At 40.9% G+C, this 72,089-nt stretch overlaps 2 protein-coding genes across 5 annotated transcripts; one reads left to right on the forward strand and one right to left on the reverse strand.

Moving 5' to 3' along the window:
- Nucleotides 1-3,840: 3,840 nt before the first annotated feature.
- On the reverse strand, nucleotides 3,841-30,783 carry ACTR3B (actin related protein 3B). 4 transcript variants are annotated; one of them, XM_074156918.1, is made up of 12 exons: nucleotides 30,594-30,783; nucleotides 23,120-23,175; nucleotides 21,211-21,335; nucleotides 19,997-20,107; nucleotides 19,494-19,589; nucleotides 19,230-19,337; nucleotides 17,724-17,867; nucleotides 16,937-17,110; nucleotides 14,217-14,309; nucleotides 5,892-6,017; nucleotides 5,357-5,440; nucleotides 3,841-4,764 (listed from the first exon to the last, which is right to left on the reverse strand). In XM_074156918.1, exons 1-12 carry the CDS (start codon nucleotides 30,635-30,637, stop codon nucleotides 4,669-4,671), a joined length of 1,257 nt encoding a protein of 418 aa, XP_074013019.1. In that variant the 5' UTR covers nucleotides 30,638-30,783; the 3' UTR covers nucleotides 3,841-4,668. The 4 variants fall into 4 exon arrangements, with proteins under 4 accessions (XP_074013019.1, XP_074013020.1, XP_074013018.1 ...); XM_074156917.1 differs by having other exon boundaries at nucleotides 3,848-4,760; nucleotides 30,594-30,767; XM_074156919.1 differs by lacking the exon at nucleotides 5,892-6,017 and having other exon boundaries at nucleotides 3,842-4,764; nucleotides 30,594-30,767.
- A 21,940-nt stretch (nucleotides 30,784-52,723) lies between these two features.
- XRCC2 (X-ray repair cross complementing 2) lies at nucleotides 52,724-66,784 on the forward strand. The gene is made up of 3 exons (XM_074157527.1): nucleotides 52,724-52,762; nucleotides 57,237-57,318; nucleotides 63,680-66,784. Exons 1-3 carry the CDS (start codon nucleotides 52,724-52,726, stop codon nucleotides 64,393-64,395), a joined length of 837 nt encoding a protein of 278 aa, XP_074013628.1. The 3' UTR covers nucleotides 64,396-66,784.
- Nucleotides 66,785-72,089: the final 5,305 nt, after the last annotated feature.

Consider the following 72,089-nt stretch of genomic DNA (forward strand, 5'->3'; position numbering starts at 1 on the left):
CCATTATTCTAAGGTAGGAAATGCAGCGTTCATGAATCTCTTTACTGATTCAAGAGTTACTTATATTTTTAACCAATAATTACTACTACAAATGCCTAACCAGTTCGAATGTAGAAACTAGAACCTGCCCACCCCACTCCCGGATGCTAGATCCAGCCTCTCACATCCTCTCCTGGAGCACGAGGCTTCAAAAGTAGGAGAGATCACTTCAACCTGACGAGGAGAAGTTTCCCCAGGAGCTGTTCCCACCACAAGGTTTGTGCCTTAGAGGCAGGCACCACCTGCCATGTGAAAAAGGCTGAGCCCTGCCGAGCTAGTAAACTCTGAAGGAGGGTAATGTAAACTCCTCTACCTCCTGTTTCTGGATCCAAAGTGTCCCTAAAGCACTCTCATGCTCCGGAGAAAGGGCAAGAATTAGGACACAGTCATGCTTAGCATTTCCTAAGGGCTGGCTGGGTCTCTGCTCGTAAACTAATTCCAGGCACCCTAAGTGACTAGTCCAGATCAGGGGACCCTTATCACCCAGCTGCCAATGCTCCAATTCTGGAGCTACTCTGTGGGCCAGGTAGATGCCTGACACCTCAGCAACACATCTTCTATTTTCTTTTGACTACATCCTTATTGGAACTGACCCAAAGCATCTGTCTCCTGTACCAGACTGCAAATTACCAGTAGAAATAGAATTGGGAGCAATTCAGGTTTGCACTAAAAGTCTCTCTTTTTCATACACAGTACCTACCACCTGTCAAAGGCAGTGAACAATTTTCCTTTGGTAAAAGTGGCTGCAACTCTTGTCATTACCCCACAGGGTGCTAGAAAAACAATAGCACAAGCAATTTTTCAGCCGTTTGCCGAGATTAATACAGCCTCCTTTATTTACTGATGTACAACAGACATAATAGGGCAGCACTTTAAGAAGTGCAGATCCACATGATTGCACAGACATCACAAACACAAGATGGTTAACTCAAGATGTGTGGTGGCGATCATCCTTATAAATACCCTTTATTTTCTGACTTTTCAAATCCACATCAGCTCTTTGTTTCCCAGGCAAAGGGTTAAATACCTCCCATTACTGGCAGCTCTGTCACTTTCTTGTCCTAATTGCAGAGGAAGATACATTGAAAACGAGGAAAAAATTCCTTCATAATTTTCCATACATTCATTTATAACACCAGATGCCGTGTTTGTTGGAAAATGTAAAATCTTTTATTTTAGAACAGCTGAATATAACTGGGAAGATGTAACAGGCTCCTGGGACAAGCAAAGCAGCACCAAACTTCAAACTAGACATAGGTAAGAAGCAATGACTAATAGTATAACCTAGTTATGTTCATCAGCTGAACTCAAGAGAGCTTAAAGAGAAATAGCACTAGAGAAGCAGGTGAGGCAACAGGGAGTTTGTTTAATTACTTACTTACAGGTACTATTGAACCCCATACCTCTCCCCAGTATGTCTAGATTTTATTGTAACGTATTGGTAAAAAAAAAAAAAAAAAAAAGTCTGATTTAAACCCCTAAGGAATTACAAAGTGCTCCCTCTTCTTCCCAGTTCCACCAGAGGAAAAGTTGAAAAATAATACAAGTGTCCTGATTTAGCTTGACCTCTACTTCGACAATAGCTGAAGGCAGCAGACATTCTCGGGCTGGCTCCAGAGCCTTTCATCTGCCTGGCAGGAGAGCGCCACAAGACATGAATGCCACCGAAACGGCACCGCACATGCAGCGGACAACATTTCCTTCCTGAATCAACGTGACAAGAACTGGTACACATGGGAAAACCAGTGCCTCACAGGAGCTCTGCTCAACGCTGTGAAAAACATAGCCCAGCAGCTGTTAGACCCCCGGCTCTGCCAGCACACCCTTACCTTGCTGCAGTTTACAGGAGTTACTCTGAAACCATTCATAAAAACAGGCAGAAAGCGTAACTAACACACAACACGTTGGCACAGTTAGAGTAAGGCTGTGAACATACAAGCAGAACCACAGAGATTGCTCATTTAAATAAGGATAAGGTAAAAAAACCTCAAGTCATTTGGAAGCTAAAGCAGCAGAGCGCTCATCCTTCTGCAGCACCCCTCCTCCTCCATGAGCACCACACTGCTTTAGTGTGTACCCTCTGTAGTGCCCAGATACCAAAATCAGGATGGGAATTTTTTTTTTCTGTAACTTGGAGCCTTTAAGAATTAGACACAATATGTGTGCTAGGCGCCCTAGACTTTTATAGTCAACTGAATGGAGAAAGCGCTGCCAAAGGATGAGTCAACCAACGTGGTTTAGATGCATATCCTATGATGAGATGACTCCCCCTCAGGATATAATTATGCTACTCTCTTGGAAGCCAAAGTGACTATGTCAAACATCTGCACCTAACGATTTGACAGTTAAGTCAGAGCAGCCTGACTTAATACCTTGGACTAAGGTATTGTCCAAGAGGCAGTCAGTAGGAAAAGATCAGGAAAAAGCAAAAAGCATACAGAAATGAAGCGACCTGCCCAAAATGATGCAGCACGGTCAAGACTGACATAGTAGGTGACAGTAAGAAATGAAATCTAGAACATTACAGGATCAATAATGCCAAAGAGAAATCTTTTCCAAGGATTTGGGTCAGGCCCAGAGCGTTTACAGGAAAATCATCAGCTCTGAAACAATAAGAACAAAAGTGGGCACAGAAGCAAGCTGTGAATAAGAAGAATGAGACAGAATTGTACGATCGTGTATATTCAAGCTTACAAAAAAGAAACCTAAGAAGTTGAAAAATTATACAGACACTCCCCTTCACTACTTTCTTTCCTTGTTTTTTTTCCTTTACCTTTTGCAGCAATGCTCTTGGCAAAGACCAGCATAGGAAAATGAGGTAACTGGCTATTCCTTTGCCACAGTTTTACCTGAGCTTTCATTCACTGTTAACGATCTGACAGCCATCACGCAGCACTTTTTAATATTATGCAATGCACTTTTCAATTAAGCAGGAGGCTGCCTATCTCTGCTCTGTATCCCCAGTGGTTTCAAATAAGCTTTGCACTTGCTCTATCTCCAACACTTGTTTGGCACAACAGTAATTTTTCCAGATGAGAAAGAACCCAGTGATCATAGAGAATTAATTATTTACAGAAAGATCAGTACATTCCACGTCAAGACTTCACTAATTGCATTTAATTGGAAGTATCACACTGAACATAAGCACAATGCTCTTCAGGTTCATAAAAGCCTTAAGTGCTTTTAAATACTACTGAAAAAAGGAAAACGCCCAGAGATAAGTAGCAGAAAACAATACCTTGCACTTCTAGAGCATTGACTCAAACCAAGTCAAAGTTAATCAAGGCTAAAACACATCATTTGCTAATTGGCTGATGCCCTTTTCTAATGGGTATACGGTACCATAAACCATAAGCTTGAAAAATGGATGTGACTTGCAAAACCCTTATTGTGCTATACAAACACTGTTACAAAACCTCTGCTGCCAGAGATCAGATACATATCAGTACAGAGAGAACAAGTAGGATTTCCTATAGTATTTAGATTAAAACATAGAAGAACAAACGCTGTGTGCAACAAGAACATGTACCCATAATAGGGTAGGTAAATTCTGGAACAGGTTGCCCAGAGATGTTAAGGAACCTGCATTCACGGAGATCCTTGAAACCTGACTGGCCCCGAGCAGCCAGACCTGACTTTGAAGCGAGCCCTGCTCTAAGCAGGAGTCTGGACCAGAAACCTCCAGAGGTCCCTTCCAACTTCAGTGTTACTATGATTCCATGTACATTGACAGATAAATAGAAAGCTAACCTTGTGACATAACGTGGAGGAATATGTAATAACGACTACCACAAACATTCATAAAGATGTTAACAGCTTTTATTTCACTGGTGCAAGGCCCGTGTGTCATCCACCACTCACCAACATCAAAACAAAACATCATCTTCTATAAAACAGTTTCAGAAAATTCAAAACAAAGTAACAGTGGCTATAATAAACTTCATACAATACTGTAAATCACTTACTTTGTGTCATCCAAACAAGGACAAATCAGTTTCTAGCATACATGGCTTTTTTTTCCCACCCCCAAAAAAAAATACCAGCACAGCTCCAATACATGCCTCACACCCGGAAATGCGTAGCATCACTCCATGACATTGATAGCTGTTCGTGCTTAGAACTAGTCATCAATTCACCCTACCAATATCATAAAATACAAAATGATATGAAAAACCTACATTTACAAAGTACAGTCCCAATCCTGCAATCTAATCCATTTGGGCAGGTACCTGTATCCATTCCAACTCCCCTGAAGGCAATGTGGTATTTAGTGCTCCATTGCTAACAATTTGATTGCAGAATCAGGGCACAAGCAGTAAAACACTGCCTTATTCTTCTAGATTCAGTTTCAGTAGTATTTGCACAACCTCCTAAACCGAGACTTACCTATTTTCAATTACCTCACATTTAGGAAGAAAGAAGGATAGGCTTTAAAGTCAGCAGAGAAATGGCTTTTACTGAAATGACTTGGGCTGTTAAGTTGTGCCTTAGTGCACGGTGGTGATCCAAATGCTTCCAAGAGATAACCACTTCTTGCTTCAGTATTTACAGTATCTGCTGCCTTCCTCTGCTTTACATAAATTTCTCCACCAGCAAGGTATCAGAGATCTTGTTTCCATTAGACGAGCATTATGACATGACTCCAAAAACAGGATTATGACGACAAATACTAGGACCATACTCTTCATAGTCTTTCTTGGTGTGACATACTTGGAAAAACTCTGGCTGTGAAAATATAAAACAAACCCCCTCAAAAGCTTAAGAATATATCAAGCAGAAAAAACAACAAACAAATTAATACTTTAACATTTTTGTAGATTGCAGATGTTGTATTACATTTTTGAAATAGAATAAAACTAGAAATATTAGGATATGAATACAGTCAATCAAGAAAAGTTTGTCTGGACAGAAGATTGCTTTTAAACACAGCAATAAGAAATCCCACTTCGGAGACAGGAGTTGCTGCCATTTTCCTGTATTTGCTTCTCCCTTAGGTTTAAGACTATTGATTTGGATCTCGTGTTCCTCAAGTCCTAATTAATCTCTAGTGTTGACTGCAAGAATAAAGGGACTATATAGCAGCTATCATATAAAAACTACCTAAGAATTACATCAAATCTTCATAGCCTTATTCAAATAAATCTCCCACTTGCCCTGTACAAATTTTACAGAGATAAAAGTTGGGTAAGGATTCCAGAATGTGACACAATTTAGGCCGGCACAATGCAAAGGTTTAAAACTTAGTACTCCAATCAAATATACCCAGAAGACAATATGCAATTAAAAAGAATTCAGAACAATTTTAATAAAGACTTACTGTTGAAGCCAGCATGGAACCACCAAACCAAACTGCATAACGCTGCATGTGATGTGTTATCACTTGAACTTCAACTGGTTTGGGCTAAGAAAAAACAGTTTGTATTTAGTTGGTTTACATTTTCTGGCAAAATCATTACTAACTGAAAATGCTCAGACCCAGACATCTTCACCCCTCCATTCACATCACTATCTCACACTTATTACTCAGTCTGCCATGCTCCCTAGGAGACCAAATTGTAAAACTCTTCGTGACTAGTATACTGAAGGACACAACAGTTAAATCCCTCTTGCCTACTGCTAAGATCATGTATCTCCTAGAAGGGAAACCAGAAATGCCCTTTGAGGCTGCTCACAGTAACTTTAAGATTCCTGTAAAGATGTGTCATACATTGCGAGGGTACCAACACGTTTAACAATGCATACATATATACTACTCATTTTACAACACTGCATTTTCACTACTGAGGTGAAAATTCTGAACTTTTATTTCTTTCACTACTCATGTAATTAACGCACTCGAAATTCTTACTTACTTTTATTCGACCACCGCTGAGTTCTTCACTAAGTCGCAATCTCGCATCCACTACTCTCTTCAAATCCCTTTGCAGTCGTCGTCCAAAGTCCCTGAACATCGTGGATCCTCCTGAGAGGACCACATTCTGTGCAGAAAACAGACACACTCTTTGAATCCGTTTTCAAGCGAGTTTCCCAAAAGCCAGCATTGCAAAGGTGATCATTTGAACCTTAACATCATTAGGAAGCTGACAAGCTACACAGAATACCTTAAGCATTGCTCAACTTCCATAGGAGGTCCATGGTCCCCTATTTTCTTTTTTCCTCCTTTAAAGAAGAGTTTTACGTAGGATGTGTTATTACAAAGAGAAGGGTTCCATTGAAATGCTGAGCTAGTACCCTACATGTGCACTGCAGCAGAAATAAAACACTACAACAAAAAAGTTTCCCAGGGATGCCCATAGTAAGCAGTTTTAGCCCCAATGCCAAATAAGGCTCTAGCCTTGTTACATTCCTGTCAGCGTCTTTCCAGAAGCTGTAAAGTTATCTAGAACTCAGTTATATTTTTTAAGAGTTAAATTCCTAAACATATCAACAAGCAAGTCCAATAATTCCTCAAAAAAAAGGTACCACACTTCCAAAGAGGACTGCAGGACAACAAAAGGCACAATGGCTTTCACTTCTCTTGTCTACACCTGCTTGTCTGGTATTATTTTCAGAGCAGAACCAAAAGCCTGGACTTGCACTTGGATTTTGAATAGGGATTTTCAGAATATCACATCCCTAATGCTGATGTTGCAGGGTCATAGACTAACAGAGAAGTCATTTTAAAGGTGAAGGGATTCAAAACAGGAACCCTAGAGCATAACATTGGTGGCAGCAAAGATGCATTTCATAATCAGAAGAACGAACTCTATGTGACAAAACTGCATGCACACCCTTGCAGACTCCACAGCTGCAAACCAAAGTGCCGATTAGTGCTTACTGAAACCACTCATACGCCTTAGACACGTGTCTACAACGAACTCAACTGAGATCAAGAGCAAGTCCAGAGGGCGGCCATGGAGATGATGAGAAGGCTGGAGCACCTCTCCTATGAAGACAGGCTGAGAGAGTTGGTGCTGTTCAGCCTGGAGAAGAGAAGGCTCCGGGTAGACATTATAGCAGCCTTCCAGTATGTAAAAGGGGCTACAGGAGCGATGGGGAGAGACTTTTTACAAGGGCATGTGGTATTAGGATGAGGGGTAATGGCTTCAAACCGGAAGACGGTAGATTTAGATTAGATATCAGAAAAGAAATTTTTCACTATGAGTGTGGTGAGGGCACTGGAACAGGTTGCCCAGGGAAGTTGTGGAGGCCCCATCCCTGGAGGTGCTCAAGACCAGGCTGGATGGGGCTTTGAGCAGCCTGGTCTAGTGGGAGGTGTCCCTGCCCAGGGCAGGGGGGTTGGAACTAGATCATCTTTAAGGTCCCTTCCAACCCAAACCATTCTATGATTCGTTATACACAGGTCAAAGGATTACCCCTCAGTAATAGTTTTTGACGCTGCAGACCAAGACTGTGCACATAATGAAAGAATTCCTGAAACAGTGTTTTCAGCCAGGAAGCCTGCACACAGATATGAAGAGTCAAAGACGTGCATAATAAGCATTCACACTTGCAGGGTGCAGAAGTAACTGCTTGGATTTTAAGAAACAAATAACAAGGAAAATCTAGTTTGTAACTTGTAAAGTGAGAAGAAAGCTGTCTGTTTATTCATGAAAAAAAAAAATCTCTGCACATCATAAGAACTATTACAGTAGGAAAAACTCATTTTTTCACAGCTTCAGATTACCTACAGTATAAAACAGTCCAAAACAAGGCAGGTGTACAAAAAGAAAAGCACGCATGCCTGTAACATTACTGAAACATTTCCCAAAAGAAAGAGAAGGACAAAGAAAAGGAAAGGAGCCTTATGTATAGGCAGGAGCAAGAAATCACAGTTGGTCCTAAAATTGAAGCAGGAGGGAGATTCCCCCTACTCCCCCTCCCAAACACAAGAACATCTCTTCCCCTGCCTCAGCTCCACATGGCAAAAGAAAATTGCTAATGGGGAAAAAAAGACAACATCCAACCTGAGTGATGAAATAGCAATTAAAAAGATGCCATCAGAAAATATTACCTGGAGATAATGAAGCTGGCGAAGATGGTGAAAGCAATAATTCTATTCAAAGCAAATTAAACTTCAAGTATACTCCATAAAGTGGACAATGCTACCACCAAAAACAGATTTCAGAATACACCTGAGAATAATTGTTTGAATACATCCAAGACCAACTCATGCAACTACAGAGATAGCAGTAACATTAGGAGCATCTTTTATCATTCCAGGGTTAGAAGTTAATAGGTTACACCTTCCTCAGATTATGATTATTCAAGTTCTTCTACACACTGAAAGAAGTTTAACAATAATACTGGTCAAGGAGAACAGAAGCACTAGGATATACTTGTTGAAAAGGTGAGTCATCTCATTATCACATAACTGGACAAGCCAGACCAAGCAGAATTTTGGATAGAAGTACCCAGGTGACACCAACTGCCATTATAAGATGGTTATTTATACAGTTACAGTTTCCCTGCTCACAGCACTTCTTGTCAGCACCAGGCCAAATCTGTGCTAACTCTTTAGTACAAGACTGCTCACATAGTAGAAGACTGCTCACGTATGGGCTTCAGTAAGTTATCACAACTCAGCAGGTCAGTCTTCTGCAAGGAGGTCAGAAGCCAGGTAGTCCTCACTCACAATGAAAGCAGAATCCTCACCCGTTCCCCACCCCTCAAACAACACACCCACCACTTACAAAGGACTCAATGAAGGTGGGAAAAGGCCGTCAGATAAAAAAAAAAAAAAAAAGAAAAAATCAACCCCCCGAAACAACCAAGAAAGCACTCCCCACAGCAAATACACTCAATTATTGTACGGAAGGTAACACACCACAGTAACTCCAATAACTACACAACAAAAAACCTAACAAGCACTCTAAATACATCTGCGGAGAAAGCTTACTAGCGATGTTTGGGTTTTCAGCCTGCCTGAGAATTCTCTGGCCTCCCAGAAAAAGACATCAAGGAAGTTAAGATTTAAGTATCTGCTTCCAACTGATTCCTTTAAACAAGATTTCTTCTGATCTTACTCTGCTCAAAGACACTTCAGCTCGTTTAACAGCTCTAGGCAGACCACAGGTTTCACAGCTAACACTGATTATCATACCATCTGACAGAAAGAAGTTCCAGCTGATTTTTACTTTTATAGCTAGCTGGTTGAAAATTTAAGTTGTTTCAAAAGAATGCATTCTCTTAGAAGAGAGGCTCAAAGACCTTCCACACACCTGACACAGCTAACCAAAAGTGAATAATGAAAGTAGACGATTTCTGGAAGGAAACTAGAGGGTCAACACCAGTCATCTCAGAGGGCTGGCAAGAAATTTCTCACTTCTCGTCCATACCCTTTGCTTCTCTTACGAACCCCAGGATATTGAGTTTCTCCCCATGCCGTTTCTGGTATTATACCTGTACAGTGCAATGCTGCAGAGATATGAAGCTACCTAACAAAACAACCCAGTTACTTTACATAAAAATTCCAGAAGGTTAAATTATCTTCTGCAGAACTCAACACTACCAAAACACAAGGTCCTGAACTGGTTTGTGCATCTTCCTACTGCACCTCATAACACAGTGTAAGTGCACTCTCAGCTGGACACTTCAGATTTTGCAGCACCAAACTGAGAACCATCCACTGCTTTTCTAGTAAATATGAACTTGAACAACGCATCCCAGTTTTCCCTCCTTCCAAATGATAGCCTCAATTAAAGTTGTTAAATATGACACAACCACACCAGCAGAGACATGTAACGAGAGCAATATAGGATGTTAATAAAAATTATTATGGGTAAAAACTGGATGGTTCGTAAGATGAAGCCAAGCACTTCAGGAGCAAGTGAATCAATTAAGCTATATGCCTCTGATAATTTAGTTAAAACAGGGCAATGCTTTCCAACATTGTAGGGAAAGGAAAAGGAGAAATATTACATATATCAAACAACATAGGTCTAACAAAGGAGTAAATGTATTGTGAGAAACACTTACATTAAAAAATTTGACTTTTAATGAAGAGGAAACAATTTATGTTTCTTTAAAATCATAGTTTTCAATGTTAACTTAACAGTGTGAGTACTAGCAGAAGATTTCAGCATGACTTATGGTCATGCTGTTCCGCAGAAATATCTGCACTCAGACACAAAAGTAACCACAAAATACTGCAGATGCACTGAGCTACTGTTAAACCAGCTAGCATGGGTAATGGTATACATTTAATTATAGCTGTGATAGGAGAAAATAGGGCTTCTCCTCAGTACTCCTGTGCTAACTGTTAATCACTTGGGGCTTCCACATGAGGTAGCAGGAATACCTTTCATTTCCCACATCTTATCATCGGTGCCAGCATGATGCAGATCTAACAGCCTGGCAGCCTCTCCACAGAGCCTCCTCGCTCTGTCCTTAGTAATTAATAAGAAGCATTGTCATTTTGCTGAAGCACAGATAAGCCAAAAGTCAGTTGAACCCTATCCAGTCTTCTGCTTGAGGATACCTACAATTTTCAGAGAGGAAAGGCAAGAACAGGGTTGATACAGCAAATAAGCTGCACTTCTCTCTGCAGCTCGCAGATGCCCAGCCGGACGCCCCACAGCAGTCTGGCAGCGCCACCTACACACCACACAGCGCATGTGAAGCTGTTTTCACACAAAGTATTAACCAGCAATTCAAGATAGAAGTGATGTTAGGGGGATGTTTACCACCCCCTTTAACCTCCCGCACCCCAGATCTCTCCAGGCTTTGAGGATAGTTTGTTATGAGCTGGGCAGTCAACAGTTTAACCTTCTGAGAGAACGCCGATACAAGTGTATTCCAAATCTTAACTGTATCATCAAGCTCAAGTTCACTATTGTCCACAATAACTGCACATCCAGCTAAGAAGTCATCTTCTCTAAGGAAAAGAGCCAATATCATTAAAATCCTGTCTCAATTCAAATACATCTCCATTGAAGACCTGGGTGATTTATCTACAATAAAACACCACACTTGCCAATACACTACAGTCTCCACTTCATGCAATGTTTTCAGCTTGAGATACTAACTCAAAAGTTTCAGATTAAGGATGTTACAACTTGATCCGTCATTATTCGAATCATGAATATTTAAACATGCTTGGCTGGGATCTTTCAGAGATGTTTCTGACAGAATTTACCTGGTTTCAGATGTCACTTATCTTAAATTCTTTCATCCATCTATTTGTGCCAAAAACACAGCACAGAAAAGTTGAAAGAAATCAATTATGAGGACAGTCAGTGACCCTACACTTACACCCTTTCAACTGGGAGAAGGTACAGGTCCCAGAACTGCCAATACTGTTCTCATCTCCTGTTTCCATCTAAACTCTGGAAGTATCTGGGGAGAGACTCTGGATGGGGAAAAAGGAAGATGAAGTAGAGTATGGAGTAAGACTGACAGTTTCTGAACCTGTTACTAACAAAAAATACCATTTATTAGAATACCAAGCAGTTTTTAGAACTTCTGAAAGTCCTTTGTCCACCTCTGAAGTTATTATAACTATATTCACTAGACAACTGTTAAATTCGGCTACTCTTTTTTTTTTTTTTTTTTTTACACTAAATGCCAAAACTCGTGTTCTAACTGACAAACATTAGGACAAGTTTCAGAGCCTTTTTCAACCTGGAAAGAGGTTTTTAAGTAGCAACTAGTATTGAAGATGTCCACTGCTAACATCTATTGTGGCTACATCACAGAGCAGATCGTTTCCCGCCGATGCAAGCTGGGTGTGGATTAGTTACACTGTGCTTAGTGGTACGCTCATAGGAACCTGAAAGCTAGGAGAAGAACCCTGTTTTTCTGGAGACCATAGTCCCCATCATACTACTGGTCTCTCCCTCTAATTTTTCTGCATTTAACTATACACCATTCTTCCTAAAGAATACTAAGAGTGATGCAATGCCTCGCCGATTCCCAGAAAAGCATGATGGCATTTCTAGCTGCATGCAGGATGGGTCATTTTTCAATGGAATTCAATACACAGGAATGATCAACGTAGCAAGGATGCCAGATTATTTCAGCCACGTGGTGAGATCCAAAATTACTCCTCCATCATTTCACCTGAGCACTCACTTGAAATTTAATTCTGCTTTCTGAAGATTAGCATTTGTTAAAAAAAAAAAAAACCAACCACACCCTAATTTCTTCAAATTTCAATGCAAGTCCCCTAGGTCCAAACCCAGCAGCCTACCCATCATCATCTTTTTAGCAAAAAGCAGCTCATCGCAAGCAATCCAGAACTCTCAACACTGTGTTAGAGATACAGAGGCAAAATTAGACTATAAATCAATTCTTCCAAGCAATCACATTAACATGGTGTAATCATGGGAATTAAAAGAGTACATTGCTTGCAACCATTACACAATTAAAAAAGCTTCATCGTGTGTGAGAGAATGCTTTTATTCTTGGTATTGAACAGCTACAAGCTACGGGATCCAGCTGAAGTAGTCAGTCTTATGAAGGTCCTGCTGGTCCAAGCATCAACATAAGGTAAGATAACCAGGACCCTAAGAGAGCCGTTGATCAGATTGGGAAACAGGTACACTGGCAATAAAACCAAAGAAGAGAAATACTATAGTACTTCAAAAGATGGGTTGTGAAACAGTGCTTCAAAGGCTACATACCACATATAATTTGGAAGAAGGGTATTTGCAGGTGTTCTCTGCATGAACACTAAGGAAGAATCCAGACAGATTTGATGGAAACCCAGCTCCCAAGCACAGGGCCTTGGCTGGCCACCACGCAGCACAGTGGGCAAGCAAAATTGATAAACCACAGAAACGAAGAGAAAGTATGAGGGTGTTTCTGCACCTATACACTGCTTTAAACAACAAGAACAGAGATGCTCGTCCCTTTGCAGTGACCTTGCTTAAATAAATAACAACTATTAACATTAGCAACTACTGACATCTCTCGTTACATTCAAGAGGTAATTGTGTAACATTGGTTTAATTAACGAAGTATAATGACAAACAGAATGGAAAAACAAAGCCTCAACCAGTGGCAAGGCAAGGGAAAGTTATTTGTCTGCTGTTTACAGTGAAGAAAGAGTAGAAACCTCAATAACCTCAAGTGTTTCTAAATAACACTTCCCGGAAGTCGGTACTAATCCCTACCCTACCAAGCAAGGAAGCTATTGCTCTACAGCAACTTTGGCCTTTTGGGGCAAAAAGCACAGACCCTAAGCAAAACCAGAACAAAGAGTTTCCTAAAACCTTCTGCAATATACCTAAGCCTAAAGTCACTGAATACATCTACTGCAAAATTCACTCCACGTATGAGCTTGTAAAGTGTTTAACTTCCCGTTTTACCCTGCTCCACAACTTTGCTCTGAAGCACTATGTCTCATTCTAGATCACAAAGTATGTTTACTTGACAAGTGAAATAGACTGCCAACTTTTCATAGTTCTGAATTACCCTAAGATATGACTTAGTTGAAACTTAACGTTCATTCTAACGGGTGAGGAAAACTACCACCTTTTCTTGAGCAAACAAACCTCTCCATGCTATTACTTTATGCTGTTATTTCCAGAAGCTGCACACAACCAGGTAGCAGGGGACTTGCTGCTAATAGAGAGAGCGCTTGCCATCGGCCATGCCTGTCAGTACCTTCCTTTTCACTTCTAAAGGAATCAGTAACTGCAAGTACTCTCTGGACTACACCCTGGGCTAGTTTAAGCAGGCCTAATTATTGTCTCCTAAAAGACTTCAGGTCTTCATGTACTTTAACACTGGATGCATTACCTGGCTAAAACTGCAGACAGTGGGCAAAGTCAAGACTATGAAAAAAATATATGTATTTAAAACTGTTTAATAAAGCAGTGGGCAGAGGAGAGTGCGAAGGGTGAGACCGTGACATAACACTTCCAACGGGCAAAAGCCAAAGACCTTCATGCACAAGAATTCACATTTCCGATGTCGGACACAAGTAACTTCCCTCTGCCTCAGTTCCTCAGGGACAATACTTACCGATACACGGACCCACTGTTGCAGACAATCCTTCTTTGAAGAAAACAAGCAGCAGCAAATATCAGGTACTCTTCATTCAGGAGTGGCACTTTGTCTAAACTGAACTTTATTTCTGTTTAAAGTACACATTTCTCATAGTGGGGGAAGTGGTAGCTACATATATGCTTCATGGTGATGTGGATATTTATCTTCAAATAAATTAAGTTAATCTTGCAACAGTAAGACCATACCTTATATAATGGACGCCGGACATCAATGGGACAGTTCTGTATAACTTCATCAACTACATCCGAAATGGATTCCATAAAATCTGGATTAGCAAACTAAAATGAAATAGAACAGGCATTAGATTTTTCGTCCCAAGAATGCAGAAACAAAAAGGCAGAAGTGAGACTGTAGAGAGATTTTGTAACTGCATTTGTAAAGGGGGCGGGTGGAAATCAAAGTCAGCATTACTCCCGCTCACCACTTATTCTACATTATAACAAACTCACTTCAGTACAAGAGAAATGAGAATTCCTTTTTCTGCTGAAAAATTCAGATTCTCTTCCTTGGTCATAAATTCACTGTTTACAATTTATGCACTATGGACTTCACGTGACATAAGCTTGAGTTCTCCTGCAATATTAAGCATACTGTTACTGTGCAATGTGGTCCTGTCTTTCCTTGTAAGTGAAATCAAAAATACCAGTGTGCAAATTGAAATGTTCCTCTGTAAAAAGTTTTCAACTCTACTAAAATACCTATGTTAAATTGCCACCAAAGAGTCAGATCTTGTTCCAAGCACACAAAATCTCTAATATTCAAAAAGGCATAAATACTGTAAGGTCTTGAGTGGAAGTCGCCATCAATGCAAATAGCAATACAGCACTAATGTAAATTTCTGCATTTATAAATACTAGAGAGTCAAGAGTTGCTAAAGCCAGTAGTAAACATTCTTGGACTAGTGGCAATTTTCCACTAAAAGCTTAACGTCAGCTTTCAAATAGTTCACAGCCTAGGTTTTGCCCTTTCAGATATTAATTCATTTAATTTTCCAAAATTTATCGATACATAATAACATATTATTATATAACTTTGAAACTCTGCCAAAGTTGTAGAAACTATTTGGGATTTACATCCTAAAAAAAAAAAAAAAAAAAATGAAGTATTTAACAGGATGAATAACAAAGGCCAAAACACAACAAGTATACATTGAACTGAAAGAGAAATTAGCAGAGGAAGCTGGCTTGGAGATCAGGAGCCATAACAATGATATGAAAAAATCCCCAAGAATTCAAGCTAATTTGCACAGTAAGAATTAATCATGCAAGAAGCTAAAACTTGAAGCCACGGAAATTAAAAGGGAAGAAAGAAGCGGTGTTGCTTCGTAAGGAGAGTTCTCATCTGAATGAGCTACAGCCTGAAAACTTCTCCCGAGCTCTTTACAAAGATATTGATAAAACAGCAGGGTAAAATGAGTAAGTAAAAATGAGAATTAAGGCATCCAAAGCAGAGTATAACACGCGCTCAGAATGGGGACATGAGAACTGACATGTGAAATTGCAGTCTGCTAGCAAATACCGTACAGTTGGAGAACAGCAAGTAAAATAGCTAATTTAAAAAGTGGAGAAATATTCTGGGTAACTACAGACCCCAAAGCCTAACTTCAAGAGTATGAAAGACTTCAGAACAAATTTTGTAAACTGGAAATAGGAAAAGATTACAAGACAGCTTTACTAAAGGCAGCTTTTACCTAGCTAACTTGACACCCTTTGAAGTAAGGAGTTAATGAAGTCCAGCGATAAATTCTCTTTGGACGCGGTATGTATCATCTAGTGTGTTTTTCTTGTCTAGAAAGTCAGTTCAGGGTTTGTTTTTTTTTTTTCAATATAGAGCCAAGAAACTATCGAGAAATGAAGAAAATGGAAATTAGTCCTTTATCCTGTTCTTTATCCTGTTCCTAACAGTCTTTGAAGGGACTATGGAAAGAGGACCTATTAAAATGATGTCTGACACAGGTAATGTAAGATCACATTGGGCAAACAGTGAGGAGGACAAACTGTTTAGCCCAGAGGTTTAATGTTGGCACAAGATCAGATAGCTATAAACTGACCACAAAGAGATCAAGGCTGGAATTTAGACAAAAGGTGAGACAATGAAGGTTTTTAATATTCTTCCAATAGGAGGAGGGGAGACAAAGGGCAACTTCACCAGTGTCAATGTGGATCTTTATTAAATTTTCTAACAGTATTCCAGGTTGTGTGTGTCTGCAATAAACTCAGTGAAGTGCATAGGAATTGAGAGGACCTCCTCTGCTATGCTGTAACATATTAAAACTTGACTCTTTCCTCTCCCATAGTATCCTGAAGCTCACTCAAACTGAACTACCAAAAACCATACAGACTAGGTATTGTAATGTTTCCCAGAATTGTACGTCTTGCTGATGACCACACCAACAGAGATTTCCATGGACTTCCCTCAAGGACAAATTTACCATCCATGCTTCATAAATTGACTCCATATCAAAAGTCAGGATCCAAGACTTAGACTATTACCAATGCAATGCTACCATGCAGAGTAGTGCCCAAAGGGATGGGCAACATCATCAAACACACAGTATAAAGACATACTGGTTTAAAACAATGCTGAAAGAAAGAAGAAAAATACTATATAAAAATCTGTTTGAAAAATTTCTTCTCAATTTTAGATAGCCTTTAAAGAAACAGAATAAGATGTTTTAAATGTTATGGAGGACATTAGAAAAATAATTATCTGCAGTGCTCACGTTTTTCTGTGCTTAAGTTCTCTAAGACTCTACATGGCTTGCAGTCAGGAGACTCACTGATATCTTACTTCCACGTGATGGCGCACTGGCACCAAAAATGACAGTACCTCCCTCCCCCCCCCCCCCATCTTCACTCACACAGTAAAGATTCTATAACTTAGTATTGCTAGTCCCTATTCTTACCTCAGGATGAAAGAAAATTTCAGGTCCGAGGAACCTTTCATAACCGACATCTATAACAAATTTGGTTTTGTTGATTGCATTGATGCCAGTATACTGTTTGATCCATTTTCGAGGATCTGCATCATACTTGGCAAATTCTTTCACTATGTCAGGGCAAATGTAACAGTATTTCTCCTGTTAGGAAATTCCATACATTAAAAATTGTCAAAACATTAATTCCATTATTGAATTAAAGTACAACGCAACCAGAAAATAAAAATATGTGAACATTCTTACAGATGTGGCTGTTCAACAGATGTTCTTACTCAAATGGCTACTGACAACTCAACCCTACAAGACAAGACACGCGGCCTATTTGTTTCGATGAAATTGCATGCTGTTTCGTCTAGCTTGGTCTCTTTCTCAAAATGAGAACATCACAACCATTAGGTCTGCGACAATAAAGAACTTCAATGGCGAGCTCTCATTGCAAGACCAGACCCACACAATCACCCTACTGACATTATGTATATTTATTTTTCATTACATTAAAAAGCCAAATTTTAAACAAATCTAAAGCTTAAAATGCTGACTTAATCTGTAGAACATACTCATTCCAAACAGTCTAGCATGAAGATTTTCTTCCTCTTTCTCCTTCCCCTGCACTTGATTGGATAAACCACCAGAAGCTTGTGTAACTACAATACACTGCCTACATTTGAATTTTTAAGAGAGCCACTGGCAACTTGTTAAAGTCAAAAAATTAGCTCAAAGAGTTTTATTTATTAAGAGATAAAGAAGGGTGTACCTTTATGGCTTTTGCTGTCTCCAGAGATTGTTCAGGAGGAATTCCTACCTCCCTTTCCCTTAGGAGTTGTTGAATAAAGTAAGTAATATCTCTACCTGCAATAGGAATATGTTTGATGCAACTTCCAATTACATAGCCTTCTGCCTATGGAGGAGGAGAGGAAAAAAAATACTTAGGGAAAAACTTGTGTGTATCCATAATTAATGTAAAAGCTAACACTCATTTTTATAACACTTTGTTTTGATTTTTAATTAAAAGTAAAATGTTGAAACTGTAAAATTACTATTAAAAGGCACAACCCACTGCAAAGTGGATATTATTTTTATTTAAAAGACCTTGATTACACATGTAAACAGATACTAATTGTCTGATAGATACACAAGTGATAGACAAAAAAAATCATTAGAACCATTAGAATCATTAGAAAAAAATCATAAAACACATTAGAAGACAAAGTCTGGTCAGATGGTCCCTTTGAGGCACGATCTGAAAAGCAAATGTAATAGAAATATACCACTTGTGTCCTGTTTAAGAGTGAAAAACTAATAGGAAAAAGTATAAAATTTATTAAAATTCTCAGACAAGAAAAATCAAATGAAGTAGTATCTCTCAATAAGCACAATAAAAACAAAAAATCAATTTGCTGATTTTTTTCAGGATGCATTTACTGAGAACACTGGTATTGCTAAGCCAATATTACTTCTTCCCTTGCCTTTTTTTTTTTTTTTTTTTTTTTTACACTTTTCAGAGTTTCGTATGGTAAATGCTATTTTTTTCTCAGCGTTTTCCATATGAAGAAAATACTGAGAAAAGCAGGTTAATACCAAAATGCAAGACGAAGTTAAAGGGAACCAAATTTTCATTCTAAAATAACTGATCATTCAAGCATACTATATGCTTCAGAAATACACAAGATGACATCAGTAGAACAGATGCCAGCATGCACAGATGATTCTATATTTTTAACATCCGAACATAATTAAGCCGTTTGAGATCGACCATGTATATGAACATGCATTTATACAAGCTTGTAGTTGTTCCCACACAAGCAGAGTTCACTAGCTTCTGAAATACAATAAAATCATATAGAACGCACAGGTTTTCAGTCGTATTAACAATCAAAATGCAGGACATCATAAGTTAGGACATTTTTCGTCAGACACTGGCGGCATGCAGGACATCCTAAACTGTGATAAGCATTAACATTAAACAGAACCAAGGCATCACACTAACGGAAAGGAAAGCCTTTAAAAGCAGTCTTTAAAAGATGGCCTGATGATCCCTTACTGTGACCTCCCTGTAGTCTGCAAACTAAATTAATTGTGTAAATAAGTTCACATAATAAAATACATACTTTTCAAAAAAATCGTAAGGAAGGAAAAAATCCCAAACAACACTAAAAATTTTAAGTTTCATGTGACACTTCTTATTTAAACCTATAGTAAACAAACCCTGTACTTGTCCAAACCACTGATAATTTCAAATCACATCCTGCCACATACGTACCACAGGAATTACATGGGTCACTCCATCACCGCTATCGATGACAATTCCAGTCAAAGTACGTTCTCCAACCTGTCGTGACGTCCAAGAGGCAGCTAAGGCCAACACTGCCTACGTGAGAAAGTGCTTATATTTAGAAGCAGGCAGAATGTGCTAATTAACAATCTCAGAAAATAACCGTTTCAAACATCTTAGATATGTACATTCAGAAGACTATACACACTGCAGCTATACTGTACTTTGGAAGTATATATTAACTTTGTTCACCTGAACAGCAATGTAAAGTCCTGGTATGTTAAATGATTCGAACATGATTTCTGCAAGATACTCTCTGTTTTCTGGTGTGTTCAATGGAGGCTCCGTCTGCAAAAAAGAGTTTTGAAAAAGCACTTCAACAGAGTCCTAACGGTTCATGCATTGATTAGCTTGGTACGGTAATCAAACTTTTGAAATTCTCAATGCACTCAAAATAGAAAGTTTCAAATATTATTTAGTTTAAACAAAACATCTGAAGCTTTTCAAAAACATAATCCAACCTGCACTAGCTTGCATCACAAAATGAACAGAACTTAGTTATAATGCAGCTTTATAGATTACTTTCCTCTTCCCCTTCCTCTCACAGCCCCCACCCCCCAACCCTGCAGTTGCTGAAGAAATAAGAGACATATACAGAGAAAAATCCTCCAATAAAGCTACTTGTGCTTAGAACATTATTTAGTTTTCCTCTTTAAAAAAAAAAAATCTTTTCTTACCCAGTCTCATTAACGTACCATTAAAAAATAGTGATCCTCAGGTTCAGCTCGTAGGTATTTAAAAATGACCTGCTCCATGAATCTCTCCATGAGGTCCCAGTCCTCAACAATACCATGTCGTATAGGCCACTGAAGCAAGAAAACTTGTCAACACTCTCAACCATACAAGGATAAACAAAACCAGAAATAGGAACAGCCTAAGTCCCCAAACCCTTACATCTTCTGCAAGAATGAAGACACCTCATCTCATGGTAACCTTATCAAATCCTTCATTCTAATTTTAATTTACAGGCATTATTTGACGTTATCTCCTGCTCCCAGGTACTTCAAATTGTGACTCTATCTTGCAGGACTAGAAGCCAGAATCCAGACTCTATTCCTAATACTGCTATCGCTCTATTGCGGCACTCTGTTTTAATCTCTTCTTGTATAAATTTCATCATTTATAAAGTTGGGAATTATACTTGGCTTCAATATGCCTTCCAATCTATAAAAAGAAATAAAGACCATATAGGCTATATATTTTTCAACGAAAATTCTGGCAGAGGTGATGTTTACATTTTGTTCAATGTTAAGAACACAGTTGACATTTAAGTAATACAGTAGGATGTATAAAAAATGATTTTTTCCACATAATTCATAAACTGGCAACATATTGTAAGTACAAGAAGTCCTTTACTAGAGTATGGAAAATATGATTCACAGAGAAGCTGCACTGAAGACAGTCCTCCACAACACAATTGTGATATTGCCTGAAGCAAAAGCATCCAACACATTCCCCAGTTCATATGCCATATTAAGAGGATACACTTTTAGCAAGAATTTAAATACTCAGTGTTTATGAATATTTCAATAGCTAATAATTTTGAAAACTAAGCAGCTGCACTGCATCAATGGATATTTACACAAGGGCTCAAGCACCAATCACATAAGACAGCGCTAGTAAAACAGACATTTAAAAAAGGTAAAGCCATGAACCAAATCATGCAGTTTTTAAAAAGCAACAAGAATACTTGGCAAAAAAAAGAAAATGTGTGTTTTAAATGGCTATCAAGAAGTTCCGGAACATTACATAATTTCACTGAATTTCACTGAATTTTTTAGATTTGGAAGGGACCATAAAGATCATCTAGTCCAACTCCCCTGCCGAAGCAGGATTGCCCAGAGCATGTCAGAGCAATAATAAAAACATAAAACTTCAGAAAGCCTTCTTAAAAATACTGAATGCTTACCTTTGTAGCATAGGTAGGTTTATCTATGGCTTCATCTCCTATGAAAAAGTCCAGATCATCAACACCTTTCATTACCCTCCTCTGAGCCTGGTCACCTACTTTGGCTGATTCTCGAATCGCAATACCTTAAAGCAAAATCCAAACAAACCAAAACAAAATTAAAACAGCTAAATACCAAGTAATGAATATTTATTTGCTTAAAGATTCTCTCCCAGAAACAAAAAATGGGATATAGAAAGCATAGTCTCCAGGAAGTAGGTAAGCCATCTATGGACAAGCTAATATAGCAGAGTTCATTCTCACTGCATCACACGGGATCGTGGTCACCCATCCCTCATTAATGTAAATAACAACTCAGAGAAAATCTTAAAAATGTATTCTGCTACAGACTCCAGCAGTCACTAAATCTGCGCAAGTGCAGCATTCCACTGGAGTTACTCTTTAAGCCAGTAAGCAACATGATTTTCTGAGTTTCAACTCCAGAATTAAGAGAAGGAACACAGGAGGAGAAGAAAATAAACTATGTACTTCAGAAATAAGTATTGGAGTCATTAACCCGGTCAGCGAGAAGGAGGAAGGGAGGAGGAGAGAAATCAATTTGCAGTGCTACAGAGAAATCTTTGGAGACACTTATGCTTCCCATTAGCAGGCTGCAACTACCACTAAAATTATTAGATGATGGCTCCTATAGGCAAGAAGATGAGACGGCAAAACACAAATCTGGGGCAGGCTATAAATAGAAATGGAATAAAGTATTCTTAAAACATAACCTTACAGTTAGTTTTCTTTTATTAGGTTATAATCAGGATCTAAATAACAAAGTAGAAAATGCAGAGTAGACAGGCATCATCCACAAAAGCGCCAAAAATCACTGACAGGCAAACAATTATTTTGGAAACATACCTAAGCCCCAACAAGTTCACAGTTTTCTAAAATGGGATTTATAACAAATTCACAGGAAACTTCTCCTATCCCACTTCTTTAGCGCAAGACATCTAAATCTTTACCAGAGGTTTAGGTTTGAATTTTTTACACTACTTAAAATAATAAGACTATAGCCAGTACTGCAGCTACATCTGGTAAAGAGCACGTCCCCCACCACCTCTTTGGCTCTTGATACTCTTATTTCCTTGTCTTTATACCTTCTACTGTGAGTAGCTACAAGGCAGTCTAGATGCATTAATAAGTAGTTAATTGAGGAAGTTCACAAGTAAAAGGCAGTGTTTAACATAATTGGAGATAACCATGAGATAATAGATGCCATTAAAGGCATAAATACTTAGTCAGTATTACTATTTATAGCATTTGAGAGACAATTAAAATCAAGAACACCAACAAGGCATAACATTTTAAACAAGTTAACAGACAAAAATTAAGTCTGCTTAACAAAAGCATGTTAAATGGGCAAAACCATTTAATTGGTAAACACGCACCCAAAAAGAACATTTTCTAATAGGAAAACTTTTTTGAATATTAAACTGTCTACAGACAATGTAAATAAGGCAGACACCACCTGCACTTTAGTACTTAATTTGATTGGAAGCCTTCCCCAGATTATCCAGGCAGTAACCATGGTGTCAGGTAGACAGGAGGTAAATTGCATTCTGTCTACTCAAGAGTCCTGGCAGAAAAATAATGGAGATAAAAAGGAAATTGGACTGGAGTTCTCTTCATCTTTGTCATAGCAACCAAGAGCTGATTTAATGAGCAACAGTCCTAGCTAACTGCAAACAAGGAGTTCTGTTTAGCTACACTCCAGCCAAAGGTGCTAATGCAACGAATACCACTTCCCAGATGGACAAGAGACTAAGAAGGTTGAGTTGGGAGCTGGAAAGCACATCATTTACTCATAGAACTGCTCAGTGATAGCAGCATATATTAGAATTTAGAGGGACAAAAAATTACTCACATGATGGGATAATGAACTGAGGTTCTGTATTTCCTGCATAGCCAAGTTTCGTATACCTAGAAAAAGAATGATCACAAGGTCGTCAGACACACTTAGATGGAAAAAAAAGAAAATACTTTTAATTCACTACACTTCTTAAGGTGAAGGCCAAACAATCGTGTACCACATCTACATTTTCTGGGTTGGGCTTTCACGTGTCATCCTGCAGAGAAGAAAACTCAGAAGTGGTAAATATTTCAGGTGTTAATTATTTTTCAGACACCTTCAGCTTACAAATTCTGGTAGCGTTTTTTTCTGAACTATGAAACCTGAAAACTCAGCTCTTATTTTCTCCATCTTGTTGCCCAGCTATGACAAAAGACAGGCAGGCCTCGTTCCGCCCTTTGGCAAAAGAAGGGCTGTACAGATCTTACCTTTCAGACAGCCATCATGACCAAAGATGTCATTAGACTTTGCATATTTGTTTAATATTGTCAAATACGGGAGAAAAAAAAAAAAATAGCGTGTCTTAAGTACAAACCATAGCTCAGAAGTCTAGTTGCAGTCCCATTACAAGCTCCTTTTGTGCCTTGCACAAATCACTCCCATTGTCACAGGTGCACTATCTGTGTGTGGCAATATATAGCCAGTACAGTGAAGTAAGCATGCACTGTTAAAATGCTCTAGAAATGGGCAGCAGATGGTATGAAGCACTGTCTGTCTCTTTCAATATACACATAACAGCTATTTTAACAAGTAAAGGGTCAAGAGAAAAAAATAAACAGGTAACTTGGGGAAGAAAGAAAAAAAAGAAAAGGAATTTTCACATAAAACCTAAAATTCTCTGCATGGTGTTACTGGTTGAAAGCTCCTTGAAGTCTTTAGCAGCCAGAAATAATTAATATCCTAGACTATGGAAAACAGTTCTAACTCCTACTGGGGAAAAAAAAAAAAACAAACCAAACAAACAAAAAACCCCCACAATTCAGGAGCAGTTTCAAAAAAAAAAAAAAAAAAAAAGAAAAAGCCAACAAAACTAATTGAATGCTTGCAGAGATTGAAGTCTTTCTCCTATATTGTCATTAGGTTGGAATAGAGGTACAATAATACCACTATTTGAAGGAAATTAGCATTTTTTACATCCATTTTCACCATGAAAAGCTAAAGCCATTAAATTCTTAAATAAGACCAATCACAATCTAGGTCCTAAGGTGAATTATGGTCTTTGTCTTACTCTCAATATTTGCAAAAAATATTATGCCATTGCTAAAGCAGTGGGTTGTTTCTTCATTAACAGCCTTAACAGTAAGTTCCCCCTTACGGAGTATTTGGTATAAAAACACTCATTAGGAGTCAGTTTGTTTAGATAAAAGAATCAAATCAAAACTGAATTAGCACTGAACTTAGAATTTAAATATTATATTTTCACCATCTCCTCAAAGCTATAGCTTCAACAGATTTCAAATAATCTTTAAAAAAGTCATTTTCCCTAAGGCTAAAAAGCCAAGGATTGTGTTTTGGGGGCAAGGGTTTGTTGTATTTTTAATCATCATTATGTTGCCATATGCTTTCAGTCTAACCCAAAATGCTTATGCATACTTTCTGTGGTCAAAAAAATATAATCAGGCCATTAAACTAGACTGATTTGTAAAGAAGGTTATTACTACTAAATTCTTTTTTATTATTATTATCGCAGAGTTTCTTCACATTTTAGAATGAGGCCTACCTAGGGAATATTGTTAAAATGTAACAAGTAACAGCAGGAGTTACGCTGGGATTTAAGACACATTACAGAATACTTCCTCTTTGTTTCTCTCTGAAATAGGTTTTGCTCAAATGTATACAGTGAAGAGCAACGAAACCATTTCTGGATTCAAGAGACCTGTTGCTAAGACTTAGGAACAGCAATCAGGCAGAAACCTGAAGAAAACAGCCATTCAAGCCCCAGTGACAAAAAACAAAGTCAATACATACACGCCTATACCTAAGCACGTACACACAGATACATGCTTTTTATAAAATTTTTTATATATGCGTGCATATATACACACATACGTAAAGTTAAAAGGTTCCTGCAATATAACCAGAACTCATTTCTTGACCTAAACTCTGGCAAAGAGGTGAGTTCAGTTTGTCATCTTTTCCCCCTCTACACACATGCCAAACACACACACACTCACAGTATTAAAGAGAAAACGCCCTCTAAAAGTCAACTTGGGCTGTCAGTCTGCAATAGCTTTACCTTCCCTCTCAAGTAGTGATCAGATCCCCCCACTTTTAAAGTTACCAGAAGCCTATGGCTCAATATTCTACAGATTTCTTTTTTCACGAGGTGAATTAACCCCAGTTATAACTAAAGGGATAGTTAAACAATCTATTTAGGATCAACCAAGAGACAGAGACTTGAACAAATGGCCAGATTTCAGGTGCTTTGATAAAACCAAATGGAAGGGAAACTCAAACCACTCTCAAAAACACTGAGGAAGAGAAGGAAAAGAGACGATGCGGTCGTGCTGCCCTTTCTTATCCAGGAGACGCAGGACATGGCAGACTTGATCCCAGATTTTTCTTCTGCCCAGCAAGACCCGAACACATTGCACCTTCCAGAGCCATACCCAAGAGTACATTAAAGTGTTTGGGTGACCCACTTCCAGGACCTCCTACAGAGATTGTTCCCTTTTATACAAGATATTTAAATATTAAATATTCATTGACCTGAAAGGCTCTGGACTTAAACAGTTGGAGAGGTTACCTGGTCTCCAGTCCCTTCCCCAATGAATATTTAAGCATCTAAAACGTGGTTTTCTTTCTCCTGGGTTACAGCCTAGCAGACTAATGGTAATGCAACATCTTGTGATCTGTAAATTACAGAGACAGCTGTAGGGAATGCATAGATAATCAGTATTCCAACTTCATTTCATTAAAAGTAGCAGATTTATTGCCAGTGAGATAGGAACCTACTGGAAACTCTCCAGAATATAGGATACTGGAGACTGCATTACAGATTAGCAGAAAAGTGATCCACTAGACTAAGGCTATTTTTTGCAAGGGGATTTGAAGGGACTACTCATCAAAAAAAAAAATCTGAAAATTTTATATTGTTCAGACAAGTAGTTTCTAAAAATAAATTTCATTCTCTAGTACATCCTGTTTTTCCCAGGTGATTAGTTAGTACCCAAATCATTTCACTAGCTTTCACTTGAGGAATGGTTAAGTCCTAACCCCCTTCTTTTTGGAGATCCTACCATGAAAAAAATAGAAAAGCTTCGGGAAAAAAATGACTGCAAAGATGTACAAATGGACCGAACTTGGAAACAGATACCGCACCCTCAACCATCTTAAAGAGTGGGGATGTATTTTGGAAAATTCTTACTACAGCATGAGAACAACATAGTTTAGGCATATAGAATCACAGACTCTGGCAGTTGCTTTGTCCATCTCAAAATACAAAACATCCAATTTTTTCTCTGGACAAATATGCAAAAGACCAAAGCCCAGCTGTGAACATTTTAGTATTTCCTCAATTTCTATCACTTTTTGGTCCAGATCTTTAAAACAAGGTGTTACATCCACAAAAAAAGAAGGCTCAGAAGAAATAGACATTAAGTGACTGAAATCAGCAAAATGCTTTAAGAAAGTCCTGTAAACAAACAAAAAATAACCTCTGTAAAGGGAACACTTTCTCTGACAGCTAAGATGCTGAATAACTAACAGTTATTACTGCCAGGACACCTGTGATGTGACACTGCCATAAACAGACTGTATTATCATTATTACAAATACGCCTGAGAAACTCCCAACACAAGGTCTTCATAAAGACGTGGAAAGGCACATTTGAAATGAAGGAGGATGAGATGAAGGAATGGGAATGAAGAAAAAAGGGATAAGAGAGGAAATATCAACACCTCAAAAAAAAAAAAAAGTCTATTATGTCAGCTCCATTTATCCTATGGCACCAGCAGTCACTTTAAGAATAAAGTGTACATTAGAGCCACTGCTTTTTCTGAGTCCAGCACTTTACAGGACTGAAGCCTGTGATTATAAAGAACAGTTAATTAACCCAGGCTCCTTATACCCAGAACAGCAATTACAATAATGCTTGTTCAAAAGTCTCACATGTAAAGAGCAGAGGTAATAATTGGCTAAAGAAACTCATCTAACATCAGAAATATATTAAAGGGGGGGAAACCGTAACGCGTTCAGAGGTTCCAGCTATCTTTAATAGCCCAGCAACAACAACAACCACCACCTGAAAGTTCAAGTTTTAAGACGCATCCTGCTCACTTCTCCCAGAAATCAACTATTTACTTATAAGCTCATCAGTAAGACTTTGCCAAAGTAATTTTTTCTTACTAAAAGAAAAATGGAGTGACTATAACAAAACACACCCAAAGTAGAAGTATTCCTTAGTGTCTGCAAATACACACACTGAAGAGGAGAGAGGTATTTTAAGACATCTTTGTTCCGCACACCCACCTACTAGCATTCTGATGTCCCACAGCTAAATGCCAGTTAATAAAACCGGTTATGAAGTTTAAAGCTACTTAAAACAGCAACACCAAAAAGGCCTGGTAGTCCTAAGAAACTAAAAATAGCATGCCCTTCTCCACAAAAAGACCGATAGCAATGTGTAAACTGATCACGAGGAAAACCTCATGCGAAGAAAATGAAGATGTAAGTGCATCACAATCGAAGTAGGACAAGTCATTTGCAAATACTAATGGAAAAGATGACACCAAATTATCGCTTTCTGCAAATTCGTGAATAAAGAGTGAACAGTTTATTACAAAGAAAGTTCAAGTCATCTGTCCAATCCTGTCCTGCTATGACAATATGTTTCTCACTAAAGGTCTGTACCTATTGTCTGTACACCTGTTGTTGCTTTTTTTTTTTTTTTTTTTTTTTTTTTTTTAAATTCTGGCATTTTACATGACTGAGGCCTATGGCTGCAAACAACAGTAAATTAAACCAGGCTCCTTACGCGCAAAACAACAACAACAACAAAGAGAGTCTTTTCACAAACTTCTTAAATCCCCTACACAAAAAGAAGAGGGATTAGCTCCTGGACAAAGCACTTCATTCACTACCAGAGATGTAAGTAGAAAAGTGTATTTTATATACGTAATGTTCCACGGTGCATGTCTGCATATACCTTTTCCTTTCCGCTATGCTCTTCCAAGTTTTTCATCTGAAAGCCCTTTCATGAATAATTTGAATGAATTGTTTGAAGCTTGTAACCCAAAGTAGATTCATTCTAACAATAAGAAGGTTTTCAGCCCACACAGAGGAAAATTCCAGATTGCGTATCAATGAGTCAAGCTACTTCTGGCTGCTTTGTTTCAGACTCTTATTTTTTCTTGAGTTCTGTAAGATAACTTATTTCAAATTCAATAATCTCATTGCTGAAAAGTCTTCCACATTTGAATGCCCTGCAAGCAGAAGTCCCATCAGCAGAGACACCACGTTGTCTCATAAGAAATAAGATCATTTGGAAGCATGGAAATGCAAAGTCGCATCATCTGGGGACTATCCAAACCCTTCCCGAAGCAAACTGATAAACACACACACAAACTCCACCAGTCTTACCCATAGAAGCACTAAATACATTCAGAGAACTAATAATTTAAGTAGAATTTCTAAAAAGGACACAACAAACAGTTTTCTATCCTTATTTTATTTTGTATGTCTGTTGCTCAGCAGTATCTACTGCTAGTGCAACACTGGAATTACTTCACAAACTGAGAGCAAAGGAGGTCTCCTGCAAAAGACAGACATTGCATTTAATGCATTTTCTGGATTTTGTAGTTTATACTATAGCCTTTTTAAAGGGATCCACCAGAGCTCCCATTTCTCTCCTTGAAAAATTCTTCAAAACTTCAAGTAATATTCCTGTAACACCAACTGTTCTGTGGAGAACAGATATTTAAAATATCTTCAGCAAATAAATAGAAGGAACCTGGGAAACTACCAAAGAGTATCTAATGCACATGCAGAATTACCTCCAAGATGGAATCCACTCTCTATTCTACTCCTAGAGTTTCCAGCTGTGGACTCCAGTATTCCCCATTGAGGGAAAAAAGCTGAGACTTCTAAAAGCTTTGTGACAGTTTAATATAGATGTATTTCAAAATACGAAATACTTTTTCAGGAGAAGACTATCACATCATTGAGAAGTGCTTCCTTCCATTATCTAGGGGGTTGGGGTCTTTTATTTAGTTTGGGTTTGTTTTTTTCAAGATGGCTCCATTTTGGAAATTTTAAAGGTAACTTTCCAAGCATTAAAGAAATTAAAGCAGTGCTGCAAATTCCCTGCAGAGGAAAGGTCTATTATTTCAATAAATTAATGCAATCAGTGACACTGATGTAGAGCCTGACAAGTAAAGTTACTGGCTGAATAGTTACTCATGTACTGGTGTCTCCTCTCCTCCTCACAGCTGTCCGTAACTGTTGGGCCAAAGGAAAGCTATTAGGAAAAGCACACCACATATTCAGTATCACCTTCATTACAGCTTCCTCTGACACCTCCCACTCCTGAGGCACAGCAGAACTGGTCTATCGGATGTTGAACGGGTCTTCTCCAGCCACAGACAGGTAGGAAAGACCTGTTTCTGAAACCCCTCCTGAGCACGGCCTCTGCAATTCAGATTCATTTTAGTCCTCAAAGACTTCAGTTACAACTCTTTGTGGCTTGGCTAAACGTAGAATAAACCTCACACCGATTTGACGATGGTGAAGAAGGGATGACCTAATGACCAAGAAACACCACTAGGGTCAGACAACCAGCACTCATCTCATTGCTGGCCGGAGGTGACACCTGGAAAGGTTCAAGAAGACATACGTGGTGTCTGGAAGCACAGCCAGATGCCATCCATCGGTGGTCCCGGAGCTGTGGGTGCAGGAAGGAGATGCTGCAACCCGGCAAGTGCAGCTCACCTGCCTCTGGACCACACTCCGTGCTGGTCCACAGCCTCCAGGTAAAGCCAACAACCGTGTCCTCTCTCCAGGCAGTCATTTGAAACAAGCCAGCCCCAATTTTAACATTATAATCATGCAATAGTTTGGAGTCAGAGAACACGAACAAAAATTGGACCCAAGAGGAGAAAAGGGCACACAGAAACACACGGCGCCCGGGGGCACACGGCCTGCCCGGGGCACTGCCGGACTGCCCTGCTGCCAGCTCCCAGCGGGGAGGCAGGGCAGGAGGAGAAGGAGGAAGAGGAGGAGGGTCCTCGGAGGAGGGCGGTGGGCAGCAGCGGCTGCCCCAGCGGTGCAGGGGCCCGGAGGGTGGAGAGACCCCCTGCCCCAGGGGCGACAGGCCGCGAGGGGACCGGGACACACGGCAGGAACCCGGGCCCGTGAGAGGAGACGGGACTCCCCTCTGCGGACCCTCGCCGGCAGCGGGAAGCGGCTGAGGGCCGCGGGCACAGCAGAGACACCCCCCGCTCCCCAGAAAGGGGACTGGCAGCGCCGCCCCCCTCCTCCTCCCCGCACTCACCCAGTGCCTCCGTCTATCACGCAGGGGGGCAGGTAGCTCGCCATGCTGGGGAGCCGGCAATGCGGGCCCTACGCCACCATCCAGGCGGCCGCCACAGCCGGCTCCCCCGGCCCAGCGCGGCCTCAGCGCATCGGCGGCGGAGCGGCGGCCGGCACCATGCAGCCGCCTGTCAGCGCCGCCCCCAGGGCGCATGCGCCGCCCGCCGCCACCACCTGACGACGACGCCGGCCGCCCCCGCCGCTCGGCGGACGCCATCTTGGGTGAGGGCGGCGCGGGGCTGAGGGCGGCCCCGGCCCTCTGTCACGGGCTTTGGAGGCCGGTGGAGAAGCATGTCAGAGGACATGAGTGTCAACAGGGTGGTAGCTTTGTTCTGGGCTTGATGCCCTACTCGCCTTCTTCCTTTCTAAGGGGTGCTCCTTCATCCCAGCCAGAGCCTCAGGCCTCAGTGCCAGCCGCAGCGAGGACCATCCAGGCCAAGTTGGATTTCATCAGCTAAAAAGCATCTCAAGCCATGTATGACCACAAAGGATACAGTGTATGTGGAGGGAGGAGAAGGGGTTCACCATTCCCCAGCAAATGCAGCAGATGCAGCTGCCCTTCAGAGCAAGACTTACCTCACAGTTCACGTTTCAGTGAAGGTGGGGTTTGCCCCAGGAAAAAACACCAACATTGAGTCAGTCAGTTGTAAAAAAACACGAAGCTGTGTTTCTCTGGGTGCAGGTGGCCATGCTACAGCCCACAAGCCCTCTGGGTTGGCTGTAAACAGGCCCAGAATACAACATACTAGTATACGTAAAAAAAAAAAAAAAAAGACTGCAACAAACATCACCTGCAAAGTTGTTGATCCCTGATTTGCATACAGGATAATGATGTCTCGTGTGACTCAGCCCTGGTCAAACTGCAAGTGCGTGGTGATGCCAGAAATAGACCTCCAGATGCCTGGGACCGAGCAGGAACCACCAGAAGCAGCATGTTTGCCCTCAGGGTGGAGTTCTCTGTCGCCCTCTCCCAGCTCCGCATGGCTACACCAGAAGCTCCTGCTGACCGAGAGCTCATGTAAGAAATTAATGAGATGTATCCTCTGGTCCTCATACCCAACGTTGGTGCGATGGCTATAGACTGTGCATATGCCCTGGGCAGGGGGGGGAGGGGAGGTTTGTTCAGCCGTTTACCGCAAACTGAGCACACTTGCTCAACATATTTGTTCACTCTGTTCCCCTCAGAGATTTTGGAAGATAGAGAGCATGGTGGAAGACAGCCCAATTTGTTTGTTGGAAGGGCTCCCTTATCGGTGCGTTGGAACAGCTAACACTCATACCCTAATAAGTAGACTCCAGGACTGGGGATTGAAGCTAGATAGAAATTGTCTGCCCTCCTCTTCAGGCCAGCCAAATCAAAATGGCACGTGGAAGGCACTGCATTAGCATCCAACAGATAAAAGAAAGAATATGCTTTGACTTTCCTGGCCAAAATTTCCCCGCTCCCATGCTGTTGCACAATATGCTATGCTGGGCTTAGAGAATATCTGCTCATATGCTACATGGGCACATCACTGTAAACTTTCTTATGATTTTCAACTTTCCTCTTTTTTTTATTTATTTAAAAGTTGCTAGCTGCTACAGCTGAGGAAGACGCCACAGCTGGAAACGGAGGTATTGCTATAGCTCTCATGCAGCCCACAGGCTCTATGTAGACATTCAATTTGCAAACAGCTGCAAAGGCTTGAAACATTTGTGCCCTGCCCTCTCTTCTCAAGCTGTTTATCAGGGTCCCTGGGGCATTGATAACTATCCTCATAGCTCTCCCAGCTGTTTGTGTGAGTGCTCCCTAACCCACTTCAAGCAGAATCAGCTGAGATAGTTCAAACAGTTTAAATAGGAGCTATGCGCTAACTCAGTTGATTGTGCCTGAAGTGGGTTAGGGAGCACTCAAACAAGTTGCTTTGTTAGCAGAAGCGAGGGGAGGGGTAAAGCACAGTAACATCTTAAGCTGTTCCAGCTGGATCCGGAAGAGGACATCTGTCTGTTGTCTAAGTAACATAGAGACAAGTCCATGGAGAACCTGGAACAAAAACTGTGCTATGAAACTATGATAACATGTATCAGCTGATGGTCTTACAGCTATGAGAAATGTGAAAACATTCATTCATTCCGGTGACATATTAGAAATCAAGTATCTAATGATTATTTAAATGACAGTAATGATAACTAGATCCTTGAGTACAAGAGAGGGATCCTGATCTATACGTCTTAGTGAATGATAGATTCTTCCGATACCATCATCATGCAGCATCTGGAGGATGTCAAGGCCTCTCTCTCAGAACACAGCCATTGTTACTGTCATTTTATGCTTTAAGCTCCCAGGGATCATTATGTCCTTCCGCTCTCAGCACCATGTAGGCCACGACAGCTAGCTGAGTTTAAGCTATAGTGAAAGGGAAATGGACACCCAAGAAGTGTACGTGGTCCCAGTTTGACTATTTGTAGAGCCTGCCATGAGTTACATGGCTGAAGCTATGCTGTTTTGCATTGGTTTGTCTACACCCCTTTTCACCACAGTATCCAAATGCCTTCCAGGAATACGTTAAGTATGTGGCTAATATCTGCCATTCTTTCATTTCAGCCTCAAAGACAGAACTGTGTAGGCAGGAAAGGATTGGGGTTTTTTACTTTTTATTTTAGGGATTTTAATCTTAAAGCGTTGATGCTACTGTATGTTTATAATAAAGAAGGTAATCTAAAGAAGCAGAAGGTGTTGAAGTTTTGATAACCCTTTACTCCTGTGAGAATTTATTCAACAGTAACAGAGCAGCTCCCAAGAAACTCGTAGATAACTTTGAAAGAGCGAGCCTGCACTTAGCTATGAGCTGCCAGTCAGTATGCAAGAAGAGGGTGCTTTTGATGCACTTAGGCTGGCTTTGTGTTATTAAGATGAACTGCACGTTGTGTTCTAGATCATGCATCTTAAAAGATGATAGTGTCATACCCAGATATATCACGTTGCTATTTCAGAGTAGGGGTAATGGAAACCCAGCTTTGGTTACATATGTAATCTGCCAGGAGGAGACAGGGGTTCCTAAACACAATGCATGCAAAAGCTTAGTGACAGCTCAGAGTCCAGGGACTTCACCAAATTAATTAGCAAGTTAACCAATTGTGTTTGCAGACACTCAAAGAAAAGAGACGATGAAAAAGGTTTTCTTTGTTTACGTAACCTCTCCCCTGCTTGAGATCAGCCTCAGTCAGCTTTTCCTCATTGCTGAGCTCATCTGTAAAAGCACTATAGGCTTTCTTAATGGTACCGATAAGACCTAAGATCTGTTGAAGGACTGTACTGCTGGCACTTCAGTTCACGTTGCCCAAACAACTTACCTGCAGGCCACATGTTCATGGTGAATTCTAATTAAATGGAGAGTTGTAAGGGTATATTCTTCCATCACTCCTTATTTAGTGAACACATTCATAGAGGCCCCGAGAACACTCTTCTGCACCTCTGCCTCCTCGCAGAGAGGCCCAGTAGCTTGAATCGAGTAACATGAGGGTGAGGGAGCACTATCACACATCCCCTTAAGTTTCTGTTCTGTCCAGCTATCATTCTCCATCCAAAATAATTTCAGCTATGTATTTGTTTAAAAATTACTTTCAAATCTAAAATTTCAGTCTCTAGACTAGTGGCTGGTCAGCACCCTTCCTTTAAACCTTGATTTTTGGCCAGTAGTGGAGAACAGCTATCAGTGAATTACTTTTGCTTTAGATAAACTACACCATCTGATTTTGTTCATCTGACAAGCCAAAAAACCACACCTACATCTTGGTCAGAAATACGTGATTGTAGTCTCAACTTGTTTTCTAAGTAGCACAACTGATGACAACATAAAAAAGACTCAATTCAGAAGCTCAAAAAGTAGCAGCATGAAAGACAGGTCTTTAATCCCTTGATCATCTCAAACATGAGGCTAGGTTAAGGGCAGCTGTTATGCAGTTGTCATCATACAATCACTAAGAAAGGTCACCCAGTCACGGTGTTCACACACTGGCAATCACAGACTATTACTCAATCACTGGAAAGTAAATTGCTGGAGAAACTAAGCTTTCCCCTTGGCTGCAGACGAAACAAAGCCCCCAAAAAAGCAGCAACACAGTTCAAACTATTCATACAAAGACATACCTGTAGAGGACATTAACTATTCTAAATTCTTTATATCTACGTAGACTTGTACATGGCTGTTTCTAAGACCGTTCTTCAGCAGGGTACTTCAGTCCACCTGTAATTTAAAGCACGTGAATAGTCCCACTGAAAACAACAGAATTATCCATGTCCCTAAAGTTTTATGTCCTTTAAATAAGTCTGCAAATTGGGCCCTAAACAAGTATTAATTCCTGTTGAACAGTTGACCTTAATATATCGTGGCAGAAAACTACAAGCTGCTTAAGCAAACAGACTACAAGGTACTTGATGTCTTTAAATTATATTGGGGTCTTCTGTTACACAACAAGTTAAATAGACAAGTTAAAGAGGGTTTGGTTGAGGGGGGATGGAGATGTACGTCTTTTGCAGAACAAGTGACAATTTCTGAGTGTGTTTCCTAGTTGTGTATGCCACTGCTGTGAGATCATTATTTGCTTCATAGATACTCAGGGGAACGTTGCCATTTCTAGCACCTGTCTGTGGTTTTGTTTCCCAGGTAAAAATCTTTCTGTGCTTCTCAAGTTTCTAAAACATCTCTTGTGTCTGCTTTTTCTGTGCTAGGGTTGAACAGAATCAGAATACAATACTCCTGTTGGTGTTGTATTACCAGCCATGATATTATCAACTGCTTCCTGCCTTCCTCTTTCCATAAACCACTCTAGATTTACTATTGGTGTGTATTTTCTTAAATTTTGCAGGGTGACTTCCTACCTCTCTTTCCTGAAGGCCACTGTTAATTTAGATTTACTTAGAAACATTGTGGATTCTATCTAATCCATTTTCTATTTATACCACATTCATCACCATGGTAGCTGAATGCCTTAGAAAGTATCTTTGAGGTAGAGGCTATGCAAAGTTTATTTTAAACCACTCTGAATCTTTGCCTTTAAAATTGAATTCTAACAACTTCATCGTGAGCCAGCTGAGAAATTACCCTTTTGCACTTTGCAAATAACAGTCTGAAATTTGAAGCCAGTCCAGCATGAGCCGGGACCCAGTTTTAGCTGAGAAGATCAGCTGCAGTAACCCTGACACCTATGTAAATAATACACTTCTATTTTGATAGTTCTCTTAAGAGAAATGTTATGATATAGAACATTCATAATTAATGAAAGCACTAATTTCTCAGACTCAAGTAAAGCCAGCAGACTTGCAGTAAACTCTCATGCTCTCTTTCACCTATGTTAACACCCCTGTCTGCCTTGAAATCTGGTTATTATTAACTGCACGGTAAAACTCTGCGTATATATGGGTATATGTATTTATGCAATGACATGACTGCATTACATGGTTTTAAAACAGAACACAAAGTGTTGTTCCTTATAATCAGTTCTGTGTACTTTGTGATGCTGCAGCATGGAATTTGCCAAACATTGCACCTCTAATTTTAGAAATAATACAGCAGAAACTATGTTTTTATATCAGGGGATTTTACCCTTGCACTTCTGAAGAAATACGAAAAACAACAGAAGGTCTCGCTAGTACCTAGGGAAGGTCTGAACTACTTCATTCATCCCTATCTTCCTAAACAATACCACTTAGGAATTGTAAATTTAAGGAAAAAGAAAAAAGACTGCTCATATTGAACATGAGAATAGCATAGTCAGCTGTGTTTGTAAAGTTTTTATATTAATTGTAGTATTCACTTTCAAATTCAGTCTTTGGGTTTTCAGGTTGGTATTCGTAGGAGGAAAACTTGTATTATCTGACAGTTTCTTCCCTCCTCCCAACTTGAACTCACTGAGCAACTTCAACCAAGCTTGAGTAAAGGGTTAGAGGCCTGAAAGATGTAAACATTCCCAGTAGTTGTGTAAAGAAAATAGCTGTTACAGAGAAAGGCCAATATCGCCCTCACAGAGAGATTGCAGTATCAGCACAGCTATATTATTAGACAACAAGTTAACATGGCAGTGGCAACTTCCCAGGTGCCACTATCTAAAGGACTTTTTGCTTCATTTTCCCAAAACGGCTACAGAAAGACAGCAGAATAGCGCAGAACACAGCACTACAGTAATGAATTTCTCCTTGTTGGAGCATGAATGGCCACCCAAATCTGTTTGGAAACTGATGCATTACAGCCAGTTCCAAAAATGTCAATTCAGGCTGTTTAGGCACACCAAAAAAGAGAGAGATTTAAGTTCCTCCAGGGCTGCTCCAGAATGGAAACAATAACGCAGCTACACACTACATAGAACCACCCCACTATGAGAAGTGCGTCATTCAAAAGCAACTGCACACATATGTACGTGCAGAAATGCCTGTCCAGTGGCTTCCATCCTTACGTAGAATTGCCTGCAGATTGATCTCCAGTCAACCCTCCAATATTCCAGCTCGGAAACTGCGCCTCTTTTCTCCTGTGCACTGAATGGAATATTTTCTTCTGTTACTGTCTGAGTCATTAAAATACCATTCAAACAACTTTTATACAATGTAGTTTTTATCAATACCAAACATGCTCAAGTTTCATGGTTTGGTAAGTTTCCCATAACATGCTGTTCATAAAGCATAGATCTGTTTGTCACAACGATGCCATATGAAACCTCATCTGAGGCCCAGAAGAGTTGATGGTTAACACAGAACTGATTTCTTCATACAGACCATGAAGCAAATGAGATCACAATAATCTGATGAGAGACAATCTTGACATCCTCCAGCCCAGCCCACCTCTGCAGATATGTCAGCTAGACTCGTTTGGACAAGCAAATCAGTTTGTTGTTTGTTTTCTTTTAAAATACATCAAATGAGTCAACACAACAATAAAGCAGCAGCATATTTTTCCAGTTACTAAATACATTTGTTAATCAGCCAAACCAGAGATATCAAGAAGCCTCTTTGTGGAGGTAAAGTCTTTGGTTCTCCCAGTCACGACAAGCACTGTCACACACAACACAAACATCATTTTGTTCTAATCAGGCTTTAAGAAAACATTTATCGTAGCTGAAAACAACTGTCCAACATCATGGACATCCAAACTGCATGTGACAGGGTCAAGCCCAGAGGCACAAAAAGGGGTCTGACTGAGCCTTGCTGCAGGAGTAGGACACTAGCTGCTCTGGAGCACCATTAAAAGCAACGTGCCATTCCTCATCTCCTAAACCCCTGCTATTTATACCAAATATCTTTCCAAGTCTGTGTTTAACTTTCTCAAGCAGCAGAACTGGGTTTTTTTTTTTTTAAAAAAAGGCTTTTGAGGAAAATCTTGTGAATATTTCAGGTTGCAACAAGTCACACACCAGAAGGGCTCTGAGGCTGGTACTGGCACACAGTACTTGGAGGTGGAAACCCAGCTTTCTACAGGGGCCAGAGGCTAATTCTCTTCAGTAACACAAAAATCCTGGCATATTCTTTCTGCCAGCAGGGGAATGGGCTGTTTCCTTCTCCAAGACCTTCCCACAAAAAGTTTCCCATAAACTGGCACTGGACCTTGTTTCTAACTCAAGCAAATATACCTTTATTGGGCATTTTCATATTAAAACTGATCAAGAATCCCCAAAATCTCTAGTTGGACTTAACTCACTGCAAGCACTCTTCCATTTAGCTGTAAAAATGTTGAGTAAGGGCTGTTGTTTTGACTCTAAGTTTATAGGTCCAACATCCAACAGCTGTCACCTACTGCAGAGTGCTCAGAACTATGGTAGTTGTCCCACTGTCCATTGAATTACACTTTTTTTGCTCCTCTGCCTGAAGCACCATAAAGATTTATACCAACCTCAACGTTTCTAAGTTATACAAGCTCAGTCACCATCAAAACTTAGTATTTCTCTACACGAGATATCAAAGGAGACCCATCCTCCCAAACTAGTATTTTCATCTTCTGCTATATGGAAAAAGATCATTTTCTCAAATACTCTTTGCTGTTTCTTCCCCCTCAGCTCCTGTGTCTCCACTAATACCCCCCTGAATCCAGCTCCACTTGTTTTGGGGGGCTGAAATATATATCAACTAACAGACAAACCAGGACTTTTCCATGAAGTTTAGAATTTTGCTAATGAATTACAAAATATTTTGATACTACTACTGTGTAAAGGCAAAACCCAATGGTTCAAGTCTTCTGTATCACAGCTTCAGCATTTGTGAAAACAAAGTCTTTCAAGTCTGTGGACACCTGGTTGCACACAATACCTTCATGTACACCACAAAGCAACAGGTCTGTTCTGCAACTAGAAAAAAAAAAAAAGAAAACCAAAACAATTGCAGCACCTGTAAACATATGCAAAGTGTTCCTAATCTATATATCTTAGCTATGGGTAGCAGTGACAACGCAGCAGCATGGAGTGGGCTGTGGGTGATTAACCAAGTGGGTGGCTCTTCCATTGATCTCTTCACCCTGCTTGTTGCCCAAGCAAAGTAGATTAAAGCTAAATCAAATGTATTTACCCACACAACAAGCAGACCCCCAACTGAGGCAGATGTGCGCGGCCACTCCACTATTCTGTGAGCCTTTGCATACCAAATTGCCTCTTGCCTATAATCCCACTCTGAGAAATGTAAGGTTTGTAGCAAGCCTTTAGAGCAGCTAAAAAGAAGTACTTCTGTGGTACTTGTGTGGGTGCCGTGCCTTTCCTCAGATGGTTTTGTTTTGTTGTTTTGGGGGGGGGAGGTTTGCATAAAGTCAGCTATCATTACAGTAGCTGAGACTATCACATCATGAGGTTGAAAGTAAGAAAGACTATCAGTAGATGCAAGCAATGAGGTGAAACTTCAGTACTAATAATTTCAAAGCCTAACAACAAGAAAGTGGATATCACACGCTGACAAAGTAAGCAGATGCAATCAAGCAGCTGCACCCTTTACAATAGAGCAAGTTTTTCATCTTATCTATTTATTGCAGACCCACTGTTACGTTTCCACTTAGCCAGGTGCTCCAGCTCCCCCAGGAAGGGTATGGAATTGGCATTAAAAAAAATAGGAAAGAAAAATGTTTCTTACTGTTTGAAAAATGTATTTGCTTCACAGCTTTATGGATGAAATATGAGATTCTAATGTAATTCAGGAGCTCAGAGTTACACAGAGTGAGGCAATAGTTTAAAGATTACCCAGCAGTCACAATCTGCCTGGCACACTGCAGGAACACAGCCACTGCATCATCACTTTGTAAACCCATACTTACTTTTTAATGACAAAGTCAGGGCTCATCTCTGTGCACCACACCCTTGCCCCCAGCCACTCCTGCTGGAATGGGAAAAAAGCATAACACAGGGGGTTTGTTCTGTGTTGCACTTCTCTAACACGACTCAGTTTTCAAAAAAAAAAAAAAAAGCCTGGCTGATTTTTTAGCCAGAAGGCCAGATCCTCCCCAAATACATCACCAGCAAACTGGCCACTTTGGGGGAACTCACTCTCAGGTAGTGATTCTGACCACTTACTGGAGTACCGATTAGCTGCCAGAGGAACTAAATCTATACGTGTATATATATGTGTGTGTTTATCTATCTCAACTGTTGTCACTGCTGGCACACAAACTTACCTGAGGTCTGAAAAAGAAGAAACATGCTGAGTCCCTAAATGCTACCCAAAAAATGCCGTGAAGCTTTTGTGCTTCCTGCAAAACTCCCTGGGAAAAAAGAAAAGTTCATCTTAGTATATCCAAGTGAGTCTTACACGGGTGTTCACTGCAGAACACAGGTGGAGAAGATGGTGGTAGCCTTTTGTGTCATAACTGAGTGTCTGCAGCACACTCCTAAGGCATTAAAGACCAAGACTCCTATTTCCCACAGCTTCCACTTCTCAGCAAGATCTTCCAGCCATCAGTCATGCTCGCATGCACCTCCTACTGGGTCTGGCACACTGAGCTGCAAAGAAGACAACATTCAACGGGTGGGCCAGTGAGAAAGTAAGCGTGACCAACTCCTTACTGATGAATGTCTCCAGAAGGCAGGAATCTGATTCTCACTCATGGGCTGCTTGTATTCTTCCATTGAAGAGTCCACCTATCATTACCTACCTTCCTAGAGCTCAGTATTCTCGATCTGTAAGGGACAGAGACACCCCCTAGGCAGTCCCAAGCCAGGCACCTAGTCTCAGACACATCTTCATCCATCACTTCTCATCAGCAAGCCCAAGAGCTTCTTCTTTAGCCCACAGGCTTCCTCATCCCATAGACTCTTTACATACAGACGGGGAGGTATTGCCTCAGGCACGCTGACATGCCCTCTGAGCTATCTGTCTTCACTTACTACGTGGAGATCCGCAGGACTTGGGTGAGGTACTTGTAATCACTGCCTGACTTAGTTTTGAAGGATTATTTCACTTTAACCCAGTGCCTGAAGCTACTGGGTATATTTGAGTCCTTGGTTGCATTTTCTAAAACACTTGTGTGACCTCTGATCCCCAGAGTAACTTTCAAACTGACTCTTTGAAAACGCTCTGTACAGCCACCGATTCTCTCTTCAGGCCAGGGGATAAGTAATATTGAAAAATAAAAGAGGGGAGGATATGTATGTATGCACAGAAACGTAATATTTAACACCACATGAAGAAAGCATAAAAAGATATTTTACAAATTACATAAACCATTAAGTTTCTGACTACAGATGAGGCACTCCTTGATATAAACCAAGCAGAAATTTCCCTTTCAGTAGATGATTCTCTAATTACCCACTGGTTTCTCTTATCAATGCTTTGAACTAAGCAGCAGTTCCTGCGTTTGGAGGTAGTGAGGTTCAAACCATCCAGAGCTTCACTAGTTAAAAAGCGCTATTTTGAACTGAACTATACGCCAAATAAACAAAGTTATAAAAGATCTTAACTATCACTTGACAGTTTCTTCTAAATTCCCCATCGATGACCAGCTTGGAGTTCAGCACTTGTGAGCAGGTGATTTCCTCTCCAAGCAAACTCCAACAGAGCTGTCTTGTCTCCTTGCAGGTGGCAGGAAGAAGTCATCACAAAAAGGAATTCCTCTCATAGACCGATGAGCATTATTTTCAGCAGCTCTGTCTGCTTAAGGAGTTCCTGCTCCTCCATCATTCCTCCCTGTACCTCCTGGATTGCTGCAAATAAATCCGAGCAGAGAGCTGAGCTGGCTAACCCCCTGCCCCTTCTTTTCCAGCCAGGAATTTTTTCAGCCGGATTAGCTCTCCCGTTGCACTTCACCACATGCCCAAGTGCTTGTGCCAGCAGAGCAGAAGGAGGAGTAAGGGAGTGGGAAGGAGTGGCTGGGAGTAGGAGGAGGTGAGAGAGCAGAAGGGACTGCTTCAGCGGGTCCGAGGCTCACAGACTGAAAAAATAACTACCTCACTGGGACCGAGTACTCCTTGGGTGCCCTTGTGAGGATGGATGTGCTGTCTCCCTGAAATGCTTCACTTGATGAACCTGTGTGTGCTGGAGGGTGTCTTAATGCGCTGTAATGGAGACCTACCACTGAACCTCACTCATTATTTTCCAGCAGGGACGTTACCTGCTAACAGACAGAGGCTTTCAGGCAAACACTGCCAACATCTCCTTCAGCGTGTTAGCCTTTGGGCTTTTGTATGTCTCTAACTCTCTCTTAGGGCACTAAACAGATTCTCACCTAAAGCAACACTGCAAGCAGGCATAGTGTTGCCTGCAGATTTCACACAGCCTACAGCGCAATCATAGAACCTGCAAGCGGCTCGGATATATTTAGAATCCCACATTGTCATTACTTTCATCCTGTAAAAGGGAAGGGGGGAAGATAAAGAATAGAAGCAGATGATAAATGCACAGCTGGAGAATGTCAGCAGACATCTCAGCACTGGCTGGGCCTGGTCCACCTCTTGTTTAACTGAAAGGGAGTGCATGACCCAGAGAAAAAGAAAATCAACATTTATTCCTCTTGCCGTGGTCAACACCTGGCTGCCCCTGTGAAGACAGTGTTATGATAATCCACCAGGCACCGTTTTCTGTGCCAAGTCACTGCTGGCACTGAGGACCAAGTGTGCTGGGGGGGAAGGACACAAGTCAAAGAACTGCCTGTGAAGAGGGGAGCACGTGGCTGCTACCTGACTTGAAATATCTCACAGGCAAAGCACAGCAAGACAACACGCCATAAGGATGAAAGAGGCTGATAATAAAATGTGATAAAAGGATACAAGAAAGCAGTGGCACAGGAGGAGTTCATCTAGACATACAAAGGTCAATGCATAGTCATATGTAAGCTGAGAGGCTTGTAATTAATGATTTAAATCACAGTTGTTGGCAAATTACCTTGGATTGCGAAATACAATATTTTTTCCAAGAAAGGATCCCAAGAGAAAAAGGAAAATATTGAAGATGTAGATAAAGTTGGACTTCTGCCTCTGAAAGATACTTCCACAATTGCTCAAACTTACCACGGCCATTTCCCCTTCCTTCTCCAGGCCCCTAACTTATGTCTGCGTTAAAACATTAGCGGAGCTGCTTGCAAGGAAGGCAACCTGACCTTTTTTGTGTTCCCTTTCACTGCTTCTGAGACTCCTCATCTGTCTAGCTTTGCTTAATTCCTCAGAGGCACCTCATTTCTTGAGAAGGTGGAGAACACTTGCTTATAGAGCCTTCAGGCTGTAATAATGGGCAAAATCACCCAGATTATACCATTTTTTTTATGTCCATGTTACCTTTTATGTTAATTTTGGGGGTTGGGGTTTAGACTAGTGAAGGCTTTTGTCTGTCATGGCTTTGTTTGGCAATAGCAAGAGGGAAAGGGGAATGGAGAGAAATATTCTGGTTATTTTATTTAAAGCTATTTTTGAAGGAACTATTAGGTTCACTTTAGAAGGGCGGGCAGACATGAGTGTCAGCTGTAGACTCCAGATTATGGGGTGAGAAAAGTTTTTCTGGGTCCCCGTAGCTCTGTCACTCTCTAAATAATCCATGTTATTCTTCATCTTAGAAAAAACAATCACCAATTTTAGTGGCTGTTGTGTTCAATTAGAAGATGTAGTGTTCATCTCAGACTCCTAACCATATCAGTCCCAATTTTCCCCCTTTCTTGCAAACCAGTCCTGTTCTTTCCTAGTGCTCTGTTCTCAGCACCCTTAATACCACTCAAACCAGCAGTCATGGGCTGTGCAGTTCCTCCAAGTCTGCTGCTACTTCCCAACTTGCCATTTTGATCCATTTTCTTTGTTATTGACCATCCATTTAATAAATCCAAGCTACTGCTTGCATGCAGGTCTTCGGGAAGCATTGGAACACATTCCATGCTGCAGTTGGTACCTTGGGTGAAATCACTCTTGGAAACTCTGCTGCTGTCAGAGGATTTATACAGAAATTATTTTGGTTTACAGATCTATCACAATTCCCTCACAAATTAAAGGGTAGAAACTGTCCTGTGTTGGGTCAGGCATAAAAAACATTTTTGATCACCTCTGGGTGGCCTGGCAACAGGGTGTTTCCTTCTGGACGCTTCATTTTGGGCTTCAGAATTTCAGGCTTTGTTTTTGAGACCATAACTTTCATGGAGGAGAAATTAATCTTTGAGATTAACCAGTGCTTTGACCTCTCCCTGCAACTGGCTCTGTAGTCACTTTTGTCCAACCTAAATACAGGCTGCCAGCATGAGAGAGTCCTGCCCTCTCTCACATCTGGCTTCACGTTGTCATCTGCACATTGGGGAATGGAGCACCAAAACCAAAGGCCTGTCCTTCCTCTCACTTCCACCAGCTCCCAGCTGGGTCAAAGGGATGAGCTGGTGCAGGACACAACCACCTGCTTATCAAAGACTATGGCAGCGAAAGAGGTGACCATGTTTGCATGATCTACATAATCTGAGAAAGTGTTTCAGAAGAACCTACTTACAGACAAGGAACGTTAACATACACTTTTTTTCTCCAGAGACTACCATTACCAAATCTCAGTTCTAATCTTTTTTCAGACTTTTCTGTAAGAAGACTTTTTTTGTAACCTATCCCTCAGCAAGTTTGTTATAAACATCCATTATCGGAAAATTCAGGCCATCACTGCTTATGTGATACAGAGATAGTATAGTTGATGAAAAAAACTTGTGTTTTATATACATATATTTAGAATTCATTTTCTGCAGCTATACTTGAATGTTCACTTACAAATTTGCTGCTTCAGTGAACATTCCCATCAGCAGCTTATTGTCAGAACATTTGCAGAAATTCAAGCACTGAAATAGGTATGAACACAAGCAAAGTGAATACATTTAAAAATTAGAAAAATGCTACTTATCTGAAAGTGACTTTTTGCACTAGTGTCAGGATGCACCAAGTATAGGAAATCAAGCCACAGCAAGGCTATTTTGTGCTACCTTGACCTAAGATAACGTTAGATGGCTATTTTCTTTAGTAGGAAGAGGTTTCCCATCCTAGGGGAGTTTCAAGATTTCAAAACCGAAAAGAGCAAAGTCTTGTACTCTAATCCACCAGTGAGACAACATGAACACTTTTTTAAATGTTTCATTTCAATTATGGCCCTTTTTCATTCAAATATCTTAGTATAAATAACTTTAAGATCTATCAGAAAAAATCATTCACAGACAGTTTTCACATTGAAATTGATAACCGGTGATGTCTCAACAACTTCCAAAAAACCTCCCCCTGAAGTTTTGGAGATGAGAAATTCATCCAACCCATTTTCATTCAATCAAAGGAGAGTCAGCAGGAACTTTTTGTTTTCCACCAGTCTGTATTGTCTGATAGGAAAACTGCTGATCAGTATGCTCTTGAATGACTATTCTATGTCACTACCATGACCACCTTCCATCACCATGACAGAAGAACCATGAATAAGCCAGATGAGCATGGGTGGAGCATGCTCTCTTTGCAACACTCCACATGTGCAACTTCATAAGAGTTACTGGAAGTTGCCTTACACAAAAGAATCCCTGAAGCTGGTGTAACATACATCATGAATGATATCACTTTCCAGAAGACAGAACGGCTTCTGACAAAGCCAATGCAAAGCCATATTTGGTCTACACCCATGGTCACAGATATCCAGTTTGCACAGATGTAAGAAACTTCTAAGCAAGACAAACCCAAAAGATCTAGGGAGGTCACAGGTGAACTCGTCGTGATTCTTCTATCTTATGGTACAATCCACAAGTGTCTCAAGATCCCTCTGGACTGAAGCTCTATTGTTCAGTGTGCTAATCATTTCCTTTAATTTAGCATCACACATAAGTTTTCTGAGGGTGTGTTCTCACTGATCACAATGAACATGCTGAACAATATTAGCCCTTGCATCAACTCCACACTACACAACTACTAACCAGCCACCAACTGGGCATTAGTACATTGATAATTCTTCTTCAAACCTCATGGTCCAGGTAGTTTTCAACTGATCTAACAGTCTATTCATCCAAGCTATAATTCATCAGCTTCCAGATAAGAATGCCATGGTGTCAAAAAGCTTACTGAAAACAAGATATATTATATCCGTCACTCTCCTTTTATCTTCTTAGCCAGCCATTTCACCATAAAATGGTGGTCAAGCATGATTTACCATTGGTAAATAAATCCACTCTTCCTTGTCATTGCCTTCTTGTCATTTGCATGTTTGGAGATGGATTACAAGAGGATGTGCCCCAGGAAGAGCATACTTGAGCTTTAGTTACAGTGGCAAGGCCAGCATCATACAACATCTGAATATATTCACAAATATCCAGATATTGGGGTATGACTCTGTTGCAAGCACAGCGGTGTAGGTGTAGTCAGATTGGCTCAGACCCCTCAGTCTGGCCACAGCAGCACAGACTATGTCTTTACTGACCAAGCTTATGTTGGGGCTTGCAGCCACGGTGAAATAAGACTGGCGTAGTAAATCTGTCATCCGTGCAAATGATGGCTGGTCACTGCAGTAAATATATCCCAGGTCTTTCTAATAGATTTATTTCACAGACCATTCGGACTATGCTGTAGGCATCTCCAGGGTGAATGCAGTGTCAAGCCCCAGTTTCAAGACAACAGTCAAAACCGAGTCATTCCATGAGTAGGGTCTGGAGTGTCATTACTGAGGTGAAAGTGTGGTCTAGCTTGAACAAAAGTTTATAGCCTTCTATAAAAACATACCTTTTCCTATTACCACTGGTAGCAGATCTGACAGCTGTTATCTCTCTACTTATATTTTATGCTTCCTAATTCTAACATGTGATGGCACTTCACTTCCCAATTTCCAATTGACATTCTTTTGATGTATCTTTTGGGCTAGTGCCTAAGCACATTTGCAAATAGTTTAGTGCTCAATTTAAGGCTGAATATGTTCCCAGCATTCCTTTGGCAATCAATTATTTATTACTTACAAGTGTTAAGATCAAAAAGAAAAGAAATAGATGTATATTTCACGCTGACAGGAGGTCCATGGGGATTACAGAAAACAGAAACTTTAATGCTAAATTTGTGTAAAAAGGGTAAAATGGGGATTCCCTAGTCGGTTGAGGAAAAAAAAAAAAGAAAGAAAAAAAAGAAATGGCCTGGATTATACAGTTATTCTTCCTGGGCTTTATCTCATGGTTAGAAACACACACTTGACCTGTACCATTAGTTCTCTGTACCAAAGGGGCAAATTCTGGTTTGTTCTCGCCAAGGAGTAGCAGTCAGCTTGGACTCGGTGCCAGCTACCTGGATGCATCTTTTATTAGCATACCCAGGGTGGCTTACATAGCTAATTAATTAAAATATTGATTCAGTCCTATTGATAGGCCTAGGATTTGTGTTAATTGTACAGCAAGGTCATACTGCCTGCATGTCTTTGTTGTCATGTTTGTAAAATCTGGGGCTTGTTAAGGGCATCAACATTCAAGTAAAGGGGAACTCGCAAGAGTAGAATTTAGAAAGGTCATTCATACTTCATTGAACAGCTCTGTAGAAGGTGGAGAACATTTTCACAAGTGTGTTTGACTGGGGCAAAATTTGCATTATTCCCGTCAGTGGGGTATGCGCAGGGATGGAGATTCACGAGATCGAACACAAGCCCTCTCCCTCCATGGGCTGCAGGTCAGAGCTCAGGTACTCAGAACGAAACTTCATCTGCAGTCACCGCTGGCTGTGAAGGTGTCTTTACAAATTGCATGCTCTTCTCTGTAAGCCTTTATTTATTGCTAACCTTAAAATGTGTCCTAAAGACAAGCAAGAACATACCCGTGGCCAGGTCACCAATACAAAACCAGTCCCAATCTGTGCGAGTAACATCCAAGTAAGGAATATCTGGCAGCTTCGCAATGGGCCAGTGCAGAATTATTCAGATGGGACGGAGGAAGCGGCAGGAAAAGAACAACCTGGTACAAACAAACAAGGAGTATCCAACTCAGGAATACAAGCTGATAAAAGGCAACATGCAGAAATAAGAAATCCAGACATAATTGCAGGTCAATGGCAACAAAGAGCTATTCCTGATGTAACTCTGCAAGCTGAAATGTAAAGCAGAATATCCAGCAACCAGCTATGAAACTCTATCACAGATGCCAGAACTTAGTAATGACCTGGGAATGTTTTCTTCATGGCCAGCAGTCCATCTACCAATGGCCTAAATTCTTTTCTCTTTGTGTTTTTTTTTTTTCCAGGTTATACAGCAAATCTATCACTTTCTCTGAGGTCAGTGAAATTATAACACCCTTGTAATTTAAGTTACTGATTTCTCAAGTAAACAGATAAATGAGACTACCATAAAACAGAGCTGCATCTAAAGAAAGTGGCAGCTCTCCAGGTAAAAGAATCAGCCATCTGCTCTAAAAAAATCTAATAAAACCCAGTGACAGATCATTTCACTCATTGAGAGAAACTTGGAACAGTGGGGCCGAAATCAGCCTCATGAAACTGGAGGAGTCACACAAGAGAGAGGCTGCACATTATCCAATGGGCAGTTCATCATTTGCTCTGCCGCATGCATTCAACGTCTACCTTAAGCCTTAATTTTATTATTATTATTGTTATTGTTATTATTAATAATAAGCAAGGAATAATAATTCCTTGCTGACATCTACTTACCAACTTTGAGATGACCTTTAGTTGGTAAACCTTTTGGGTTTTGGGCATCACTACACAAAGGAGTAGATAAGACAGACTGAGAAAACAAGACCTTTCTATTTTGTTTCTTGGAGTGATTCTCCTGTTTAATGACTTTTCGGATAGCCAATTAGTCACGTTTGGAGTGAAGGTATTTAAGAGTCTAGAGGTTAATTAGAAAACAACAGCTGACTTTACTGAAAGAGTTTAATTCAACTATACGAACAGAGACAAACTGTTTTCAACCGAGAAGATCTGTTTGGAGCTGGTTTGTGCTGGAATGTCACCCACACAAATCTTGTGAGGGAACATTAAGTGACAATACGCTCAAAATGATGAAGCTCATGTTGGAACAAAATCTCTGCAGCTGAAAAAAAATTACTTAAAGGAGGAAACATTTACATTCCGGTTTCTAATTTAGCTATTACTTAATTAAATATAAAAGTTTAGTGTATTTTTTGCAAACATCTTCACACAGTCTAAATTTCTTTTCACCACATTGGTTTTCTTCATGCTTTTCTCTTTTGTTTAAGCTCTTACCTCAGGCCTTGTTCCAGGATAGGGTGTTAATTCTTTAGACTGTCTCTGTATTGTAGACCAACTGGCATTTTAAAGTTAAGACTGTGCTTCTTAAAAAAATGAAATGTTTCTATAAACAGTAGACTTGATTCTTTACAGCTCCAGAGCACCTGTGTTAGTCCTTCCTTCCCCAGAACCCAGCCCAGTTTCCTTCTGTTTGCTGAAATTAGCAATGATGAACATATGAATAAGAAAATATCTCCAAAAAATAATAGTAAAAACTGATTCTGCTCAGGGCTGCAACTCCACTTCAAATACCTTCCTCTTTAGCACTGTCATTTTCTCTCCCTATGATGAAGGTCTTAAACATATGCAGTGGAAAACCCAGCATCTCAGTGTGGAAGATGCTGAAAATCAAGATTGGGAAAGAGGAATTTTCTCCACAAGACACATTTCATAAAGACGGAGACGCAACATACCCCTAGAGTCTGATCTTTCTGCTATTAGGAAAGTCATTGCTCTTGCTGCTGAATTGCTACATAAACAGTGCCTGCGGCTCGAGGGGCACCCTCGGGCTCCCCACATGCCAAACAAAGGAAGACTAATTTTCTGCCTGTAGAAACACGAGTGCTGGGGCATGGAGTCCCTGGGTACTGTGAGCTACTTATAGCCATGCTGCATTAAGGAGGACTCTGCATTAAGGACGTTTCTGCTATTTAAGAAGGAAGAGTAAGAAGCAGGTAGGATCCTGTACTCCTGGATCACACACACTGTTACTCAGAAACACTGCAGAGAAATATGAAAGAATGCAGACAAAATTAAAAACAAAACAAAACACCACAAACCTAAAAAACAGAGGATAAAATCCTGGCTCTGCTGAAGCCCCTGGTAAAGAGTTTTCCTACTTACCTACGTCACCGTTTTTCTCCAAAGGAGCAAGATGAATGCAGAGATTTACTCTGCAGATAGAAAAACAAAAAAAGGCGATTGAATGAGAAATGCATAGACAGTTTTGAGAAAATACTACAATATTGAATTTGGTAAGGTGCCAGCGGTGCTGACTGCTGAAGTGCAGAGGGCAGGAGTTTTAGATAGACAAAGATCTACAGAAGGCTGGTTTGGGGTTGAAGTCTGAAGTGTGCATCCTTGCGGGAAATCTGGCTTTTGATCTGCAAAGAAATGATAGTGCTGACAAATAAACGAAAAATCACAATGTGAGTCTTTATTAAGGCAGAGTGCTGTCAAAGTAAGTATCAATTTTCTAACTTCATAATGCCAGCCACACTGTATGAAGTAAGTGAATGCAAAAGTAACATATGAGAGGTGGTTACAGCAGCCTGCCTATCAAGGCGACCAGTGTATTTGATTTACACATTTCTGTTATGTACTAAATATGCTAAACAATTGCATATCCTTTTTTTTTTTTTACTGCTCAGGTGAATTCAATGTTTTTACCCTCTCTCTCTTGAATCTTGATTGCTTGATCTCCATTGAACTGTGATACTTCATCTTGCATTAGATTCTAATACCAAAACTGTGTTCACCCATGCAGTAGAAGAGCTCCCACAGGACCCCACTGGGATACAGGCAGTGGTGAGGTAGGAGTGGGTTTCAGTCAACTGGCATTTATATGGGCTGTATATTTTATGTCTCTGAATTCAAGTAGCAGTCACTTTTAAAATATTAGTGCAATGGCTTTAATTAGAGGAGAACAGCAACAAAGAGCCTATAATTAAAAAAAATAAATTAATCATGTAGTTGATGCAGTGAGTAGTGTCTTTGTCATAAGTCGCAGCGAGTCCACTCTGCTCTTGGGTTAGGTTCAATCATCAGTCAGCTTCAAGGGCAATCACTTCTAATTAACAAGCCTTTTGAACTCTTCCAGGGAACATGGTCCAGACCTCTAAGGTACTATAACAACAGTCAGACATGCAGCTCTTAAGGTTGTCTGTCCCTTATGTCGGCTTTTTCCAAAATGCCTTCAATAAAATTAAATTAATGGCATTGTGGTTGCATTTTTGTGCCACGTGTTCCCGCACAGCCATCCAAGTCTTTCTCACCAGAGAACCACCTTCCGTGCTCTTGATAATTGTGCATATGAGAAGGGCAACAACAGCTGTCCAAAGACACCATCTCCTTTCCATGCTTTAATGAGCAGTATTAGGGTTTGACACTAAAAGTCCTGGTTTTTGTGGAGGCGGGTGGCATCCATCAAAAACCTTGAGTTAGAGTCAGGTGGCAACAACAGGGTGTTTTGAACAGAGGGAACAGTGTATTTTGGGCTGAAAGGGGGTTGAAAGAGTAAACAGAGCCACCGCCTTGCATCTGAGGTTAGATTTTTCTGATTTGTGGTGCTTTTAGGACCAAGCTAGCAGAAACTTTTTTTGTATAGACAAACGTGATTTCTTTGAAGAAACAAAGAACTCCGCCACCAGTTTCTCCTCCTAACTGTAAGAATGTGCAGTATCGCCGATAACCTTGCTAAACCCAAAGGGATGATGTGCTTACTGCCCTTTGATATGTAGATATGGGGAGCTGCTATTCTTACCCTACTGTATTTGCATTTAGCCTATGGAAAACACAAACAGGTTCTCCCTGTGCTCGTCCCTCTCGCTGCCTCAAGGTTGCACAACCTCAGCAGATGGGCTGTGGTCCTCGGGAGGAGGAGCAGGTCCTGCTGCTGGCCACGGACATGCAGTCATCCACACAAAGCACTCACTGGCCTGTCAGCCCCTACCCTGGAGCATCACACACCACTCGAGCCCAGGTCATTCAATGCACTTATTTAAAATATTCCAGACCCCTTTTCATCTAACCCGTAATTGATAGCTGACTTTTGCAAAGGGCAATTTAGCAAGGCGTCAAGGGTTTAATCACGGCTGCACTGATGAGCTTCCCTTGAGTCACGTCAACCCTGGTGTCACAGGGTGAGCGTCCCTTGTGACACATCAACCCCAGTGTCACAGGTGAGCATCCCTTGAGTCTTATCAACCCCAGTGTCACAGGTGAGCATCCCTTGAGTCTTATCAACCCCAGTGTCACAAGTGAGCATCCCTTGAGTCTTATCAACCCCAGTGTCACAAGTGAGCATCCCTTGAGTCTTATCAACCCCAGTGTCACAGGTGAGCATCCCTTGAGTCTTATCAACCCCAGTGTCAGAGGTGAGCATCCTTTGCGTCATGTCAGCCCAGCCACCTGCCAGCACTTCATCAGGAGTGGGGAAAAAAGCTCCACAAACCTAGACAAAGACAGATCCGTTTGAGAAAGAAAGTAAACTAACACTCGCCTCCCTACAGTGAGCAATCCCTTGGGAATCCCGAGCAGCGCAGGGCCGGCGGGCCCGCCACATGCCGGAGGCAGGACTCGAACCGGGGAACCCCCAGCACTTGGCTTCCACCCCACCCCTCCACGCGGAAGGGGCGAACCACGCATGCGCAGAGCTGCGGGCCGAGCGGGCTCACAGGCGAGCTCGGGCTCACAGGCAGCGGGCATGCGCGGTAGTTCCTGCCGGCCATGGGTGACGCGTTGCGGAGGGCGGAGTCGGGCACTCAGGTGAGGCGATGGCGGCCCACACCCTTCCTTCCCGGGTTCCCCCCAGCCGCGGGGCGCCGGGGAGGGTGAGGCGAGGCCGCAGACCGAGGAACTGCCGGGCGCACCCCTCCGCCGGCCCCGAGGGGGTGGCCACCCCCTCGGGGCCGGCGGAGGGGTGCGCCCGGCGCTTGCGGAGCCGCCCGATAGGGGCGGATGTGTGAGGGAAGTGCGGGGGGAGAAGCCGCGTCTTCCCGCCTCCGCCGCCTTTCCTCCTCCCGCCCGCCCTCTGTGTGAGAGGGGAGCGGGGTCCCCTCTGAGGCTGAGGGGAGCTGGGGGTGTTTGGTCCCCCCTGAAGCGTTTTGGGGTTGGCTGGAGGGCGGTTGAGGGCAGAAGTCCTGCCTTTGTGTCTGGGGTTGAATGCCTGCGATGGCGCTTCCACACAACACAGGCGCAGGCTGTCCAGGTGTTTCAGTAATCCTTTTATAAATGTTTTCTTCACCCTCCCACCACCACCACCACCCCCCCAGCGTTGGAGTGGATGCGGTGAGGAAGGTTTGGTTGAAATAAAGAGTATGGAAGGTGGAATTGCTTTTCTGCTTTTCAGAGAAAAGGGTGTTGAGGTTTTGTTGGCGTGTTTTGTTTTTTTTTTCTTTTTCTCCGCTGGATGGTTTATTTGTTAGCGACTTCCTGCAATCAGCAAGTTAATTACTTGGAGATTTGTATATCAGAATATGCTGAGTAGCGCACATAAAAGGATAGAAACGTGTGGTAATAAATACTTATTTCTTTCTAAAGCTCCATGTTTTTTCAGTGTGACTTGAGTTTTTTAGCCCTTTTGACACTTTAAAAAAAAAAACAAACCAGTAACAGCTGCCCATTATCAGGAAAAATATACACAAATTAAGGACACGAGTTGTGCTCTCTGCCCAAGTTGGTACATGTATTTGTCCACATGAGCCGTGCCAGCAGGGGATGCACAGGGCAGCAACTGCCTGGGATGGAATGGATTACCAAACCTGAATGAGGGAGGAATTGGTAACCAATGGGTTAAGAAAGGTAATTGTTCATTAAAGTACATGGTCCAGAAAAAATGGTAAAGGCCCCTGAAATAGAAAATACTTAATTTAGAAGAACACTTCTCCAATGCGTAAGATCAGATTTTAGTGAGAGGTATACCGAGACCGCAGTCTTGCACTCTTATTACTGAGTGTAATTAATACAACAAATTAGAACTGCTCGCAAAACACCTTTGGTGTATCACAGTAAAATAAATGATAAATTGCTTGCATATGTCTTCGTGCCCAAAGTTTACAAAAGCTCAGAGTGGTTATAGTGGTTGAAAATTAAATTTTGTCTCATACTCAAGATAGGTTTGTATTTGTAAATAGCCTGTAGGTTAGCTCACAGCCTCTAACAGAGTTAGAGTATTTAATTTAAATTTCTTTAACATTTTAATGAAGTAATATCTCATTCCTGACAAGACCTATGTGTATGCTTACATTTATGCATAGCTTCATTGAAACCAATATAGCGTAAGCATATAATGTATTATTCAATGGGACTGTCCATATGCATATTTCTTTATTAAAAAGATGAAATCGATAAATTATAAAAGACATAGTTGAAATATTTGAGCACCATCAGCCTTGTCATTAATTAAATTTAACCCAACCCTTGCCTGACCCTTGCAGTATAGCTTGTTTTCTGCACGTAGCTGCACATATGCGCAGTTTCTTGCTAGTATAATTACACTTCTGAAGAACACCTAAGAGTGAAGACCTGCCACTAGCAGGTTGCTAAAAGACGGCATTTTGTATAAAAGAGCATAATGAAAGAAGAAACTAAGATCTACAGCTAAAGTATAGAATCTGAAGTCTCTAATATGTGATTTGAAATTGTTTTGGTGTTTTTTTTCCAAGCTGTTCCCACTCAAAGGTTCTCTTCAGCAGTGCTGTGTTCTGTACACTGTCCACCACAAAGCTCGGGACACTTGACGTGCACCACCCAGATCACCCTTTAATTGCCTGTAGATCCCCCCCCGCCACTCCTCATTTTACAGAAGAAAATGTGAGCAGGCAAAATGGAGACACCTCCCCTGGAACGGAGCCAAGGTGGCTTTTGCCAATTTGGAAAAACCCCTGTTGTCCCTGTCTTTAATATCAGCAGAGGTGAGGGATGCCTGACTAATGCCTCATCTCAGCTTTGCTTCCGTCACTTCTGCTGTAGTGTGGACAGACCTTTGTTGGATTTGAAGGGAAATTGTTAGCTGTTTCTGCCAGGAACCCCGTTGCTCCCAGCGTGACACTAATGAGGCAAGTGCCTTTGGAGATTCTGCTTCAGAACTCGGAAGTAAATACAAGTTTGATAAAAACACAGGTGTGCTATCATCAGCGAATTATCATAAATTACCTACATGAGCAGTGCTCAGAGTAAGCACCTGTAGTTATTTAAAATGAATATATAAACTCATCATTTAAATAACCACAGATTCGTATTTAAACGATAGTGATCAATCCACCGTGTATTTCCAAAGCTCCAAGTAAGCTTAAAGAAGTGATAGTCTAAGAGGAGATAGTCTTAAGATGGGGGCGCATCTTTTCCAGAAGAAATAAACTGCAGAGTATGTATTAATTAATGTAGAAATAAATTTGGGAGCAGGAGGCTGCAGAAAAGACCAGCAATAGTTGTGGCTCTCGGCCCCAGCAGTGCCATAATCAAGCCCCCATGATCGCCGAGTGCCGGAGCGGTGCTTCCTTTGCTAAGAAATGAAGAGCATCAGAAAGCAGCAGCAGGCGGAGGTTTTCCTGTTTCTCTCGACTTCCACAGCCAGACGAGGGGGTGAGAGATTCTCGGCCTTTCTCTACGGCTGGTGCAGCCTCTCCTCACCAGGGGCCAGGGACGGGTGCAGGTGGGCACTTCCATGGGAGGGCTGCACGTGTAGAGTCTGCGATGGCCCTCGTGATAGTTGCAGGCTCCTGGTTTATGTGCCCTCAAATGCGTTCCTATATTCTTGTGTACATGAGTCCATCTGGATTTTTGCCATGTCGCAGAACCCTGCTGGTTCCCAGAATATTCAAGAGTTCACCATGTGAGTGTTTTCTGCACTGCAGAAACGTGTGAAACTTAACGGGAGGATCCGTAGATCCAGAGCAAGGTCACTTCAAGTGTTTCTATGGCCCTTCAGTGGATGTGTCGGAAAACTCTCCTGAATACATGTGAACAGGCAAACAAAGGCAAACACGTTGACATTTTCTTAATGGAAGGGAATGTTAAAATGTCAATGAAAATGTCACACTTAGATTCCCATCGTGACCACTTGAAGTAAATTCAGGGCCATTTAATGGAGTTTTATTCTACTATTGAAGGCAAACACGCATACAACTGTTTAAACCATTTTTAGGACAATTCAGAGCAAATGTTGCTCATCAGTGTGGCAGGAGGAAAGCAAGATAAGGCAGCGTGTGTTTAAAGGTGTATTCTCACTGCTCATTTGGTGACTGGGTTTAAGGAGGACGGGGTAAAACTGAACGGGATTTTTTTGTTTAAATCTTTAAATCACAGCTGGGTGTCTCAGAAAATGAAATATCTGGCACCAGGGTATGTGCTCTGGCAATGCTCTGAGCATCCTGATAGTGTCCTTTCCCGTGTGTGTTAATACACGTAGGGAATAACAGCTCTAGCACTGGGTGAAATGTTAATTCTTGGTTTACGAATGTATGCCAGAACTAGAAATAACACAAATTATGTGAATACCTGTCTACTTACTATGCAAATACCTCTCAATTTAAAAAATTGTCCATGAACTTTGGACTAATTTGTTTTACAATGGACTTACTTTACAAGGGGCTTTGGAGGAACTTGCCTTACAAATTCGAGCTTGCTTTTAGAGTCTTGCAGAGCCACTGGTGGCTAATTACTTTTGATCATTCTTAATCCATACTATGTTTGAACAAGTAACTATGATATAATAGGATTTTAGTCTAGAAGAGCCCTGTATAACTTTTCAGATGAAATGTACATGTTTTTACTTACAAGTGCTCAGAGGGACTGACTCAGGAGACTAATGATGGGTAATGTTTCACCTCAGAGCCAGTAGTTTACTGTGGAGGTGATGGTTATTACAAATGATCTTCTTTCCCTTTGTTCTGTGAAATGGCAGTGCTGCTGTATACCAGAGGCAATCCCTCTTGCTAGTCTATCTGTGCAGCTTTTTCTTTTTCTTTTTTTTTTTTTTTAAGCTTTATTTCCCCTAATGTATATTCTCTCCTTATTGCTGTTGAATCTGTGTGCTAATTGCTTGTAAGGATGGAACCTTCTGTTGCTGTAGTCCAGACTATAGGTTTCCATATGTATTTATGAAAACATTTTTAAAATCAAACTAATCTTTTGATGGGGCTGTCATGGAAAGCTCCCAGTTCTCAGAATCCTTTAAATTTGATTCCCAAGATCCATTTTTTGAGTTAACAGCATGTCTCTTCTGTCTTTTCTTTAAAAGCTACTTGCTCGACTTGAGGGCAGAAGTTCTCTGAAGAATCTTGAACCTTATCTGTTTGCTGAAGAAGGATTTCCTGTTCATGGTAAAAATTTATCTTTATCCCATTTCTGGAAAAGTGTTAATGTAGAAGTATTCTCAGAGCAATATGACTGAGATAAGCATACAAGTAGATCTTTTTGCCCTGGATTCAGAATTTTAATTGTTGATGTAGTTTTTTGTGAACTAGATGAAATGGAATAATGCAAAGTCACCATTCCAAACATTATTAAATGGACTTTAAAATATCTACTTTATGGGTATCAAAATAGGTGTAGGTGAGTAAATACCAAGCACGTTGGTCTGTTTCTAGTAATTTTACAGGAATTTGTTCTAGATTCTGCCATTTAACTTTTTTTTTTTTTAATCAGTGGTCTAAAAAAACACCACAAAGTCATAACTGCAAAAATTTGCAAAGAACTTGAGGTTTAATAAATGGCAAAGAGTTCAGTGATATGGACTGGTCTGGATCAGTTTGGAGAAGGGGCATGAGCAAACAGTATTTTTCAATAAAGCCAAGTCATCAAGCCATGCGGTCTTGGCCTGAAAAATCCTGACTATACTAAGACAGAACTTTGGAAGCAATTCCATTATGAACATAGGTACTAATCAGCTGAAATGAGTTCCCAGATACTGTTAGGATCAAAATGGCTCATATAGACTTTCAGTGAATAAATGAGAATTTGAAATTGGAGAAATCGGGCTACCTCCCAGTGATGCCAGTACAACAAGTTTAAGGCAGATTCTTCTAGCAAGAAGTTTTGAGATCAAGATTTGGATGTTTTAATGAAAGAAATTACTGAGCTAAACAGAAATTAGCACACTTAGTAATTCCTTGTTTATTCAGGAAGTCAAACTGGTTTTCCAGATTGTGGAAATTCACAGGATTTCACAGTGGAAGAGACTCTTGATTATACAAAACTAGAAATATATAGTAAAAAAGGAGTATGAATGGCAAACTGAAAGGATCATGCTGTGAGGTACTACAGTAGTTGAATGTATGTATGAATGTATGGATTTCATATGAAAAGTATGTGGCTGCAGTGGTTATCAACATGCTTGTCTGCAATTTGAATTCCCACAAATTACAGAAGGTTCAGAAGAAATAGCAGAAAAAGCAATAAAAAGAATCAGGATAATTGGGCGAGAGATGATGCTTAGTCTACAAATTCAGTCACTATGACACTATTAGAATATTATTTTGCAGCACTTGCGAATACACTAGGGGTTTAGCAATATATGATTTCTGCCCCTGATAGTTTCAAGTATGATATAACAAAGATAAAGGGCAGAGAAATACTGGTAAGCCCTTGCAAATGGAGCAGCGAAGATTATTTAAATACTGAACTGCTTTGTTACCCACAGGAAGAATCAAGAACCAGTAGTGAAATTGGTATATGCTTCACTAGGCTCCTGAATTCTTAACAACGTTTTTAAAAGATGAGATACTTTTTGTTTTGAAAAAATGCAGTCATAGAAAATGCTGCTCTTTCAGGCTGTTGGTTTGTGGTTGTTTTTATTATGGACTTTATGCACAAGAAACAAATGTTTGAGACTAAAGTGGCCATGTTCTGGTAGAACAGAGTATAAGAAGTCTTCCTGGGGGTCAGTAATTGCCCTTGTGATCACAGTCCACAGCTTTACATATTTCCATTCATCAAATTATCAGCTTTGATCTTAAAGCTAAGTTAGGTTGTTCATGTCTGTCCAAAGGCTGTTCCAGAACCTTAGTTCTGAGATGGCTGAAAACCTTCTAAATTTATGACTGGTTTCTCAGTGCCAACATGGTCATTGAGCTTCTGAAGCACTTCTATTTTCCTTCTGCTTTTAACAAATGGCATCAATTATTATCTGTATTGGTCATGCTTTTTGGCTGACATTAGTGAAGCTGCGTAACATATTAGCACAGATCTTTAGCTTTATGTGCATAAATGGATTTCAACTTTTATTACATTATTTGTCTTTTAATACCACAGTATTTATGTGAGTCCATGTGTTATTTGGTTGTGTGTTCTCATTATTCAGTCTTAAATCCCTGTTGAAGACCTACCTCTCCATTTGTCATGAACTTGACTTTTAGTAGGTCACTGCGGAATACTGTAATACATTGCCCATGAAGTCCGTACTGAACAGCTCTTAATCTAAAATGCTATGATTAAAGCCATGCAAAGACCTAAATTATTCTTCTTCCTGACAGTATTTTAAACAAACAAACATATATATGAAGTTTCATTAAACTATCCAAACTTTACATCATAGTTAAGCATTCATAACATGTATGTCAGGGTACTATAAAATAGGAACAGGTAATATAGGTACTGCTGTGATATTCTAGTCACTGCTTCTAATTATGATGGACTTGCATATTTAAGAATACATAAGCATATTAATTACATACCATTTAAATTCTTCTGGAATGGAGCAAAAGTGACACGAGCTTTATATAATCTTCCACTATTGCCAGTCATATTTCTCCTGTGCCACTGGTATGAAGGTGTGGGTGTCAGTATAAAGCTCTGATGTTCAGCAGCAGTATGACACCCAGCATTAATTTGGAATAAATATTAGGCCTTTCTGCTTCACTTACGCATGGTACAAATATTAGTGACAGCTTCTGCACAGTATTGTAAATTACTAGTCCAGTAACTTCAAGGTATCTGAGGATGTGAAACCTGCAGAGCTGTTGCCGAGTGTTCTAATAGCCTGTTTGTAACTGCAGCGTCAGAAAATAGTTTAACCAACATTTGCTAGTGTAATGATTACAGACAAAACTTAAGACTTCTCATTCGAAAGATAATACAGAACTGATGGCCAGGACTGAGCACAATGTTTCAATTAAAAATATATTAGTATTACATAAATATTTAAGTTTATGCAACATCATTTAGTTTCTCCTGTATTGCCATTGCATTGCAGTGGACTATTGTACTCTTTAATCTGACTGTAGAGCCCAGTTCAAGCTACCGTGAGCCAAGTAATGTCTTGGTTGACTCCTTAAAATGTACTTCTTGAATTTGTCAGTGCTGAATTTCATATTAAATCATTCTGCTCACCCATCTTGATCTGTTAAATCTTCACAGTTTTAAGTCTTTGTTAACCCAATTAGTTTGTCTTCTACACATTTTGCCAAGCTAATGGAACGTTCATCTGCTGTTTTTAACATTGGGCAACACCAATTCCAATAGGAAAATTTCCCATTAACTTTCTTCCGTGTTAAAGTGTCTGTTCCTACTCTGCCTCTCAGACTGTTTCCATCCTGTAACAGTATCTCTTTACTAATCCTCCTTTTATAGTATTTTGACATTAATGGATGATGCTAATACTGATCACTAAGTTTCTTCCATGACCTTTTGTGATGGTATCAAAGGCTTCTTGAAAACATTGCTGGCCACACTTCCTCCTCTGCTGTGTCATGGTTTGTCCTCTCGGATCCAGAAGGATGAATTTCCCCTCTTATCTTACTGTAACAGCCTGGTGGCTAATTTAATAAAACCCTACATTTATAGATGTTGCTATAAATGGCTTCTGTTTTGCACCCGTTCTTCTTGTGGGCAGCCTCTTTGATAATCATGAAGGCACAGAAATCCCCGGCTCCCTTGAGGTTTTCTTACAGTCCAAGCTGTTACTCTTTTCAGAGTAACTCAAGTGTTTTGGTCGAACTACAACCCGGGTGTGTATCTTGTTCAGCAATTTTGAGCAAGCTTTGAAGGGTGTCTTGCTGTTGAAATGTACGAACCGCCACCACAAAAGCTCCTAAGAATGAGTTTTCATTCAACGTAGAATTTTTACTGAAATAAATTTGTTAGTTCTGCCAATAAAAGCTCATCCAATGTTATTCTGTGCATTACAGCTCCCTTATGTAAAGTTTTATAGGAGGTAACACACAGACATCCTGATAAAATATCTTCAAACAGATAGTCAAGCATTTATTTCAATTTTTTTTGAATCATTACCAAACAGTAACTCAGATCTGCCCACTGCTGCTTCTGAGTGGCCATACAGAGTGCTGTTTTTTCTTAAACAAGTCACATTTTTCTGTAAAGGTCGGTGAAGCAATCTGTATTGCATAGTGGCCCAATTCAGCTCTTGGTCTGGATTCAGAAATGCCAGTCAGGGTGGCAGACATCTTCTGCCAAAGCCAGTGGCACAGAAAAGATACACTTTGTTCCTCATCAAGAGCTGCCTTACGCAATTATCATAGAATCATAGAATGGTTAGAGTTGGAAAGTACCTTAAAGATCATCTAGTTCCAACCCCCTGCCATGGGCAGGGACACCTCCCACTAGACCAGGTCACTCAAAGCCCCATCCAGCCAGGTCTTGAACACTTCCAGGGATGGGGCAGCCACAACTTCTCTGGGCAACCTATTCCAGTGTCTCACCACCCTCACAGGAAAGAATTTCTTTCTAGTATCTAATCTAAATCTCCCCTCTTTCACTTTAAAAACAATACCCCTTGTCCCATCGCTCCACTCCCTCATAAAGAGTCCCTCCCCGTCTCTCCTGTAGCCTCCTTCAGGTACTGGAAGGCCGTTAGAAAGTCACCCTGGAGCCTTCCCTTCTCTAGGCTGAACAATCCCAGCTCTCTCAGCCTGTCTTCATAGGAGAGGTGCTCCAGCCCTCTGATCATTTTTGTGGCCAGATGTTGGCCAGCTAGACCAGCTCCAACAGGTCCATGTCCTTCCTATGATTCCTAGGACTCCAAAGCTGTTCTAAAATATTCTAATAGACTTGAAATATGAGGGAATGACCTACCCTGCACGTTTAGGAGGAGTTTTTCCAAGCCGGTATCTTATCCTAACAGGGTGTGGTTATGTCACTGGCACCATAAATGTGACAGCAGAGCAGCTGCTGGCTGCAAGTGGCAGAGTTGGACATTGCAACCTCTGAACAGGAAGAGAAAATGAAGAGATATGTTATAGGAAGTGTAGTCATCTTTCGTCTCAAAAGTGGGAAGAGCCATTCAGAACAGATAACTAAGGGTTTGGCAGGCAATAAAGCATTTTAATAAATTTCGAACATTGAAAAATTCAGGAAAATAGAATTGTAGTTGTGGAGCAGCAGGAATTTCATTATGGAGAGGCGGGCAGTCCAAGTGTTGCTGAAATGGATAGAATTGTCACATCAGGTGTAAATTGCTTTCAAGGCTTGCAATGGGTGAAGAGCTTAGTTTCTTCCCCACCACCCTCCCCTCCTCATCCCAAGCCACATCTTGACATTATATGCACTTATGAACAAGGACATCCTCTGGAAGTTGAGTAATGACTTGAAAAACCCTGTTAAGTCAGGCAGGCACAAACACGTTTAAGTAAAGTTGCAATTAATTCTCTACTCTCGCATCCCCCCTATGAAAAGCTGTTATGCCATTTGCACTTGGCAAGGCCATAGAAATCTCTCACCTTCCTGCAGTTACAGTTGTGTGATCCTCCTTACTGCATGGCTTTACCCTTCTGCCTAAAATCCAAAATGTCATAAGATCCAGTTTCCGAAATTAGAAATTTATAAAGAGCAACTAATAAATTAACCTTTTTTAGAGTCTTGTTCTGATACAAGACATAGGATGACTTTGGAAAAGTCAGAGTATCTTGCATTCACATCCAACAAAAGGACTGGTTTTCTAGAAAAGCTTAATGTTTTTTTTAATTAACATTTTAAATTTATGTGATACGTATTTTCTTGACCCACGTGGATCAGGCAGTTGGGCTGAGTCTGTTTATGAACTTAGATCTTTTGCTTCAGCCAGTTGCATCATTGCCTGTAGTTCAAGGCATCTGTGAGTCCCCCTTGTCAAAAGAAGCAGTTTCATGCAATGATCATCACAGAAGAATATAAGTGCTAAATAAATATGTTGGTGTGCTCCTTACTGGTCACAGATTCCTACTGGTATCTTGTGACACGTGCAGATACTGAACAACCATATAGCAGACATGAAATGCTGAAGGACAGTCTGTGCTATAAAAACAGATGTGCCAACAGGATTTCGACCTCTAATATATCAACTTTTTTTTTGTTTTGCTTGTCCTCTACTTTTTTAATTTTGTGCAGAATGTAAATAGATGGTTTCTCAGCCATCTTTTGTGTAGCAGCTTCCTCTTCAGCCTTCATCTACCTGTAATGATAGATGAAATCCAGTTGCCAATCTTTTACTGATATTGGTGTCCTAGATGCTATTGGCAGGGGTTTTTTTCAACCTTTGTTTTCAGTTGATTTTCTTCACTTTAGAGGCCTTTCTTGAAAATTGAAATTTCTCTTGGTAGGTGCCAATCTGGATTTAAACAATTTTATGACTATCAAGCTTTAAAAAATGCATTTTCCAGTTACTGGAATAGTGAATATTGGTTCAGTAAACACTGAAAACTGAGCTATAAATTCCCTTACCTGACAGCTTGCTGCTTTGTTTTTGAACAGGAGATGTCATTGAATTCCACGGTGCAGAAGGAACAGGAAAAACAGAAATGCTTTATCACCTAATAGCCCGCTGCATCATCCCAAAATCAGGGGGAGGACTGGAAGTAGAAGTTATGTTCATTGATACGGACTACCATTTTGATATGCTTCGTCTCGTTACCATTCTTGAGAACAGATTGGTGCAAAGGACAGAAGAAATGATAAAGCAATGCCTGGGGAGGCTTTTTCTTGTGAACTGCAATAGTAGCACCCAGTTACTTCTCACTCTCTACTCTTTAGAAAACATGTTTTGCACTCACCCCTCTCTCTGCCTTTTGATTTTAGATAGTCTGTCAGCTTTTTACTGGATAGACAGAAGCAATGGAGGCGAGAGTCTTAACTTGCAGGAGATGAATCTGAAGAAATGCGCCAACTTTCTTGAAAAGCTTGTGAGGGAGCATCACTTAGTCCTCTTTGCAACGACGCAGACACTTATGCAGAAATCTACAAACTCTGCAGAAAGCTTTTTTCCTTCAAAACTCCAGCCTGAAGCTGATACAGACTATAGACCTTATCTTTGTAAATCATGGCAACAAATGGTAACCCACAGGATATTTTTCTCTAAGCAATGCAGTTCTGGCAACAGCAAAGGTTTTACAGTCATTTCTTGCCACCTCAAAAGAAACCATGTAGTAAAACGTTCATTTAGTGTTGCAGAATGTGGAGTTCAGTTTTAACTTCAGTTTCTTTTTTAAATGTATAGCAAATCCTGGTGCCTAAGGCCTGATTAGATCTAAGCGGTTTTTAGTACCTTTTAAACGAGTTGGTTGTTGCTGGGCGATTCAGAATTTTTGTGACCATTTTCTTAAAATTTAGTGAAAGGCAGGAAATGGTATAAAATTTTTGAACTACTGTAGATGTTCAGTCCAAACTAGCAAAGAATGTTGAAATTACTTGTTTGTACTTAATGCATAAAGAGATTAAATCAAGAAAATTAGAACCCAAGACAGTTAAACTCCTAGTATCGTTCAGTGATCTAACCTATGTGATAGGCCGCCAAATGCACTGATTTCATTTCTGGGTCTTAACTGCTTTCCACTCCTCCTCTTCCAAGCTACAGAAATAGGAGCCTACTTGTCCGTGGGGGAGATTGCAAAAAGGCGAATGTTTGCTCTTTATAAATATTGGTCTTGGTTTATTCCCAGTAGCCCAGGGCACATGAAATGCATTCGCGACTTTGCCTGAAGAAGAGGATTCATTTTCACAGCCTGTTAAGTAGTGGTGATCCTGACCACACTTCTCCAAGCTTGCGGCCTCTCTTGGAGAAACAAGAAGTGCAGGTGTTTCGACCCTTAGAAACAACTAGGTTTGAAGAATCTACAGCTATCGCAGGAACAGAGGCCTGATTTCCATAACTGAAGGAAAACTAAAGCCCCAGCTCTGGGTACCCATGAGTTTGTGCCGCATGCAGCAAGCAGTTTAGTCTTTGAAAATAATGGGTTGTTTTGGGTGTGAGGGGTTTTTTTTGTTGGTTTTTTTTTTTTTAAGATGTATGCAAAGACATAATTTTTTCTCTTCCCTCCCTCATTCTTCCCTCCCACTTCTTTCCCTTCCCCCACTCTCTCTAAGAAATTCAGGAATGCCATGCCTCTGGTCTTTACCAATATGTATTTGCCACATGTAGAACATTTGTGTGCAGGATTTGGCATGCAACATGTTGCAATTCTGGCAAAGAAGATTCAGAACTTATGGGAAATGCCCTACAGTTCTGGCAAAGAATACCATATTATTTATTAACCTAGAGTGCCCTTTGAAAGCTTCAAAGTGCTTTACAAGAAAGAAAATTGCACACAGTACATTCTTTAATACAAAAACTTACATTAGCTTACAAATTTAAATTACTTAAACAAGGGGAAAATATTTCTCACAGCAATATTCGTTCAGTCATGTTGCACAGCATGTTTTATAGTTTAGATTGAGCAGATTATTAACAAAAATGCATATTAAGAAGAAGCATCTAGCACAGTATCTTTTTGAGGAAGATGCCTTAAAAACTCTAGTGTGAGATATTTACCTTTTAATTTCCTGACTTCTGAAGCCAGCTTTTTTGAGCCGAACGTCTATCTGGATTCCCAGCAGCGTATAGTTTGGTGTGTGCACCCAGATTTCTTTATATAGTCCTAGTAGCGTGTCTATACTGTTGTCTATAGAATTTGGCATCTCTGTGATTTGGCTGGGTTTTTGCAAAGATGCCGAGTGTCCTCCCTCTGAGAGCAGCCAGCACCAACGGTTTGGGGAGGAGTGTGAGAATTATCAGCTTTCGCTGGCCCAGCCTCCTGCAGCACGGGGCTCAGGGAGCTCGTGAGCAGAGCCTGCGGGCAGACCGGTCTTTGATGGCCATCGGTCAGACCTATCCTCCATGGACTCATCCAATCCGTTTTTAACTTACTCGCCCTTCTTGAGTCCCACCCTGTCTTTTCACAATGAGTTCAGTTTAATTAGTCTTTCTGTGGAAAAACTTGGGGTTTTTTTCCCCTCTTGTTTTAAACCTGCCATCTGATCGCTTCTTCACACTGTCAGCTCTTTTACTGTGGCACATGAGCAAACTTTGCCTTTTCAACATCTCCACAGAGGTGATGATTTTATAGACTGTCATTTCATTTCTGCTTTCTCTTTTATCATCACCAATATTTATTTTATTTCAGAATTTGCATAAGTACCCAAATAGATGAAAACCAGACAACTTAACTGTTCAGCCTAGACTGGACCCAAGTTAGATGGTTTAACATGAGTAGATGCTTCCACTGGGAATTATGATAAAGGACATACTTGCATTTTTTGGTAAAACAACTAGGAAGATTCAAGTAGAACTACAAGACTTCTAAATGTGAAAATTATAGAACTACATAATTTCTACTACAAAAAAAGAAAGCAATCCCTTTTTCTATCAGAGAGTACAGCTCCACTGAAGATTAACTGCTTTGTAGAATCATACTTGCTAAAAAATCTGTTTGAAAAAAAACAATGGAAATGGTCTGGCATTCCCGTCTGGAAAAAAAAGCTTTTATATTATTCACAATGTAGTTTTATCTTTTGCATTCTACTATAAAATAAATGCCTAAATTGAAATGAAGCCAAAGTTCTAATTGATCAAAAAGAGCACCTCAGGAGATTTTGAAATTTCCCCGCTTTATTTTTGCTTTGAATGCAGACACATTTTTTTTTTAATTCTCTGGTAATTGTAATATTCCTGCTCTGCACATTTGTTTGAGATGTACAGCGAGCCCAGCTTTCAGAGATGCTGAGCATCTGCGTATCCCTGCGAGCTTGCAGGAGGGAGAGGCCGTATGCAGTCTGGGAGTGCACTGACCTTATTCTCTGCCAAAATTATGCCGTTTGGAAAAATGAACCTTGAGGATACAAGTCTAAGAAAGACGCAGCGATGAAGAACCTGGGAAGCAGCAATTTTGTTTGTACCTTAATTACCTGTGGGTATTAAAAATGCCTTTTACCATTTTTTCAGTGGAGAATTTTCTCCATTAAAACTACACAGAAATTGTAGTTAGTGGAGAATGCAGTTTCTCCTCCTTAGCCAGGAACAGTGTATTAAACGTAGCATTATATTTAGTATATCATATTAAATTTAAAGTCTCCTCTTTCACCTAGACCTAAGTTACCGCCCAGTCTCCAGCCCACTCTCTAACCCCGAGCGACCGGTGCTGCCACAGCTCCGTCTCCCAGGGAAGAGGCCCGTCTGGGGTTAGTAGCTCTGTGCCGCTGGAAATCAGCCCTGCAAAGATAAGTGCCCCTGCATGTCATTAAGTATGAGGACAGAATGCGTATATTCCTAAACTCTAATTTATCCATTCTTAGAAATTAAAATCCTTTCACGTCAGTTCTTCAGCTCAGTGTTGTATTATTAAGGCTTTTGTATGCAGAGGAACTTTTTACATTCTTCACAATTTTTGTTTGTTGCTTCATATGCAACAATGAATTAAAGCAGCAAGCTTGAAATAAAGAGGAACCAGCTCACCCATTTTTCCTCATCCTTTTTATAATGAGAGAGCTTTTTAGCAAAAACAAATGAAGGTATTTTGCAGGTTTTATATTTATTTCTAAATAAACTGGTATTCCCTGTGGACACGTGGAAAGAAAATGTCATTTCTGTACTCTGCAAAAAGTTTTTTGTATTCCTAGACTTTTTAATAGAGCAAATAAAATACAAATAACAGTTTGCTTGGTTTAAATTTCTACTTGCACAAAAAAATTCAAGTTTCCTTCTTTTTATGTAACTGATGCCAGCCAGTTCATTTTCCATAGAGTTTGGAAATGGCAGAAGATAAAGGTTCCCATGTGCAAACGTACCTGCAGTTGTGTTTTTACTGGAGAGTACTGGACACAGGCAGAAGGTAGTACTGTTTTGATGGCTGCTAGATACGAGGCTTGGACTGTGTCCTCAAGGGAACACGACACTGCAGTTATTTTCCGTGGCTGCTCTAATAATTCTCTCTTGAACCTCTTTATTCAGATGTATTTTTGATATGCAAATATCCTACTGGGGCAACAGGCAACATCATTTTGCTATCAGCAAGCCTTATGCCAAACTTAATGCCCACCTCAGGAGAAAGCCACGCCAGGCCACCCAGCTGGAGCTTGTGTAGGAAGCTGCAGTGAATGCTCACCTGCGTAAAAGCTGCAGACACTTCTAGTGTTCCAACAACCACAGAACAGCATAGGAGTTGTGCATTTTGCAAAGAAGGGGAAACGCTAGAAGAGCTTGGAAGCTTTTGGCAGTGGAAAAAACTTTCAGACAGGGAAAGGAGCAGACAGTGCATCTGCACGATCTTCTGGATAGAAAACTCCGATGCCCTGCAGCAGCCTCTGAAATTAGAGGTCTGGCCATCCCTGTGCGTGAAAGGAGACGGCAGGATGGCACTGAGCTATGAATAACGTCTAGTAGGACAAAAGGATTCTTGAACTGCTAACGAAGATGTCTAGCATGGTAATGCTTTCAAATATAAAGCTGGCCATAATTGACCTGCAGGTTCTTCCCACCAAGGGACGAAGCTGGTGATGGATTCCACTATGTAGATGCTGTATAGCTTATTTATAATGAAGATGTAAAACCCTGCTCCTCTGGACCCAGGAGGAATTAAATGTAAAAACAGACTCCTCTTTTTTTTTTAAAGATTTTTTTTTCCCCTGCAGCTCTAGGCATCTTCCCAGCAGTCAGCACTTAGCTCCAAAAGCACTCGCAGCTTTCTATGTCGGGACCGTGCTTTACTGGAAATGGATAGTTTTCTCCTTTGCTGAGAGTTTATGTACATACACTCTTTATTACCAGCGCAGACTGGGATATCCGAATATAAAAGATTGAAGCCGTGTGATGCATCAGTGTGACTGGTAAATAGCTTCGGAGACTTCATTCTGCGTGCAGTCAGGAGTAATGTCATATTGGAGCAGATGATTTTGAAGAAATGTGGCTGTGACTTCCCTTGGGAAAAGTCTGGCAGCCTTCCCTCTGCTTTCCCACACTTGTTTTGCATCCTGTCGCCGTACCTGTGTGGGCCCCGGCGCTCGGGGATAGCGGTGACAAGATGTCACCGCCTTGCCAAATGCTGGTGAACAGCCACGTTCTGGATCTTGGCACTCTCATACTGCAGGAGTTGGCACAACCACCAGAGTTTTTAATTTAAACCATTTGCCAGGATTCTTTCTCATACATCTAGCTGGGCCTGTGCTAAGGACCTCCCAGCCCTGTGGGGAGAGATGAAAGAGCAGAAATCTCTGTTTCTGAGTATAAGAGGGACAAGATTTTTAGACCATTGCGACAAAAAGAGGCCAAGCGAGGCCGTGAGGTTCCCGGCAGTGGCAGGTAAACGTCAAGGCCTCAAAGGTGGCTGGGTGAAGATCGAGGGACACGCTCTACGTCACCCTTAGCAACTGGCCATGTTATGAGGAAGTGAATAGGATTTTTGACTTGGGATATGTGCATATTCTCCCACTTTATCATAATGCTGAGAGAAGAGCGTGCTACAACGAGCAGTACTGTCTCTGAAGCGCATCTCAAAAGCTCTGCTCAGACTCCATCACTGACAGTTCTGTATCCAGCCCAACATCTCCATGGACTCCCAGCCTCCTCCTCCCCAATAGGAACGGCGGTTCCTGCAGAGATCAGTGAACAACATCACACTCCCCTTCACTGGAGGCGGGTGATGCTGCGCATTGGTAGATGGTGCTGGGCATTGTCATCTGGGGCAGGTTTGAGCCCCACTTTCCAACTTTAAACAGTCTTCTGCACCCTTTGAACGGCCAGACCACCAACTGCAAACCCATCCTCGGGACTCGGTCAACGCTGCAGCAGGACCATCTCTGACCCCCAGTACCTTGTGCTCTGTGTTCACCAGGTTCAACGAAGAATCCTTTTTCACAGATGTGCACAACTTCAAGTATTATCCCACAGTCATGTAACGAATACGCCGTACTGGGACCATGCAAAGAATGGGTTAGAAAATCAGTGTGTGTTAGTGGAGATCTCGTCAAAGTAAGTTCATTTCCCCTCAGTAAAATCTCAGGCAGTTTTAACAACTCTGAAGCTACTTTTGACTTGCAAAATATCAGCAGAGTGTTCTTCTGATCTGTTGAAGAATGATTGCAGAAGGAGGTAAACAAGGCAGCACGTGGCCCACCACACTTCACAAGGCACAAATATGATCATGGAATCACGGAATTGTCAGAGTTGGAAGGGACCTCTAGAGATCATCTAGTCCAACTCCCCTGCTAAAGCAGGGTTGCCCAGAGCACATCACTCAGGACTGCATCCAGGCGAGTCTTGAAGATCTCCAGAGAAGGGGACTCCACGACCTCCCTGGGCAGCCTGTTCCAGGGCTCTGTCACCCTCACCGGAAAGTTTTTCCCTCATATTTGAATGGAACTTCCTATGTTCCAGCTTGTGCCTGTTGCCCCTCGTCCTGTCACTGGGAACCACTGAGAAGAGTCCGGCTCCATCCTCCTTCAACCCACCCTTCAGATACTTGTAAGCATTAATAAGGTCTCCCCTCAGCCTTCTCTTCTCCAGGCTAAAGAGTCCCAGCTCTCTCAGCCTTTGCCACAAGGAGACCCACAACTTACTATAGAACAGCTTTAGGAGCACCAAAAAATTACTTATCTTCTCAAGAAATATAAAATGGGATTTTTAGGTACAGAAATTACTCTAGTGTGTTCCCAACATTGTAAGGCCAGGAGAGCCTTCTCACTGTGACAGTCGTGCCATTCCAGCTGCACAACATCAGGTGGTGTTAGTCAGGTGAATACCAGCAGGATGTCACTTGCTGGGTTCCCCTTAGCCCCCCTCAGACTGCAGCACATCTTTACTGGTTTGGTTCATGGAGAGGGTCATGTCCCCCAGTGAACACACTGGCCACAGCAGTGGGGTATGATGCTGTTTCCTAACTGGACCTCAGCAGGTTCCCCACAGAGACCATTATAGAAAAATTGTTGCAAAGCTGAATAACGAGTTAGAGCATATTAATTTCTCATCCGGCAAAGATATCAACTCCCACGGCCAAACCATCCCGAAGCTGGGCATTAACTACTGCCCAGACCGAGTAGGGAAGTGAGAGGGGAAGTGGTAGAGAAGAGGGGAGGCTGTTTGGGGAACTCCTTGTGGTTTTGCTAAAGGATGGGAGAAAGGAAAGCCGTATGGTCATCAAAAGCTGGCAGGCAAAGGGCTCCGTTTCACTCAAGCCTCTAGAAAAATGCCCACAGTGGTGAGGAACGGCTTAGCTGGAAAGAGCAAACAGACTCTAACATGGGCAAGAGGCTGCAGGAGCAGCTAATGTCCACCATGAAGAGGAAAACCTGGCTGGAGAGGACACACCACCAGAACTGGTGTTCTGGTCCTCTCAACTCTTCTGTCCCATTGCCAATTGCAGCTCCTGTCAGAGTTCCTTCCAGCTGAAGGTAGGACACAGTTCAACCCCCTTCTGGCAAGTGGGAGGCTGGTGGGAGGCCACCCTGTCCCCATGGCTGCTGAGCAGTCTTGCCCCACGGTGGAGAGCTTTCGCTTACAAGGTCATGATTGAACTTTCCCTCATCCCTTATTTTAACACCTTACCTTTGTGGTTCTGCAGCGGGACCACTGCCACTGTCTGCATTTCAATTACCAGGTGCATCAGTGGCACTTTTCTGACAATAACGTCACATTTTGCGAAATTATACCGTGCTTGTATTTTCATCCATCAGAAAAAAAAATGATGGTATTAATAAAATTTATGAATAACCTCAGGAAATGATCTAGAGCAGTTGCACAGGCGATGAAACTTCAGGAGCCAGTAGAGCCGGGTATTTGAATAGCCTGTGCAGTTAAAGGAAGGGACTCACCCTCTTTAAAATCCATGGGGACATTCAAAACACGGTTATCCTGCAACCC

The sequence above is a fragment of the Numenius arquata genome, chromosome 12 (assembly GCF_964106895.1).
Source record: "Numenius arquata chromosome 12, bNumArq3.hap1.1, whole genome shotgun sequence".
NCBI classification, from domain to species: Eukaryota; Metazoa; Chordata; class Aves; order Charadriiformes; family Scolopacidae; genus Numenius; species Numenius arquata.

What these genes read in the sequence shown, in the direction of transcription:
- ACTR3B (XM_074156917.1), bottom strand. Translation starts at nt 30,637, where the DNA reads ATGGCGAGCTACCTGCCCCCCTGCGTGATAGACGGAGGCACTGG. An exon ending in AGGATCACTATTTTTTAATG is followed by an intron (nt 19,590 to 19,996) that starts GTACGTTAATGA and finishes TCTTTTTTGCAG; the next exon opens with ACGGAGCCTCCATTGAACAC. An exon ending in TCAGCGGTGGTCGAATAAAA is followed by an intron (nt 5,441 to 5,891) that starts GTAAGTAAGAAT and finishes GTTTTTTCTTAG; the next exon opens with CCCAAACCAGTTGAAGTTCA.
- XRCC2 (XM_074157527.1), top strand. Translation starts at nt 52,724, where the DNA reads ATGGGTGACGCGTTGCGGAGGGCGGAGTCGGGCACTCAG. An exon ending in GGGCGGAGTCGGGCACTCAG is followed by an intron (nt 52,763 to 57,236) that starts GTGAGGCGATGG and finishes TTTCTTTAAAAG; the next exon opens with CTACTTGCTCGACTTGAGGG. An exon ending in AGAAGGATTTCCTGTTCATG is followed by an intron (nt 57,319 to 63,679) that starts GTAAAAATTTAT and finishes GTTTTTGAACAG; the next exon opens with GAGATGTCATTGAATTCCAC.